This window comes from Cajanus cajan, chromosome 4 (genome assembly GCF_000230855.2).
Source record: "Cajanus cajan strain Asha chromosome 4, NIPB_CcT2T_4, whole genome shotgun sequence".
NCBI lineage: Eukaryota > Viridiplantae > Streptophyta > Magnoliopsida > Fabales > Fabaceae > Cajanus > Cajanus cajan.
Genome location: NC_138520.1, coordinates 42,504,280 through 42,576,368, shown reverse-complemented (window position 1 = coordinate 42,576,368; position 72,089 = coordinate 42,504,280). Strand labels below are relative to the sequence as shown.

The 72,089-nt window shown below is 35.4% G+C and overlaps 1 non-coding gene across 1 annotated transcript; it reads left to right on the top strand.

Moving 5' to 3' along the window:
* The first annotated feature begins 43,547 nt into the window (after nt 1-43,547).
* On the top strand, nt 43,548-43,654 carry LOC145957636 (small nucleolar RNA R71). The gene has a single exon (XR_014433679.1). It is a non-coding gene; the product is annotated as a small nucleolar RNA R71 (small nucleolar RNA).
* The last annotated feature ends 28,435 nt before the right edge of the window (nt 43,655-72,089 follow it).

Sequence of the window (72,089 nt, the reverse complement as noted above, 5' to 3'; positions counted from 1 at the left end):
TGATTGCTTTTGAGCTTAGTGAGCCCAATGGGTTTGGTGGGCCTAAGGTTCTCTTTACTTGGGCTTTAGTAAAGGAGTTTATATTGTTTGGTCTTGTATTATGGGCCTAAGTATAAGACATTTTGGGTTTTAAGCTTATTGGGCCTAGCTTTGGACTTCATGGGCCTTTAGACTTTTGATTGCTTTTGAGCTTAGTGAGCCCAATGGGTTTGATGGGCCTAAGGTTCTTTTTACTTGGACTTTACATAGATGACCACCTTTCTCATATATTTGGTAGTATAGGAGTTTATATTGTTTGGTCTTGTATTATGGGCCTTAGTATAAGACTTTTTGGGTTTTAAATTTATTAGGCCTAGTTTTGGCCTTTATTCATAGGATGCTTGATGTCATTGAGGAAGGGGCTTCATATATCGCTCAATTGAAAAACTATACTTAAATTTTAAATGTAATTTAGTAGAATGAAAAGAAAAATAATTTTGCTTAAAAAAAATTGCTTATGTCAAATATGTAGTCAGAACGGGCCGTTCCGAATTCAGAACGGCCCGTTCTGGTTTAAGTAATCATATGTAATTTTATATCTGGAACGGGCCGTTCTGATTTCGGAACGGCCCGTTCTGGTGTAGTCATCCCGTGTTTTATTTTTCTAGAATGGCCCGTTCTGGTGCATTATTCCTGTGTTATTTTTTCATCTAGAACGGGCTGTTCTGGTTTCAGAACGGCCCGTTCCGAAAGTGACAGCAGCTGCGTCAGTCATCGTAATACGTGTTTTTTTTGGGTAATTTAAAAAATAATAATTTCGGTAAAAAATTTATAAATTTTATCCTTTGTATGAAGGTGTACAATATATTCTTACTCACTAAATCACAATCTCAACCATTCATTTTTTTTAATATTATATCTATGGTGATTTTAGATGCACCACCCATGGACCACTTGTCCAACTTCACTATCAGAGACATCACCGTGGAACTTAGCGTCCCTGGGAACCTGGGTGCTCCATGCATCATCCATGTATATCACGTATGTATATATATATATATATATATATATATATATATATATATATATATATATATATATATATATATATATATATATTATATTCAGGCATATAATCATAAGTTCTAGTGAGACTTGCCCGTAATTCTTGCTAAATAATCCTACCTATGGCTCCACAATTAAACTCCTACCATAAATATCATATTTATGCAACTGTGTATATTTGAAAATTTAGTTTAAATTGTTTATGTTATTAATTAATTAATAAGACCTAAGCTTCACGACTAATGTCTGTTTCACTCGTAGTTTTAAAAATCAGACCGGTTATTAAATCGGTTAAGCTACTGGGTCAGTGGATCAAAGGTTGAATTAGTGAATCACTAGTTGAACCGCATGACTCAATTTTTATTTATTTTTATTAAAAAATATTCATATTAAATATATTTTATACTTATAAATTTTAATAAATTCATATCTTATTTTAAATTTCAATTTTTCTATCTGATTTAAAATTATTTTCATTTTTATTTTGTAAAAAAATACATAAAAAATTACATGTTAAACTGTATATTAATACAAATTAAAAATATAAATAATATGTACATGTATAATATGCTTACAATTGATATCACAAAATAATATATGTAATATCTACATTGATATTATATTATAAAATATATAATTTAAAATTATTAATATACTATAAAAGTTATTTAAGTTGTATATATTACAAACAAATACATTAAAACAAGTAATCATTGTTATATTTAATAAAATTCTTTGCTCTTCCATTAAGAGATTCAATTTTCATTATTATTTTTGTGGTTTATAGTCCCTTAAAAAATTAAAAAAAAAATGAAAAAAAGTGGTTGAACCAGTTTGACTCACTAGTTCACTGGTTGAACCAGAAAATTGACCGATTCAATCCGGTTTGAAACGGGTCGACTACATAAGCGATCTAACTTAAGATTCGGACCGGCTGAACCACTAGTTCCCGGTCCAACCGGTCCAACCGGCCAGTTTGATCCGAATTTTAAATCATTGGTTTCACTATATATTTTATATTTTATAATTCTGTTTTTATTTAACGGTTCTAATAGTTATATAATAACTATTTAGCCTTTTTTATTTGAGTGACACGCAAAGTTTATGCATTTGGAGTTACGAAAAAGTCCAGAAAGAAAGTCACAAACGCAGTGCACATGCACATGCAGCAATAAAAATAATGTTGAAAATGATAAAAAAAATAAAATAAAATAATAATGTTGAAAAGAATGAAAGAGAGATTAGAAGAAGCCTTAATTGTAGCCAAATATTTGGCGAGGTTGTCTAGTAGCGATGCAGACAGGCACGTGAGAAGTGAGAGGTGATTGGCGATTGTAGACCGTTGGATCATCAACGAACGAACGAGTTAGTTCAACCGTTAATAACCTCCATTAACGGCTACATTAGCGAACAACACGTTTCTAATTTTATATTCCCTTTCACTGCGATTTCGTATTTCCTTGAAAGAGACGACGTCGTCCAAATTAGGCTACATTCGCTGACCTATGTCATGCTAAAAATCAAAGTGGGTCCCATCCACCATGTGCTTTTGCCCTGCTTTAAATCCTTCCAAGAACACGTAAATGATGTTAATTCAAGAAAAAACAAAGTGGTTTATTTGTTACATTAATTATTTGAAATGTTTATTTATGTACAATAAGTTCTTAGTATAAATCACACTATTATAATTTTTCTTATTACATGCGACTTTTTCTAATAAATTTTTATGAAAAATTTGCAGGAAACATTGTTCTTACAAATTTTTCAGCAAAATTTTATTTATAAGTAATACTTTCGTGGATAATATATTTTTGCGAATTTTAAAATTCGCAGGAAATTTTCCTATAAAATTTCTTGCAAAAAAATTCGCATGAAAGTTTCCTACAAAAAAAATTTGTTGAAAAGTTTCCTGCAAAAAAAAATTCACAAGAAAGTTTCCTGCGAATTTTTTCGCAAGAGAATTTCTGCAGGAATATTTTTTACTAAAAAAATTAAAGAAATTACTATAAATTCTATCAATAATTTTTCTACTTTTAAATGCTCACAATGAATTCATTCGAAGCATTTGTTTCCATGCCTCTAACATGTGATACATAATCTTTTAAATTTTATGATTGTAGATTATAAGCATAATACTCAACCATACAAATTAACTTGTAAGGTAAGTGTTGTCCCAACTTATATACTCTTTAATTGCTTTATTTTTAATCGATGCGGGACTTGAAGTTTGCTTAAAATATTAAACTTATAAATTTAAATATTTTTTTTTATTTTTCCTGCGGATTAAAATTTGCAAGAAAATCCGCAGGAAAAGTTACCTGCAAAATTTTTCTACCATTTAGTAAACATTACTTGTAGATTTATTTTTGCAAGAAAATCTACAAGAAACAAAATAAAATTATTATAATATTTTCTGCAAATTTTTACTATGGAAAAAAAAATTCTATGATTATTAAAATTGTAACAAAATTTGCAAAAATTTATTGTAAATTATTTTTCGTAAAAAAATTTGTAAGAAATATCTGTAAATTATTTTTCGCAAATAAATTTGTAAAAAACATTTGTGAAATTATTATTGCAAGAAAATTCGCAAAAAATTTCTACAAATATTTTTTTGTTGGAAAATTCGCAGGAAAATGACACTTTTTTGGTAATGTCATCTAAACTTATTACTCAAGTTGTTATGGTATTTGTAGTTTTTAACAGGGATGATGTATGTATAACATTTTATTTTTATAGAAGTTGGTTCCATGAGAATGGATTATATTTTTTTATCAAACAAAAAATTGACTCTTATATTTTTTAATTAATATATCACTTTATTTTTAAAATAGTAGAATACAGTTATAATTCATAGTTATACTGAAGAAGATATTTACTTATGTTTTATTTATTTTTGTGCTATTTTTTTTAGTTTTATTTGATAAGAAATTTAAATAAAATTCTCATAATTGACTCATAATTATGTACTTTTTAAAGATGTTTAAAGTTTACTACCATGAAGTATTCCCCATGGAATATGAGGATAATTTTTCTCGAAAGTTTGTCAAGCACCAAATATGTGGATGTTTCCTCTTTATTTGAGTTTATTTTATTTTATTTTATTTTATTTAACATTTATAAGAATTAGGATTCCACCCATAATATTTGCTTAGGGGATACAAGTCACCACTTGCACTAACTCAAGTTGGTAGAAAGTTTAAAGTTCAATCGAACTGATTTTTTTTGTTTAGGTAATGGGATCAAACTTATTTAAACAGTCAAATTAATTTAAGAAATTTAAAATATATCAAAGAAAGAAAAGAAAACTACATTTTTTAATTTTGATTTAATTCAATACTTTTTAGATCTTAATATGAAAACCCAACAAGTTAAAGCGATGATTATACTTATATATTAATTTTTTCATTTTATCCTTATGTAAAGTTTTATTATGATATTGGCATTTCATGAATTGATTACAAGGGACCTGCCATGTACTTTTTTTTTTTTTTGCAAAACTAATAATGTAATTATTATAATGTGTTTATTGCTTATTGTATTATTATTGGGGTACCTACTCTTCTCTCACTTCGTTGTCTTCTCTTCTCTTCACTCTTCGAATCGATTACCTAGTTGTGTCAAGAGAGATGTACCTACAAAAGACATTCTGAACATTCAAGTAAATATTTCTTTGATAGTAATAAATGTAAATATATTATAGTCAATGGTCCTTCGCCTAGGATTACCAATTAGGTAATATGTTTGCAACTTGCTCTATACCACAACTAGGCTTTAATTACCTTAATTATCCTTATGTAAACAGAAAGTCATTCACCTTGTTCGGCAACACAAGCATTTGGCAACCGAGGGTGCCAAGCGAGTGCATTTTAAAGAATGTCAAATGAAGGTAAATGGACTCGCGAAGGTGAATTAGTATTTGAGGGTCTAGAACGAGTGTAATTAGACTTGTAAGGATATCTCAACTTCCAAGGATATCAAATGAGTGTAACTAGACTCATGAGGGTATTTCACTGTCAAAGGATGCCAAACAAGCGTAATTGAACTCACAAGGGTACCTCGATGTGCGAGGATATGTTGAACAAGTATTTATGGGTTTTCTACCGAAAAAGCATGGTTGGACTTATGAGAGTGCCTCGGTGTCTGAGGATGTCGAACGAGCATACTTGGACTCATGAGGGTGCTTCAGTATCTAAGGATGTCAAATAGGCATTGTCGATTTTTAGTGGCTGAATGACCTATCCAGTATACACCCACTTAAGCCTTAGAAGGTCTTCGAAGAAAGCTGAACAAGGGTTTGATTAAATCATTGTATTGTTTGAGGATATGTTCAAAATGAAGTTTTGAAACTATTGTGTAAATTACACTTTCCAAAAGTAGTTACCTTAGTTGGGGAAACGAGGAGTTGTGTCTAGTGAATTGTTAGATCATTTTTGATCTAATGGTTATGAGAATGTGTCATTTTGTCTTCCACTACTAGGGTATTATAAATAGGAGTGAATGATGGAGTCCACTATATTGTTGTGATTGTTTCTTCCAAGACTAAGTGCATTGTGATTCCCGTGTTGATGTAATGAGTGAAGTGCATTGTTGCTTTTTAGTGGTGTATTTTTCATTCTTAGGTATGGTTGAATTGTCCGATCAATCCTTAACCAAAGAATCCCTAGTGGGATCATCAATATTGAGGAGTTTTTCCAATGATTAGTCTTCATCATCTTCTCAACCTAACAAGTTTTATTCAAAGATAACCATGAAGCCGAAGGGGAGTTAGAGGTGATTGTTGTTGATGAGGCAAAAAATTGTTAGGGTGGAAGGAGTGTTGTATAAGATGATCCATCATCTAGTGGCTTAACCAATCAACTAATGTGCAAGCGAGCTTAAGGTCAGATGAGGGATTATAGGCCCACTATCATGCCTAGGAATGAATGGGTGCAGGAGAAGTAGCTTCCTACTACTCTCGATATAATGCAACACAATCCATTATTAATATGATTTTGCATACAAGGTTTTTGGATTTTGATAAGAGGAAAGACGCATATCTAATAGGCATTAGCCTACCGAAATGATAGAGGGTCTAACCCCAACTATGTTTTCTTGGGTAAGAAACTAGCTGATATAGATTTGTTCTATGTGTATGATTATTGGTTTTGAGACTTGAAGGTTCGACTGTTGTTTAACGACTTTACAATTGAGGTTTTATAGGTTCTAAATGTTGACCTAATTCAACTGTATCTAAACACTTAGGCAACGATGTAGGCATTTAACACACTTTGTCGATCTTTGAACATAGAGCCAACTCCGTCGTTGTTTATGCATTTCTATTATAGCCAGCTAAGTGAATTGTTAAAATGGGTGTCCCTAGCCCACATTTATGAACGATGTCTATCAGAGAGTTTCACCTCGTCATACAAGAATTTCAAAAATGGGTTTTTTAAGGTAACCATTAGGTCGAATGGAAGGCTCTTCTTCTACGGGGATGATGATATAACCTCATATCATGCTTTCAGAGCCATAGAAAAATATCTTGAAGGTCTTTAGATGATCAGTAACACTACTTGACTTCACAACCATGTCGTCAATGTAAACTTCTAGGATTTGACCAATCCGGTTCTTAAATTCCTTGTTCATGAGACATTGGTAAGTTGCACCAACATTTTTAAGACCAAACAACATAACCTGGTAACAAAAATTGGTTGATTCAGTTATGAAAATGGTTTTCTCCTCGTCTCCCAAGTACATCTTTATTTGATTGTAGCCCAAATAGGTATCTAAGAAGTTGGAGATTTGGTGTCCAACAACCCCATCCACCAATCAATCTATGCTAGGAAAAGGGTAGGAATCTTCCGAACATGCGTTGTTGAGGTCTATGTAATCTGTACACATCCTCCACTTTTCATTGGATATTTTTGCCATGACCACATTGGTTAACCAAGTAGTTATCGCAACCCGAAAATTTCCGATCTCGCGACTAATGGTTTAGACATCCTTTTAAAGATCTCATCAATTAAGGAATGCCCGGACACCAGACTAATCCTTAATTAATGGTTTTGAAAAATAGTTCATGGAGTCGCCACCAATGTTTTACTCAAAACATTGGAAAAAGAAAAGGTTTTTAAAAAGAATCCAATAATGGCCTTGATAACCAGAATTGGGTTCGGGGGTTGGTTACGTGTAGGGAAGGTATTAAGCACCCCTACAACGCCCTAAATCGGTACCCTATGATGAAGATAACGTAATAAGAATTAATAATTAAAATATTTAATCCCCTTTATTAATAATTATTTACATGCTTGAAATTTAAATTATACAATTAATCCTAAAATGTTTACATGATTATTTTTATTATAAATAACATTTATTAAAAATAGAAAATAAAAGAGAGAGAAGAAAATTAGCTGAAATACCTCTTGAACGAGCTCTATTAATCTTCAAAGATGGAGATTTGGGTGCTTTTTGGCAACCCTTCACACTACAATGACTCACAAAAATCTCAAGAAATACAAAGAGAGGAGGAGAGAGAAAAAGAGAGAAATTTCGTGCTCTAGGGAGTCTGGACGAAATTTTTGGAGCCCTGAGAAATGAGCCCCAGTTGTCTATTTATAGACTTTAGGAAGGGGGTCCAGAACGGCCCGTTCCAAAATCGGAACGGCCGTTCTGGATATGGCCGTTGTGGGTTAATTTGGACCCTGGAACGGCCTGTTCTAAAACCGAAACGGCCTGTTCTAAAACCGGAACGGCCCGTTTCGGGGAACCAAAACGGCCCGTTCTGATTTCAGAACGGCCTGTTCTGGGGCCAAATTAAGCCCACATAATTTGGTCTGGAATGGCCCGTTCCAGATTTAGGAACGGCCCATTCCAGCCCCGTTCCAGTTAACCTTTTAACCCTTTTCGGATGAGTTTGGAACGATACGTTCTGATTTTGGAACGGCCCGTTCCAATTTGGGTTTTTTGGCCCCTTTAAAAGACTTGGAACGGCCCGTTCCAAATCTAGAACAGCTCGTTCTGGACCATGGAACGGCCCGTTCCGACTTTGGAACGGTCCGTTCCGGGCCAATAAAAAACTCAACTTGTGCTTTTGGGCCTTTTAAGGTCCTGTCTTCTTGTTGGCATGCTTCGAGAGCTCCTTCCCTTCATAACAGAGGTCCATGTCCTTGTTTGTATGCCCCCGGACGAAATTGGGTGTCTAAGTAGTGTAAGTGACCTCTTAGATAAACCCAATGGTAAAGGGCTTGTTTACCTCTATCTTGGATGCCTTTTCTTTTCTCTTTTCCCATCTTCCTCTTCTCTTAAGTGATCGACTTTACTTCTTGACATACAAAAAGGTCAATGATAGTGGAACCTCGAGTCAATCCCGGGCAAGTTGGGAACTGACCAAGCAAATAAATTTTGGTTTTCTTTGATGATACGTTGTAGGCGACTATGGTTGGGTAATAACGTTAAAGAACCATTTTATGTATAACATGTGATAAACAATATGAGTACAAAAGAACAACTTTAACAAAAAAAAGTAATAAAGAAAGAAATGTTCGTGCTTATCCTCCTCTCTGAGCTTGTCCATGATTCTTTATATATATAGGCAACATGTGAAGATAATCGTTGCAAATTTTTGTCTCACTCATTGACCTATTTTGTCTTACTTCATTGTATGAAGATGTGTTCGTTGATGCATTTAATGTGTTTTCGTAAATGGTTATTTCTTATTAGCTCAAGGATGTCGTTTATCAACTTTTGGGTACAAAAGGTAAGGAACTATAGTGTGTGCCACTCCTAAACATCTTTTAGTTGACTTCATGTGCTTAGGGGAATTTACTTGTTCTTTCTCTGACGAAAAGCAAATATCGTCCTTTTCTATACATTTTGAGTACCAAAGAAGATTTTATTCTTTCGATTTGTTATGGAATAAATTGAAAAAACACGATAGTAAAATGGAAAATAATAAATATGATAAGAAATACATTCATATATGTGATAAATGATATGCTTAGTTTGATAGATAGACATGCATAATGTAATCACATGAACACAAAGGAATAAGAGGGATCAAGAGATTTGTACAAGTGTGAAATTGTATAGTTGAGGAAGGCTAACAAAAATTATTTTGTACTATCTATCCCAACAAGATGCATCTAAGTTTTTGTAGCTATCACAAAAGAACTCTATATTTTAGCATGTTTGGCTTGAAGCAATTTAGGGATGAGTGACATTTTGAGAAGTTTCCCAAAAAGCATGTAAGTGAGTACAAAACATATTGAAAAGTCTTGTGCTAGTTTGTGGAGTCAATCGTTGATCCTAAAAGTGGATAGATGTCTCAAAAAGGGTTGCCCATAGAGGGTTCTGATCCATGAAAGGTTTTGACCAATGAAGAGTTGTGTGAAGTGTCATTGTGTGAATTAGTGTTATGGAGTGGAGCTGCTAAGACGTCAAATATGAAGGGTGTTAAAAATGGTATTAGAGCCATGTTCTCTCTCCTAATACAGTGTGCTTAGGGAATGAATTAGGTAGAAACTGGTGGGCTTGTAACCTGCCGAACATATTGAAATTAGAGGGATCAAGAGATTTGTACAAGTGTGAAATTGTATAATAGAGGATGACTTAAATGAATTAATTTATACTAACTGTGTCAATAAGATGCATCTAATTTTCAGTAGCTCATCACAAAAAAATTCCATGATTAAGCATGCTTGACTTGGAGCAATTTAGGGATGAGTGACTTTTTGGCACTACAAGAAAAATTAAGATTATCTACTTATTTCTATTTAAAATTAATATTATGATACAATTTAAATTATTTATTATAAATTTAAAAGTTTAAATAATAATTTATATATTTTAAAATAATAAGGGTTATAATAATACCGGTGTAACTTTTACTAAGTATTACACCACTCAATAATTTTATATTAAATGTGAATTTTGTAAATTCAACCGTTAGATATAAAATATTATTTTTATAACCCTTCTCTTTTAAAATATTATTTTTAAAAATTAAATTTTAACATTTTAAATAAATTATTTATTAACTTAATATATTTATTCATCTTAAATCTAAGATATAAAATTCAAAAAATGTATTTATTCTTGTTTTATTTTCTAATTTTTCGTAAATAACATTACGTACGAAAAATTTTCCGTCTATAACCCACTAAAGTTGTTATCTACGGATTTTTTCGTAGATAATGTTATCTACGAAAAATTTTTCGTAGATAATGTTATCTACAGAAAATTTTTCGTAGATATCCCACGAAAGTTGTTATCTACGTATATTTTTCCGTAGATAACCCATAAAAGTTGTTATCTACGGAAATTTTTTCGTAGATAACCCACGAAAGTTGTTATCTACGGATTTTATCCACAGATAACTAAACATTATCTACAGAAAAAATTTCGTAGGTAATATTTCGTAGATAATTAAAAATTATCTACAAAAAAAAATTCTACAGGTAATATTTTGTAGATAACTAAACATTATCTATAGAAAAAATTATGTAGATAATAACAATTTTTCTTGTAGTGTGGAAAATCTCCTAGAAAGTGTGCGAGTGAGGACAAAACATGTTGAAATTCTTATATTGATTTGTGAGATCAGTTATTAATCCTAAAAATGGATAGACATCTCAAAAAAGGCTACGCATGGAGGGTTTTGACTGGTGAGGGTTTTTGACTGGTGAAGGATTCTCACTAACGAGGTGTTGTGTGAAATGTTACCATGTGAAGCGTCATGAAGGGAATAGAGCCATGTTCTCTCTCTTAATACAGTGTGGTTAGGGAATGAATTAGGAATAGCTAGTGAGCTTGTAACTACTCGAACACATCAAAATGAGAGGGATCCAGAGATTTGTACAAGTGGTAAATTGTATAGTTATGGATGACTTAAATGAATTAATTTGTACTAACTATATCAACAAGATGAATTTATTTTTTAATAGCTCATCACAAAATAACTCCACAGTTAAGTGTGCTTATGATAGAAGGAAATAGGAGAGGTGAAGGTTGAACTCCTCCTAAACTCCTCCTAGGCACGGATCTTCTTCAAAGGAGATAACACCGAATGGAATGGCTCTTGAATGGAGGAGGAACAGGGATGGAATTAGGTCTAGCCTTGGATGGAAGCATCCAAGCTCAAGCAGCAATGGAGAGCTCACTTCAAAGAGAAGGAATAAGGTGAAATTCCTAGGGTTTTGAGGTGAACTCTTAGAGACTTTGAAGAGAGAAACTCGGCACTATGGCTCACAAATTTCATATATGATTCAAAGTGAATACAATAGGTGAAAGAATAGCTTAAGTAGCAACCGATTTTGCACATTTTTGGGCGCCTAACTCAAAGGTGACATGTGGCGCCCAAAATTTGAATTCAAATTTGAAATTTGAATTCAAATTTTGGCTCCCATGTGTTACTCCGAGATTTTAGGTACCTAATGTGAATCTAGGTTTGATTTGAGAGTCATTTAGGGTTAATTTGAGTGTCACATGTTCAGCCACCAATGGTGCAAAACATATGACTCAAATGTAACTTAAATGGCTTCCAAATTAAACCTAGTTTAACCTAATTAGCCTACTTTAGTATTCCTTGTATTTTCCTATTCCAATGACCTAAATACATTGGTCCAACAATTACAATGGAAAGGAAAAATTACAAGAGTGAAAATGAGCCCAATATTGGGTAACAAAAGCCCAAAGGCCCATGAAGCCCAAAACTAGGCCCAACTAGCCTAAAACCTAAAATGCTACTCTATGTGGTCCAAAATACAAGACTAAAATATATTCAAACTATGCTAACAAAAAATATAATAAGAATTTTAATAACAAGATAGGCCCATGTTGAAACTTGGTTTGGGCCTTCCAAGCCCATAGGGCCCATTGGGCATTGACTGGCCCAATCTTCCATGTCTAGCCTACTCCTCTTGGATCTTTGAGTGTGTCACCTCTTGCATTCCCAAGTATGATTCCATCATCCCCTCCCTCTTGAAAAGGATTTGTCCTCAAATCTAGAGGATGCATGGAAGAAAAATTAGCACCTACATGTAAAACATGCAAGGAATAAGAAGTGACATGGTAAGAGAAAAAATCATGGATCCTAAGAGAAGTCCTTCTATCTAATCTAACAAAGAAAGATAAAATATCAAAATTAGACTCTCTAAAAATAGAAATAGGCTTCTCTTCTATGCATAACCTAGAAGTAAAACCTAAAAATGTAATAACACTATGACTAAGACAATGAAAAGAATGATTCTTGAAAACTATAACATCTTGCCTAAAGTACCCTAAATGGTATCTTAGGCTTTTCCTAAAGTACAAAGAAAACACTACTAAAAAACGTCCTAAGCAATTTTGGAGTTGATTGTTTGTTAGATACTTATGTTCATATAAACTATTTTTGTCTTGTAGGGAAGGAATCAAATTAAGTTTAATGAAATATGGACTTCCCTTAAGATCAAACATAGAATATAGAACACTACAATGGTTATCCAACAAACAATTTAACCCAAAAATTGAGTTCTTTAAATCTACAGAATTACTTTCTTCCTTGTGCACCTCCAAGGAAGTAGTATAAGGAGTAAAACTAGAAATAGTCCACTCCTTCTTCACTAGATCTTGAAGTTGAGAATTCTTTGCTTGAAATTTATTTTGTTCCTCATTCTCAACTTTAAGATTAGTGGCAGCATTAGGATAAGAGTCAAAACTTTTATGAATAACGAGAGTTCTTTTTAAGGCTTGTTTTGTAATAAAATAACTCTCCTTGGTCACAAATGTTTTAGTGGAGTCCCTTTTATACACACTCTTTCCTTCTTTCCTTTCTTTGTTTCTTTTTCTTTTCATTTGTTTTTCATCCTCAAACACTTGGGGTGGTGTTAAAGGATTAAAAACAATTTCCTTATTTTTATGAGTGAAGGATATTTTGTTAGTGAGGCCATCATGTATAGTTTGTTTATCAAATTGCCATGGCCTACCAAGCAAAATATGACAAGCTTCCATAGGGATCACATCACATAAAACTTTGTCTTTATAGTCCCCTATAGAAAACTTGACCTTCACTTGTTGATTTACCTCCAATTCCTCACCTTCATTAAGCCAATGAAGTTTATAAGGTTGAGGATGAGGAATGGTGGTAAGGGCTAACTTGTGAACCAACCTTGTGCTACAACAATTAGAACAAGAACCACTATCAACAATGAGAGAACAAGATCTTTTAGAAACTAGACATCTTGTGTGAAAGATGTTCTCTCTTTGTGATAGTGATGTGGGACAAGGTTGGCTTCCAAGAAGCCTTTTGATCATGAGAAGATCACCATCAACAGGATATAGCTTTTCAATTTGATGATCTTCCTTACTAGTCTCACTATCACTTGAAGTGGTAGAGCTAGATTCATCAAGACTACTATAAATGTCTTGTCCTCTCAAAATCATGACCTTTTTAGTTGGACATTGAGAAGCTATATGGCCTCTCCCAAGACATTTAAAGCATTTGATGTCACTAGTTTTACTACTTGAAGTGACAACATTTTTATTTTTATCTTTATCTTTTTCTATTTCTTTTTCTTGACCCTTACTAGAGTTTTTAGAAGAGTCATATTGACCCTCCCTCTTGTAGTCATTCTTGATATAAGAGTTAGCTTGAGTTTTTCCTTTTAAAGAATTTTTTTTTTAAAATTTTGTTGTTCCACCCTTATACAAAGTTGGACCAAATCATCAAGGTCCCTATAAGGGAGTAACTCAACTCTATCTCTTATATCAAAATTTAAACCACTCAAAAACCTAGCAATGGTCAATCTTTCCTCTTCCCTTATTCCAGCCCTCATGAGATACAACTCCATCTTTTGTCTATACTCTTCCACACTCATGTTCTTTTGTTGGAGTCTCTAGAGCTTATCCATAAGCTCCCTACTATAATAAGAAGGAATGTGTCTTCTTCTCATAGAACTCCTCAATTCATTCCAATAAGTGATTGGAGGGTCATTGGGAAGTCTTCTCTCTCTCTCCAAGGATGTCCACCAATACATAGCTTGTCCTTGGAAAGCTAAGGTGGCTAAGGGAACTTTTCTTTCCTCACCTACTTTATGACAAGTGAAGATTTGCTCCACTTTCATCTCCCAATCCAAGTAGGCATCCACATCCTCTTTACCATGAAAGTAAGGGAGATCAACCCTTGATTCCCTCACTTTGGGTTCCTTAATGACTTTTCTAGGTATGGGTTGGTAATAATCATCAATTTTCAAACTACCCATATCTTCTTGGCTAGAAGAGACATTGGAACCTTTGGTAGAACTCTTTGAAGAATTTTTGTGACTTTTGCTTTTATGGATTTTTTTAAAAAGTTTTTCTTCTCGTTGCTTAATCTTTTGTATCTCTTCTTCTAAAGCAATAAGTTGTACTTCTCTTTGAATCTTTTCTTTTTCTTTTTGAAGTACTTCTTCATGCTTCCAAAGTTTTAGTGCTTCAACCTCCTTGACAATTCTTTTAAAACTTTTAGGAGATTCAAAGTCACTACTACTTTGAGAGTTATGACTCATGATTAAGCAATAAGAATTTTATATGCTATGCAAAAGATATAAAATATTTTTGGACTTTTCTAGGAACAAAAATAGCATTTGGAAGTCTAAGTGTACAAATTGCACTATCAAGGGAGATGAGCTACTAAGAGCCACTTAATAACCAAGCCTTTTCAAGTGGAAATCACTAAACTCCTTTGTGGTATCTTTGATTCCCCAAAACTTTTCACAAAATTTTTTGTATGCTTTTCACAATTTGTTTGTTTTTGAAACTAAACTAAACGTGTGCAAATAAAACTACACAAGTCTAGACGAATTAGGGCAGAAAAGTAAACACAATTAAGGACAAGAAACTTAAAAGAAGCAAGAATAAGTAGCTAGTCGTATAACCCTAAGTGGAAGCTTGAAACATATGAAATTTCCAAGCCACTTCCACTAGTACTACACGTGAGAAGGCTATTAAGGAGTTAGATATACCTGACCAGCTTCTTAATACTCCCTCCAAGCTTTACAAATTGGTTTAAAAATACAAGAGAGATTGCAAAATTTAAACTAGCCTAGAAAGCAATAAATGGCGGCTTTGGTGACCAATTAGTGACGGATTTGATGTTCAAATTTTCTAACACTTATTCAAGTGTTTAATCCGCCACTAATCCTTCAAATATGATGCTCCTGAACCTGCAAAAGAAACACAACAAAAGAGATTAATGGTGGTTGCCTCACAAGGTGAAAGGAATGGTCACTCAAGTGAAGGAAGTTTAGGAAAAGCTAGGTCACTAAATTAGGTCAAAATTTTGTAGTCTTAGTGTCCAAACTTTTCCTACTCTTTGTTGAGCAATGCTTGATCCTTAAGCAAGGATTTGAGGCCACTTCCAGCACATGGAATTTAAGGAAAGAAAACAAGACAAGCAACAAAAGCACAATTTGAAAAGCTTATACCAAAGTAAAGAGTAATATGTATAAGACAAGACTCAAAGAGGTTCAACAAGTAAAACTGAAAATTAAGACTCCAAATAAAGCTAGCACACAGTTAGGAAGGTTCCTAGATAGGTACTAGAATAGATGAACAAAACAAAAAAAAATTGAAAGCAATTGGATAAGTATAGAACAAATAGTAGTCAAAACAATAACAAGGAATCAAGTGAATTTTTATCAATGAACACCTCTCGGCTTTTTCACTTTAAAATGTTTTCTCTATTTTTTTTTTAATTCTTTCTTTTTCTATATTCAAATTGAGATTCCAGAGAAGGTATTTGCCTTTTGTTTCAATTTTTTTTATGATTCCAAGCTATAGAAACCGTGACTACAAAATTAGGTCAAAATTCAAGTGAAAACAAGGAAACTAGTGCACTAGTTTTTAGGTTTTGTTTTGGATTCTTTTGTACACTTTTCTTTGATCTTTTGAAAGACTTTAGGCTCTGTATTTCACTCTGTTTTCCAGCCTTAATACTCTTTTTTTTTAGAATTTGAATCCTCAAGAAATAGTGCACTAGAAGTAGGTTAAGCACTTGAAAATTCAATTAACACAAATTTTCTTAAGATTTTTCAATGGAAAGTGATTTGAAAACTTAAGTACATAAAAGAAACCTAACTCTAAAGAAATTTTCTAGAACTAATAGCAAATTATGAACACAATAAGGTAAAATAAAAAGGACATATAGGTAGGCAACAATGAATACAATCCGAGACCAAAATATGAGACAAAATTCAACATAAAACTAGGTTAAACATACTATTCAAGGAATTTGTAACATGTAAGGACTAAACACAAACTTCTAAGACAAAACATAGATTTAAAACCAAAATCTAATGCAATGCATGGAGTCCAATCACGGACACGTACAAGGAATGGAGAGACTCAAATAAAAGCAAAAATAAGCACAAGCAAATAAGTCCTAAACATTGATTGTGGAAGAAAATAAAAAACAATCAATAATGGATCTATGAACACAAGAACATCAAAAAATATAGATCCGAAAATGAAACTCAATTAAGACACAAAAAAAAACAAGAACACAAGAAGAAACGGACACAAAAGTTGAGACAACTTATCTCCTTGAAGACCTTGCTCTTGATACCAAAAATGATAGAAGGAAATAGGAGAGGTGAAGGTTGAACTCCTCCTAAACTCCTCCTAGGCACGGATCTTCTTCAAAGGAGATAACACCGAATGGAATGGCTCTTGAATGGAGGAGGAACACGGATGGAATTAGGTCTAGCCTTGGATGGAAGCATCCAAGCTCAAGCATCAATGGAGAGCTCACTTCAAAGAGAAGGAATAAGGTGAAATTCCTAGGGTTTTGAGGTGAACTCTTAGAGACTTTGAAGAGAGAAACTCGGCACTATGGCTCACAAATTTCATATATGATTCAAAGTGAATACAATAGGTGAAAGAATAGCTTAAGTAGCAACCGGTTTTGCACATTTTTGGGCGCCTAACTCAAAGGTGACATGTGGCGCCCAAAATTTGAATTCAAATTTTGGCTCCCATGTGTTACTCCGAAATTTTAGGTTCCTAATGTGCATCTAGGTCTTATTTGAGAGTCATTTAGGGTTAATTTGAGTGTCACATGTTCAGCCACCAATGGTGCAAAACATGTGACTCAAATGTAACTTAAATGGCTTCCAAATTAAACCTAGTTTAACCTAATTAGCCTACTTTAGTATTCCTTGTATTTTCCTATTCTAATGACCTAAATACATTGGTCCAACAATTAAAATGGAAATGAAAAATTACAAGAATGAAAATGAGCCCAATATTGGATACCAAAAGCCCAAAGGCCCATGAAGCCCAAAACTAGGCCCAACTAGCCTAAAACCTAAAATGCTACTCTATATGGTCCAAAATACAAGACCAAAATATATTCAAACTATGCTAACAAAAAATATAATAAGAATGTTAATAACAAGATAGGCCCATGTTGAAACTTGGTTTGGGCCTTCCAAGCCCATAGGGCCCATTGGGCCTTGACTGGCCCAATCTTCCATGTCTAGCCCACTCCTCTTGGATCTTTGAGTGTGTCACCTCTTGCATTCCCAAGTATGATTCCATTAGCTTAGCTTGAAGCAATTTAGGGATGGGTGACCTTTTGGAAATTTTCTTAGAAAGCATGGAGTAAGGACAAAACACGCTAAAAAATCTTATGTTAGTTTGTGAGTCACAAAACATCTTTGAACAACTTTTTAACAATAAAATTAGTTTCAATGTCAAATGACTTTAATTTTTTTTAATAAAACATTAAAGATATCCTTTAATTGTAGTTCCTCTCAAATTTGTACAATCTCACGAATTTTGTCTCTAATATTTTCTTTTTTACTTTTCTTTGAATTTTGTCTTATATTTTTTAATTTTTATGTTTATTTTATTAGTTGAACATTCATTTCATTAGTTGATGTGATAATGTTAATTGCTAACATCACATAAATGTTAACGTTGTATTACAAGTGACACTGACATAGATTAATGATGTAACATTGACATGATGATATGTAATAAGAGAACAAAATGTGTAATAATTTTAAAGTAGGAAGGTTTAATATGTAAAAAAAAATAAAAATAAAAATTGAAAGTATGGGAGAGAAATGTGCAACTTTTCTTTTTAAAATATAGAGACAAAATGTGTAATATTTTAAAAGCATGGGAGTAAAATGAAAGGAAATAAACTTAATGTGTATTGTACATATGAAATATACAAAAGGTGATTACTTTCTTTTACTACAAGGTTTCAAAGAAAAACATTTTTTTTTTCTTGTGACACATTTTCTATTACAAAAGTTATAGATTCTCTTGGTGAATCATGAGATAATAAATTTTTTTAAGAATAATTATATCTTCTTTATTTAATAAAATTTGATGAACTTTTAGAGAATAAGATGTAGTCTTAATGATAAGAATATACAATTTTTTAATTATTATACGTCTTATATGTTTTTACAAGGAAATTGGTTTAAACCAAAATTGAGAAAAGAGAGAGAGAGAGAGAGACAGAGAGAGAGAGAGAGAGAGAGAGAGAAGAGAGAGAGAGAGAGAGAGAGAGAGAGAGAGAGAGAGAGAGAAACTTTTAAGAACACAATTCAGCTTTTTCCCCCTTGTGTTTTACACGCAAGACATAGGCTAATACTTCATTTGATATATATAAGAATATAATTACTGATGGAGGAAGCCCATGGGCCAAGGGCCCAACTACTAGGGCTATGGCAAGGAGGATACATGAGGAGTGGGCCCAAGCCCAAAGAAAGCCCATCTCTTTGTTTAGTTGGGCTTTGACTCAAGCCTAAGTAGATTAGGGTTAGTATAGGATTGGGCTTGAGTGCCTTGTATTTCTTTTTTGGGCCTTGTATTTCCGGCCATTAGAATAGGAATTTCATTTCATGGCCATTTAGATTTAGGGTTAATTTAGGTTAACATGTACACTTTCATTTGAATGTCATTAGTATGTCATTTGAAGGTGCATTTTGGCCATGTGCACACATGCACATGGTGTGACCGAAATGCAACTCAAATGGATACTAAATCACATCCAAATGAGTGCACATGGAGGGGGTGGCCGGTTGGCACCAAAATTTGAATTTTAGAATTCAAATTTTGGTGCCTAGAGTTAAGTAAACCATACCATGGTTCTACTTAACTCTAGGTAAACCCAACTTAAACCCTTAACCTAATTTCTCCTATAAATCTTCCTATGGCCGAGTATTGTAAACAATTTGGATATATTTGATGAGTTTTCTCTCTTTGAACTCACCTCCTCCGAAGTCATTACTCCTAGAATCTACCCTACTTGAGAGTTTCTCTTTGTAGAGCTAGGACCCCTCACTCTTCTTCGGACTTAGTTTTATGCAAGCCTAGGTCACATTGAAGCTTCATTGGAGTCTTGTGCCTTGAAGTTCTTCCAAGGATTTTTGAGAAGCTTGAAGGTTCATGAGAATTCCAAGTGGAATCTCATCAAGTGGTATCAAGAGCATCCGGTTCTTCAAGAGATAAGTCTTTGTCCTTGTCATTTGAAGTCTGATCCGTGGCTATCTCTTATTTTGTTCATCTTGTGTTCATCTTTGTTTTGAGTTTTTTTTTGTCACCGAGAGTTTCATATTTCCTAGATCTAATTTTTGTCTCATTGATGGATCTAGTTTCATATGCTTGAATGATTCATTTATGCTTTTGTGATAATATGCTTCCATGAATCATGCTCCATTCTTGTGCCTATTTGGAAATTTTCTGTCTATGAACTTTTTGCTTTCTTTGAGTCATACTTGAAATTTTATTCGGTCATTATATGCTTGAGTCATTTTGTTTTATTTTTGAATCCATGTCTAGTAGGTTTGTGTAGTTCTTTTATGTTCATCCTTCCTAGCTATGCTTGTTGATCCATTTTGAACTTTTTGATTTGAATCTTGAAATCATTTTCTGGATTTGGCCGAGATCCATAGATGTTGGTATATGCTCATAATTTTGTTTTAATTTGAGTTCATGAACTACTATTAGATCATTAGTAGTTTTCTTAGAAAATATTAGGTTTCCTATGCTAGAAAATGTCTTAAAAAAAATTTCTAATCCGTGAGTCTTTTGATCTTGTTTGATTGGAAGTGTGCTAAAAATTGTGTTTGTAGCTCATTTTGAATTTGAAATTGGAGCCTAAATTTCGTGCATGTGCTATTCAAATTAGCAAGCATAAAAAGCATGTTACATGTTCATTGAATTTTAACCTAATTTTCTTGTCATTTGGCATCTAAACTTGAAACCGATTTTTAGTGCTTATTAAGTGTGACCGAGACCTATATGCTACATAACCTTTGAAAGAAAAAGGCAACTCCTAAGATTAAAAAAAAAAATAGAAGAAAGATCAAAATAAAATTCAAAAACAAATTGATTAAAAAAAAAGTGCTAAATCTAATTGGAAAAAAAGCAAAAGCCAATTAAGGAGTTTGGTTTACAAATTTTCTTCTCGGTTTGCATTTGTCCTTGTTACATAATATTTTTCAGCTTACATATTTTGAGTGCTTTGGTTTTGTGAATCCATTTTAGAACCTTTCTTAGGTCAACTCTTTCTTGTCCTAGCCATTTTACTACTTTGTATCACCTATCTTGTCTACTTCTACTCTACTCTTGTCTCTTTAATTTTTCAATTGTCTTTGTTGTTCATTATCATTGTTGGACTCAAGTGTGACCTATGGTTTGACCTAGTTTATCTCCCTAGAAGCTAGTTCTACAAGGGTCATCAAAAGAGACTTAAGAAAAGGAGGAGGAAAGGATATTGGTGACTTCGGATTTGGCTACTCAAAACATACACCATAAACACTCTTGGCTGGAAAAATTGTTGGTTGCTGGACTGGATCAGCCATGAAGACCTTTGGAGATTCAATTTGATTTTGTAATTGAATTAAAAAAAAAATATAAGCATTAGTGACGGATTTAGAGACCAATTTTTCCTTACTAACTTGAAAATTTTGTTGCAAATCTGGTCACTAATCCTTCACTAATTCTTGGTGGCTGTTTTTCTATTTTCTTTTAAGCCACTCGTTGCTTTGCTGTTTAGTGTTGTAAATACCTTGTAATTGGCCATTTAAAGGAGTGTCTTGGGAGTGTCTTTGGTACACAACCATCTCTCCTTAGGTGTTCATTTTCGTTAGTACTTGGTGAGAGTGGTCATTGATTGATCTTTGGTATCTCTCAAGCTCTCACCCTAGGACACGTTTAGGTAGCTTATTTCTTGCTTAATAATTGTTTTATTTGCTTTCAATTCGTCTAGCATATCATAGATCACCAAACATCAAAAATAATTTTCATTGAAAAGAATTTGGTAGAGATTAACTACAAAGGGGATTAGTAATTTTTACTTGAAGAGGCTTGGTTTTTAAGTGGCTCTTAGTAGCTCACCTCCCTCCAAAGTTCAATTTGTATACTTAATCCTCCTAGTACTTAATCTTAACCTTGCATAAAAATTGCTTTTCAAACTTCTTTCATCAAAAAGAACCTTTCTCCTATAATGGAAGAATTTTCTACTCCACAAAGTGATAGTAATTCAAGTGATTACAATGACATGTCAAAAGTAACACATGAATTAAGATCACTTAAACTTTGGAAAGAGCAAGAGTCCAAACAAAGACTCAAAGAAAAACTTGAAAGGGAGACTCAACTTGCTCTTTTAGAGGAGGAGATTCGTATATTAAAGGAGAAAGAAGAAAAATTACACCACAAGCACCGTAGTAGACATAGCTCCCAAAATAGTTCAATCCTAGGGGAGTCAATGCATGATGATAGCCTAGCTTTAGGAGATCATTATCAACAACCTCCTAGAAGAGTTCATAGGACCCCCAAGCCAAGGGAATCTAGGGTAGATCTACCTTATTTTCATGGAAAGGATGATGTGGAGGGGTACCTAGATTGGGAGATGAAGGTGGAACAAATCTTCACTTGCCATCAAGTGAGTGAAGAAAGGAAAGTCTCCCTAGCCACTCTAAGCTTTCAAGGTCATGCCATGTATTGGTGGACTTCTCTTGTGAGAGATAGGCGTCTCCATAATGACCCTCCAATTCAATATTGGAATGAATTAAGGAGTGCCTTGAGGAGGAGGCATATTCCCTCTCATTACACTAGGGAGCTTATCAACAAGCTCCAAAGACTCCGTCAAAAAAATATGACTGTGGAAGAGTATAGACAAACGATGGAGTTATATTTGATGAGGGCTAGTATTAGGGAGGAAGAAAACATTACCATTGCTAGATTTTTAAGTGGGTTAACTTTTGAGATAAGAGATAAGGTTGAGCTTCTTCCTTATAGAGATTTAAATGATTTGGTTTAACTTTGTATCAAGGTTGAACAACAAAATTTGCGAAAAGGTTTCAAAACAAGCTCATACTCATCTTTTTATTCCAAGGTTGACTACAAGAGGGAGGGAAAGAAAAATGATTTTGAAAAGAAAAATACTTTTCCCTCTAAAAATCTAGACAAGGGTAAAGAAAAAGAAAAAGACAAAAAAATAAACACCTCACACACTAGCACCAAGTCTAGTGATATAAAATGCTTTAAGTGTCTTGGGAGAGGCCACATTGCTTCTCAATGCCCTAACAAAAAAGTGATGATACTAAGGGGCCAAGACATTTATAGTAGCCATGATGAAGCTACTACTTCTTCATCTTCAAGTGAAGATGAAGAAGAAGCAAGTGAGGGAGAGTCATGTGAGGTCACTTATCCTTACAATGCGGAGCTTCTTATGATGAGAAGGGTCCTCAACAACCACCCTAGTGAGTGTAACGACCCACCTTAGGTCATCACATAAATCATCAATCATAATAAATAATATATAATAAAGAAAATATTAGAGCAAAAGCCAGCTACGCTAGAGTGTAAAAATTGTTTTCATAATAGCAAACATAAATATATTAGTCATTCTCAGTAAAATTATACAGTCATCCAAAAATATATTAACATTAACCATCAACAGAAACACCCTAGGTGCTGGTCAAGCTCTAAGCCTAGCCACTTCTCAAAGCAGCTACCCAGAAGACTCCTTGCTATCCCATGGCCTCACACCTAATCTGCTCCCCCACATAGTGAGATCATCACAGTTCCACCACATGGAAACATAAGGGTTAGCACGTATAAAACCAACCATAGTATAAATATCATTTAACAATTATTTATTCAAGCCAACATGTATTTCCAAGATAGATATAAACCAATATAATGTATACACCTCCATGCCAATGCATACATATTAATTAAAGAAATCCATAACCATAGTATACAATTCATACCATATATATATATACATAATCCACATCCAAAGCAAAGTCACACCACCGTATAATCCATGATGTAACCAACACATCCAAACCAAATGTTGGCCTCAACACCTATCCAAACCAAGTGTTGATACGGTGAAACATGTCAGCAACCCATGTCTCACGCCTAACCTCTCATGGAAAGTATACAGTTGGATTACGTCGTCACGTAACCCTGGTGGGGTCACCTCATCCATCGGTATGAGTCGACCCAGACCCATACCGGTAGCAAATAGATACTTAGAAGAGTACTTCAGAATCCACCTAACATCTGAAGCGGTTTACTATATAATCCTTGGAAAAATTCCAAATTGGAAATCCTCACAATGGGATTCCGAAATTCCATATTTTCTCCAAAGATTATATCCCTGATCTCACCAAGAGATCTCCCATCCATAACCTTACTCCTCTCAGTCCTATTTACTTTTCCAAACCACATACACATAACATACTTCATAATTATATATATAAATATAATCATAACCATGCCAAATTAAATATCCAAAATAACCACCAACTTGAATAAATAACAACCATCAACTTAAATAAATAACAACCTTCATACAAACAAAATAGCATATTAAAAGTTATACTACTCCTATCATGCTCATGTATACTAGATTAAGTCTTATAAGTACTACCCATACTAGATTAATTTTATAAATGCCACCCTTACTTGGATAATCCTGAACTGAAACTCGGGCAGAAACTGAGACTATAGCACAGCTGCCTCCCCAAGGCTCCTTCCGTCTAAAATAGGGGCCGGAGCTAAAACTAGGACAGAACCTCCTCCTCTAGATTTCCCTTGGTCTTCAAAGAGAAGAAGAGGGAAAGAAGAGAGTATAAGAGAAGAGAGAATGAGAATTGAGGGATGAGAAGTATTTCTTGGGATGGTTTGCAATGGAGAAGTGAAGGCCTATTTATAGCCTCCAAAACACATTAAAAAAATGTAAAATAATGGAGAAAAGATAGACAAAACTAAGTGGAATGAATTAGTGGAATGAATTATAGAAGTTGGTGGGATGAATTAATGGAGTTGGTATGAATTAATGGAGTTGGTGCCATGTTCTTTTCCTCACCGACTTTGGCTACTGATTTGGACCTTATAGACAGCCGAATCTGAAAATATTTCCTTCATGAAAGTTGTAGGATTTTCTCTTATCTTTCCATAGCCACCAAGTTTGTATCATTTGAACAACCACCGACCAAGTTATACCCCAAAAACCGAGGCTTGCCAATCAGCCCAGCGAGAAACAATTGTATCAATAAAAGTCCAATTTTGGCCTCCTAAACGACCGATTTTGCAAATGGCTATTTCTGCAAAAGTTGTGCGTTTTTCTCTTAGATTTCCATTGACACCAACTTTGCATCATTTGGACCATCACAGCCCAAGTTATACCTCGGACACCGAGACTAGTCAGTCAGCCCAGCGAGAAATGATTCTTAAAAAAATTTCACAACTATCTAATTAGATCTAACAACACACATATCTTTCTAAGCATAAATGGAGTGTGAATTATCTATAATTGAAGTAAAATATAACCACCAAATTATGACCAAATACCACATAGTAATAATGACAATAATAATAATAATAGTAATAATCATGTTGAAAACTGAGATGTTACAATTCTCCCCAACAACAAAAATTTTCGTCCTCGAAAATTCACTTACTTGAAAAGAGATTTGATCCTTCATCTTATCTTCCAACTCCCAACTGGCTTCATTAGTAACCTCATCCCAAATAATCTTTACCAAATTGATAGATTTTCTCCGCAAATGTTTAACTTTCTTATCTATCATTGAGACTGGCTGTTTCTCAAAAGTTAAATTCTCCTTAACTTGTACTGCCTCTGATTCCAAAACATGACTCGGATCGTGAATATACTTTCTCAGTTGTGAAACATGAAACACATCATGCAAATTATATAGGAATGGAGGTAATGCAATCTGATATGCCACTGCTCCAATCCTCTTGAGAATTTGATACGGTCCCAATAAACTTAGGATTCAACTTCTTAGTTTTAATAGCTCTTCCCACACCTGTGGTAGGAGTCACCCTTAAAAATACATGTTCTCCCTCTTTAAACCAACACAAAGTTGTTCTACATTTCCTCACATATAGAGTCTCAAATGGTGCCATTCCTATACATGCGTGAAAATTATTATTATAAGTGAACTCGACCAAAGGTAACATTTCTTCCCAACTCCCTAGATGATCCAAAATACAAGCCCTTAACAAATCCTCCAAAGATTGGATAGTTCTCTGAGACTGTCCATCAGTCTGTGGGTGATAAGCAGAACTGAGTCTCAACTTAGTCCCTAATGCCTGATGCAAACTCTGCCAAAATCGAGAAGTAAAACGAGGATCCTTATCAGAAATAATACTGGAGAGCACACCATGTAATCTAACAATCTCCTTAATATACAACTGAGTTAACTTTTCCAAGGACCACTTTATATTCACTGGAAGAAAATGAGCACACTTAGTTAATCTATCCATGATCACCCAAATAGAATCACAATTCTTAGCAGACTTTGGTAATCCAACAACAAAATCCATGGTTATACTATCCCATTTCCATTCAGGGATCTCCATTATTTGTAACAAACCTCCTGGTTTTTGATGTTCCACTTTAGCTTTCTGACACACAATGTAAGATGCAACATACTCAGCTATCTCCTTTTTCATTCCATTCCACCAAAACATTTTCTTCAAATCTTGATACATTTTTGTCATACCCGGATGTACACTCAACTTGCTTTTATGACCTCCCTCAAGTATCAACTTCTTCAACTCTCCATCTTGTGGAATACAAATTCTGCCTTTGTACCTTAAAACCCCATCCATATCTTGTTCAAGATTCTTCCTAAACCTCCTAGGAAAACCCACAACAAAGTTTATACACATTATCTCATTTCCAAATAGGAACATCTAAAGGCTACAAAAGTCCTAAAAGGCACCTAATGTTCTGTCTCAGATTTATACTATACTAAATATGAGTACACACCATCCTCTATTCCTCTCTACACTTAAGGCCACCATGCTTCCACTGCACGACTTTGATACACCTTAGTAGCTCCTCAATGGATACTAAGAGAACACTTGTGTCCTCCCTTTAAGATCATCTTCCTAAATTCAAGATTACTAGGCCATAGATCCTATTATTGAACCCCAAAACATCATCAATTTCCACTCGTAAAGGGCTATTTATACCCACCCCTACTAATCCTCTCCACTTGGTTCACTAAGAAAGAATTTAACTCCTAGGCTTCTCTAATCTCGTCCATTAATTCATTAGTTACTTTCAACATACTAAATTCAATGCTCCTAAGGGTGAGCTCACACATCACGCTTAAGTCTCTAAGTTCTTTAGTCAAATCCAACCCTTAAATCATCAAATGTGGTAGGCGAAAGATCATCCTACTCAAGGTATCTGCCAGAATAATATTTTCATTTCTACGACCCTCTCCAAAAATCATGTGCCTAAGCGTAAGTTTTACACAGAATCAATCTCCAAGTCTTACCACCTCATCTATACCGAAGGCAGCTCTTATCCACTACCTTGTCCTATATCCTCTTGTCTTGTTTTCAAAATGAATCAACTAATTATGCTTCTCCAATTTCCTTCAATAATTCACTTGTTACTTTAGTCATACCTAGTCTCATACTACTAAGGGTAACCTCATAAGCCAAACTTAAATCTTTAGACCAAACCAAAAGATCTATCTCTCTAACCATAAGGGAAGATATATCTAGAGGTCTTCTACTCAAAGTATCAACCACCATACTAGCTTTGCCCAAATGACAATTAAGATCAAAATCCTAGTCCTTAAAAATTCCAATTATCTCTTCTTGTCAATAGATATTTAAAATTCTTATGATCGCTAAATACCTCAAGCTTAGAATCATATACGTAGTGTCTCCAAATCTTAATTAAAATTGCTAACTCAAGGTCATGGGTAAGGTAATTCCTCTCATGAATTTTCAATTGTCTAGAATCATAAGCTACTTCCTTTCCTTCTTCCCGAATCTATCTTTAGAAGCATAACTATATACCACAAAAGTCTTACTAAAATCTTGTAGTATTAACACTAGCCAATTTTTCCTTAAGAGTTTGAAAACTACCTTCTCCTTTGTTATCCCATACAAAGGCAACTATTTCTTATTCAATCCAGTCAAAGGTAATAGTAAATGACCTAGAGAAGTAGGCGATAAAATGTTTGGGTAGTTAAAAAAATAAGCATAGGTCCAGAAATTCCTGATACAGGTTAACCTTTCAAACTACTATTGATTTCATGGGTAGGCAAAAGACAATTTTCTGAAACATCTTAGTAGCTATAGGAAAAGAAAGCAAAGCGATTCCTGTAGTAGAGGCGAGTGAGATGAGAGTAGCCTAAATCTCGAACTGCTATCTTAGAAATTTACTTAATAAATCTCCTATAACTTATCTTATAAAAATCTTAATTTTACTAATTGAATTAGGTATCTCTCACTTAAGCACAACTTCTACCTTAGGTAGCTCTATGTTAAACCTTCGCAAGAAATTACATGGCCTAAAACACGCACCTAATACAATCAGAGTCATACTTAGATAATCTAGCCTAAGTTTATCTTGGATATATCTTCACACTTAACTCTAATATGATGGTATCACATCCTAAGATCAAAACCTTTCATTAACACACAAATATCCACTAATTGATCCATAAGGTCACATACTTGCATATCAATTCATATTAGAATACTTCCTTCACATATACTATCCCTAAGCATATATGAATTGATCACCATGAACCAAGCATATCATTTTAATCAACCTTTCAATGACCAAACCTCAAAACATCACCAAATCTATTTTATCCTTGTTATGCCTAAAATCTCAAAAATATCATGACAGTATATATCTATAGAGTTATACTCATCCAAATGATCTCAAACCTATCTCAAATGAAAGCTAAATGAATAAGCTACATAAGATTTCAAAAAGATCACCTTCCTAACTACAAATTCAAAAATCACTTCAAGTATATTCAGCTCTTACAACTAAACTTCTGATCACCAAAATAGTCATAACTAAGGTTCTAGACCTCCATTTTATCTTATTCCAGTTCCATTGGAAAGATAGTATACAAAGCCACAATTCTCATGAAGACCACAAAATCAAATTCTATCAATATGATACTCATACTAGCACAACAAAATTTCAACAAAAAAATAATCCATATATCATACAGCATCATTTCACAAAATACCTTAACCATTCCAAACTCACTCCTTTTCACCTTAAACTCATATTCAAGCTTTTCATTACAATCCTAGACCAAAACAGCTCACAAAGGATTTAGAGAATAAAATTCACATACTACCTCAACCATAAAAGTTAACATGCAAGCACCAACACTCAAGGAACGTTCCAATCTCCCATCAAAACTTCAATTCTCAGATACAACCTCTTTGGTTTCAATCACTACTACTATAGATTCCTAAATTCCATTAATTGTAAACTCTTGCCAAATCAATGTCTCACCTAAATCTAAGGTGTCAATAATTTCTAGTTGATTATCAAGGCTTTATTCATACTATTGGTACCTAAGCTCACCATAAAGTATTCTATTATCCAATAGTAGCAGCAATTAGTTCCATAGCTCAAGCAATTTGCCGCCCATCCATGCTTGAAGAAGAATTAGAATGATTTCCCCTACCAGTCATCCTAAAAAGGTCAAAGAACTTTATGAGTTTACACGAAACTCATAAGAAATTCCTAATCAAGATTAAGAAACTCATGAGTTACTCATGAAGTTCCTTTCAAAATTCGTTTCCATACAACGGAAACATAACAAGACCATTCCCCACAAATCCTAAAGAGACTTGACCAGCTCTGATACCAAAACTGTAACGACCCACCTTAGGTCATCACATAAATCATCAATCATAATAAATAATATATAATAAAGAAAATATTAGAGCAAAAGCCAGCTACGCTAGAGTGTAAAAATTGTTTTCATAATAGCAAACATAAATATATTAGTCATTCTCAGTAAAATTATACAGTCATCCAAAAATATATTAACATTAACCATCAACAGAAACACCCTAGGTGCTGGTCAAGCTCTAAGCCTAGCCACTTCTCAAAGCAGCTACCCAGAAGACTCCTTGCTATCCCATGGCCTCACACCTAATCTGCTCCCCCACATAGTGAGATCATCACAGTTCCACCACATGGAAACATAAGGGTTAGCACGTATAAAACCAACCATAGTATAAATATCATTTAACAATTATTTATTCAAGCCAACATGTATTTCCAAGATAGATATAAACCAATATAATGTATACACCTCCATGCCAATGCATACATATTAATTAAAGAAATCCATAACCATAGTATACAATTCATACCATATATATATATACATAATCCACATCCAAAGCAAAGTCACACCACCGTATAATCCATGATGTAACCAACACATCCAAACCAAATGTTGGCCTCAACACCTATCCAAACCAAGTGTTGATACGGTGAAACATGTCAGCAACCCATGTCTCACGCCTAACCTCTCATGGAAAGTATACAGTTGGATTACGTCGTCACGTAACCCTGGTGGGGTCACCTCATCCATCGGTATGAGTCGACCCAGACCCATACCGGTAGCAAATAGATACTTAGAGGAGTACTTCAGAATCCACCTAACATCTGAAGCGGTTTACTATATAATCCTTGGAAAAATTCCAAATTGGAAATCCTCACAATGGGATTCCGAAATTCCATATTTTCTCCAAAGATTATATCCCTGATCTCACCAAGAGATCTCCCATCCATAACCTTACTCCTCTCAGTCCTATTTACTTTTCCAAACCACATACACATAACATACTTCATAATTATATATATAAATATAATCATAACCATGCCAAATTAAATATCCAAAACAACCACCAACTTGAATAAATAACAACCATCAACTTAAATAAATAACAACCTTCATACAAACAAAATAGCATATTAAAAGTTATACTACTCCTATCATGCTCATGTATACTAGATTAAGTCTTATAAGTACTACCCATACTAGATTAATTTTATAAATGCCACCCTTACTTGGATAATCCTGAACTGAAACTCGGGCAGAAACTGAGACTATAGCACAGCTGCCTCCCCAAGGCTCCTTCCGTCTAAAATAGGGGCCGGAGCTAAAACTAGGACAGAACCTCCTCCTCTAGATTTCCCTTGGTCTTCAAAGAGAAGAAGAGGGAAAGAAGAGAGTATAAGAGAAGAGAGAATGAGAATTGAGGGATGAGAAGTATTTCTTGGGATGGTTTGCAATGGAGAAGTGAAGGCCTATTTATAGCCTCCAAAACACATTAAAAAAATGTAAAATAATGGAGAAAAGATAGACAAAACTAAGTGGAATGAATTAGTGGAATGAATTATAGAAGTTGGTGGGATGAATTAATGGAGTTGGTATGAATTAATGGAGTTGGTGCCATGTTCTTTTCCTCACCGACTTTGGCTACTGATTTGGACCTTATAGACAGCCGAATCTGAAAATATTTCCTTCATGAAAGTTGTAGGATTTTCTCTTATCTTTCCATAGCCACCAAGTTTGTATCATTTGAACAACCACCGACCAAGTTATACCCCAAAAACCGAGGCTTGCCAATCAGCCCAGCGAGAAACAATTGTATCAATAAAAGTCCAATTTTGGCCTCCTAAACGACCGATTTTGCAAATGGCTATTTCTGCAAAAGTTGTGCGTTTTTCTCTTAGATTTCCATTGACACCAACTTTGCATCATTTGGACCATCACAGCCCAAGTTATACCTCGGACACCGAGACTAGTCAGTCAGCCCAGCGAGAAATGATTCTTAAAAAAATTTCACAACTATCTAATTAGATCTAACAACACACATATCTTTCTAAGCATAAATGGAGTGTGAATTATCTATAATTGAAGTAAAATATAACCACCAAATTATGACCAAATACCACATAGTAATAATGACAATAATAATAATAATAGTAATAATCATGTTGAAAACTGAGATGTTACAGTGAGACACAATCACAACGAGAGAACATCTTTCACACAAGATGTAATATTTCAAACAAGGCTTGTTCTCTCATAGTGGATAGTGGATCATGGTGCAATTGTTGTAGCACTAGGATGGTTGAAAAGTTGGGCTTGACTACCACACCCCATCCCAAACCTTATCAACTTCATTGGCTTAATGATGATGGGGATATGGTGGTCAACCAACAAGTGGAAGTAGAGTTTTCTATTGGGAACTATCAAGATAAAGTTACATGTGATGTAGTTCCCATGGAAGCTTGTCATATTTTATTGGGTAGGCCATGGCAATTTGATAAACAAACTCATCATGATGGCCTAACTAATAAAATAACTTTCACTCATAAGGGTAAGAAGTTTGTGCTTCATCCTCTTTCACCTTCACAAGTGAAGGAAGATCAAGTACAAATGAAGACCAAACGTGAGCAAGAAAAGGGAAAACAAAAAAAAATTGAAAAAAAAAACTCCTAAAAATTAGTGAAAAAGAGGATTCTAGATAGACTAATGTTCCCTCTCTAGAGATAGTTCAAGAAGAGATTTTTTATTCAAAACCTTTACACAAAACTTCTCTCTTTCTTGAACCATCTTCTCATATCCTCATGTGTAGAGGAACACTAACTTGCACTGCCACAAGTTATTTGGAAACTTATCTACCTCTTGAGGTGAAAAATCTTTTGAAAGAATTTGGTGATGTGTTCCCTAGTGAAGGCCCAGTGGGACTTCCACCTTTTAGGGGAATAGAACATCAAATAGATCTTGTGCCTGAGGCTAGTCTTCCAAATAGACCAACCTATAGGACCAACCCACAAGAGACTAAAGAGATAGAGAAGCAAGTACAAGATTTGTTGGATAAGGGTTGGATTCAAAAGATTCTAAGCCCTTGTGTTGTACCTGTAATATTGGTGCCAAAAAAAGATGGAAAATGGAGGATGTGTTGTGACTGTAGAGCCATCAACAACATCACCATAAAATATAGGCACCCAATTCCTAGGCTTGATGACATGCTTGATGAATTGCATGGGTCATCCATATTTTCCAAAATTTATCTTAAAAGTGGATATCACCAAATTAGAATCAAGGAAGGTGATGAGTGGAAAACCGCTTTTAAGACTAAATTTGGACTATATGAATGGTTGGTAATGCCTTTTGGGCTTACTAATGCACCTAGCACATTCATGAGGTTGATGAATCATGCCCTTAGGGATTGTATTGGTAGATTTGTAGTTGTTTATTTTGATGATATCTTAATTTATAGCCAAAGTCTAAGTGATCATGTGGATCACCTAAGACAAGTTCTACTTTTTCTTAGAGACAATCACTTGTTTGCCAATATAGACAAGTGCACTTTTTGTGTGGATAATGTTATTTTTCTAGGGTTTGTGGTAAGCAAAAAGGGGGTTCATGTGGACCCCGAGAAAATCAAAGCCATCCAAGAATGGCCTATTCTTATTAATGTTAGTGAAGTTAGGAGCTTCCATGGTTTGGAAAGCTTTTATAGACGTTTTGTTCCTAACTTCTCTACATTAGTTTCACCTCTCAATGAGTTGGTGAAGAAGGATGTGGTCTTTGAATGGCAAGAAAAACATAATTTAGCTTTTCAAGAACTTAAGCATAAACTTACTCAAGCACCTGTTCTAGCTTTGCCTGATTTTACCAAAACCTTTGAGCTAGAATGTGATGCTTCAGGTCTTGGCATAGGAGCTGTGTTGTTACAAGGTGGTCACCCCATAGCTTATTTCAGTGAAAAACTTCATGGGGCTGCCTTGAACTACCCTACCTATGACAAGGAGTTATATGCTTTGGTTCGTGCCCTTTAAACTTGGGAACATTACCTTGTGACCAAGGAATTTGTTATCCATAGTGATCATGAATCACTTAAATACTTGAAGGGTCAACATAAGTTAAATAAGAGGCATGCAAAATGGGTTGAGTACCTTGAGCAATTTTCTTATGTCATCAAATATAAAAAGGGCTCTACAAATGTAGTAGCTGATGCTTTGTCAAGAAGACATGTTTTATTGAACATCCTAGGTTCTCAAATACTAGGGTTTGATGACATCAAGGAGTTGTATGAGAAAGACCTTGATTTTGCTAACTTTTATTCTTTATGTATTCAAAAACCTTATCAAGGGTACTATATTTCTGAGGGGTATCTTTTTAAGGAAAATAAACTGTGTACCCCAAGGATCTATTAGGAAACTCTTGATCAAGGAGAGCCATGAGGGTGGGCTCATGGGACATTTTGGAGTTGAGAAAACTCTTTCACTTTTGAGAGAGAAACTCTTTTGGCCTCATATGAAAAGAGATGTCCAAAGGTTTTGTAGTAGTTTCATTGCTTCTTTACAAGCAAAGTCTACCACTAAACCTCATGGATTATACACCCCCTTGCCCATATCCACTTCTCCTTGGGTAGACATTTCCATGGATTTTATCCTTGGATTGCCTAGGACCCAAAGGGGAAAGGATTCCATCTTTGTGGTTGTGGACCGTTTTAGTAAAATGGCACATTTTATTCCATGCCACAAGGTGGATGATGCAAGTCACATTGCTAAATTATTCTTTCAAGAAATTGTGAGACTACATGGGTTACCCAAAACTATAGTCTCCGATAGAGATGTTAAGTTCCTTAGCCATTTTTGGAAAACTCTTTGGGCAAGGCTAGGAACTAAACTTCTATTTTCTAACACATGTCATCCCCAAACTGATGGGCAAACTGAGGTAGTCAATACGTCTCTAGGGACTATGTTGAGGGCAATCCTCAAAGGCAATAAAAAGTCATGGGATGAGTATCTCCCTCATGTGGAGTTTGCCTATAATAGAAGGCACATCTAGGGCTGAGTTTGTTAAAAAATTACATGAGAGGGTTAGAGATCATATTCAATCCCAAACTGAAAAATACCAAAAATATAATAATAAGGGTAGGAAGGAAGTTGTCTTCAAGGAAGGTGACTGGGTTTGGCTACACCTTAGGAAGGATAGGTTTCCTTCCAAAAGAAAGTTAAAACTTAGTCCTAGGGGAGATGGACCCTTTCAAATCCTTAAGAAAATCAATAATAATGCCTATGTCCTCGATCTCCCTTCTGATTATGGTGTTAGTCCTAGTTTTAATGTTTCTGATCTATCTCTCTTTACAGGACTGGCTACCCAAGAGGAGGATACTTTGGATTTGAGGACAAATCCTCTTCAAGAGAGAGGGGATGATGGAGGAAGCTGATGTATGGAAAACCGCAAGTGTACGGTTGTCGTCAAGTAATAAATATCGAATCACAGGGACTACGTGTTTGACCTAGAATTACTAGTATTTTAATTTGAATTTTAAAACAGATAGAATGTTTGTTTTGAGATGATAAGATCAGATTCGCTGGTAAAAGAGATAGTAATGCAATTAATGAATAAGATAAAACTTTAAGATAAGATAAGGAGATTTCCGGGAATCTAGGGTTCGCACAAAGAGTTCCAACAATATTGAATTATTATTTTCATTAATTAATTCTATTCCATCTTGAAGGTAGTCTTAACCTAATTTAATCCTTGCACCTTCTCAGGCTACGAGGATGTGTTTAATTAAAATTAATCCCTACTCTCGTGGTAATTACGTTCAATTAAACCCATTAAGATCTTTGTTAATCTATTGCTCCTCGAAAGCTTAAATCAACTCTCGTGATTTAACACTCAAGTCTGTTCCTTTAGGTTCCGATAATTAGGTTCTCCTCTCAGTTCATCCCTAATTATCTATGATTATGAAAATTAAGATTAATTGTTTATCATAATTATAATCAAGTTCTCCTCTCAGTTCATCCTTAATTAATGTTATTATGAAAACAATAATGTTAAAGTTCATATATAAAATATAAAAGAACAAATCAAGAATTGGAATAAAATTAAGAAACTGAATAATGCATTAATAAAGAGGTTCTCAGAGGCTAAGCCCTGATCCCAGAAAAAGGGAAACTACTCACAGGAGTTCATAGTAGTTCTCCAAGAAAAGAAGAATAAAAGAAAAGCAAACCTTAGAGTCGATGGCACAGGCGCCCAACCTTCTCCAAGTGTCAAAAACTAAAAAAAACTGTCTCCGAAACAAAAGTTTTGTTCTAGGCTAACCTCATCTAATTTATAACCTAAAAGGGTAAAAAGGTAAAACTACCAAGATAAAAATTACAAAAATAAAAATAAAACATAAAACTTAAAAAGCTGGGACGCGAAGTGAATCACGGCCGTGACTGAGAATCACGACCGTGATCTTCTCTGGAGCACATTCATTCACCAAATCGACGCGAAGTGAATCACGGCCGTGACTGAGAATCACGACCGTGATCTTCTCTGGAGCACATCTATGAAGGGTCAGTGGCGTTCACGGGTGTGATTGGGAGTCACGGCCGTGATTTTCTCTGGTGAATCACGGGCGTGATTTAGAATCACGGCCGTGATTTTCCCTGTAGCTCAGCATTTCCTCTTTAATTCTTAAATCTTGATCCTGCTCAGAGAAAACACAACACATACCAAGAAAAGCATAAAATAGGAAAATGATATAAAAATTTATTAAAAACATGAAAGATATGCATGATTATGCTATGAATTCTTGTGAATTAAAGTGCTAAAATACGAGTAAAATACACAACATCAAATAACCCCAAACTTGAACTTTTGTTTGTCCTCAAACAATAATTAGCACTTTGAAAAAAAAAATCATCAAGAATTAACTGAGCATTTAAAATCTTCACTCTTAGTCTCACAAGGTCCAATTAGAATCTTAATCTTTCATTACTAGCGCCAACTCTTAGTTTCTAAGAGTTTCATGATGTCAAATCTTGTAAAGCTCATTAGTCAAACGAAGATAATTTAACAGAAATAATTTTTCAATGCTTGTGACACAAATAGGGGTAATATTTTTATTTTTGTTTTTGTCTCACCTAAAACATTTCCCCAGTAGCCAATCAGTGTAGAGAGGATGATAATTTCAAGAACACGTAGCCTCAAAGGGGGTCTAGCTATTTTACTAAACAATTCCCCAGTAGCTAATTAATTCCCTTAGTTTTCTAAGGTTAAGAATATTCTCCCTCTAACCTATGACCTCAAAGGGGTGCTAGGTGATATTTTTTTTTTTTTTTTTTTTATTATCCCCCAAAAGCTTTTAAGCACGAATTAAAAAGAATTTATCTTCAAGAGACTATTTTTATAATTCTCGATCATTTCAAGCCTCAATACTAAGAACCAAGTGCTAGCCACAAAACCAGCTAATTTTTCAACCTTTTGTTCTGAGACTTCAAGATTCAATTCTTCACATTCAGTGTTTTCAAAGACGAACAATTTCATTAAAAATATTTACTTTTCAAACACAAATTCAAGCTGGGATTAACTGAATATGTATATATGCATGATTTTTTTTTTATTTTTTTTACTTTGCATGAATGAATGAAATGCGTACATCCTCCTAACCCCAAACTTAAAGATTTGCTTGTCCCGAAGCAAAGAGCTAATGAATGCATGATAGATTATTTTGACAAAATTATAAAATGCATGAATATGCAACCAACCCACAACAGAAAGGAATGCTTGTCCCTAAGCATCAGAGTAAAATAAGGAATAAGAAAGATCTCACTGTGGTGGAAAATCATCTGGATACCGTTGAATGTGCCATTGATACATTTGATCAACCATGTAATTATAATGTTGCTGGCGTTCATCCATTTGTTTCAGCCGGTTATCCATTGATTGAATAGCTGCCAGGATAGCAGCATTGTCCACCTCAGGTCCATGATGTAGAGGGGGTTGTTCAGGAGCTGCTTCCTCATCTGCAGGAGCCGCTTCCTCAGCTGCTGGAGGTAGGTCCTCTAATGGCTCCAGTGGAAACTGCCGTGTAGCCCAGTTCTTCACGGTGTATGTTGGATTTGGTAACTGGTGGTGCACTCCCGACTGGGTTACTACAAAGTAGTATTTATCATCTTCATCTTTCGCAATGCAGTTCATAGAAGAGCAGGTAGCAAAATTAATAGTACGGCTTCCAGGGAGTGGTTCTAACTGGTCCAGCCAAGCGTGATAGCCAAGGTGTTTGGCTATAGTGGTAATGAGGCCGCCATTCACAATCGCACCATGGCTGGTATTGGAAATACTCTGGAACTGTCGTGCCAAATGACTGCCAGAATCAATAGGCTCCTCTCTGTTTTCCATCATAGCCCATAAAAGTAAAAGGTCGCTCAAACGAACCTTTCCTTCAGAATCACCTCGGGCCAAAACAGTAGAGGCAATAAAGCGGTGCATAATACGGATGGCGGGATGGCGGAAAGCAGAGGAATTACATTTTCCAGCGACCCAATTACTTGTACCTGTCAAACTATACCAAAAAGAACCAGGGTTGAAAGAACTTGGGGTTCTCGTGCTCCCTCCAGTGGGAAATCCAAAAATATTATTGAACTGAGCCAGGGTTAATTCGTGTTCTTGGTTAAACATACGGAAAGAAATCAAACCTTCAGAACAATTTGGCCCAGATAATATTTCCGTGTGGAGAGAGCTCAAGAACTCAAGAACTAGTCGAGGATAAACAACATCATTATGCATGGTAGCAAAGGTTGTCCACCCAATGTTAGTTAACATGAAATTGATATCAGCATGTAAACCCAACTTACGAATAAATGGGAAGTCGAGATACCTGGTAGGATGGATAGTGCGGAAGCGTAATACCTCGTTCCGCTCACGCTGTTCATCGTTCCGATAGAACCTCGGAGGAAGGTGCGGAATTTCACTTGCTTCTTCCTCGTAACTGTGGGTATCGGAAGCGGTGGAGGACGAACCAACGGTACGGGTGCGCTTGGGAGCCATGGATGAACGGAAGGAGTGAATGTGGGAGGAAGAGGGAAGAAGAGGAAGAAGAAGTGAGAAGCTAGGGTTTGGGAGAGAAGAAAAGAGAGAATGGGCAGAGTTCGTAAGTTTGAGAGAAGTGAGAATGTAAAAGGAGGGGGAAAAATATATAAGGGAAAGGGGAATTTCAAAAATCACGGGTTGTATCTGTTGAGCCTCAGCAGGGAATCACGGGCGTGATTGGAAATCACGGCCGTGATTCTCTCTGGAGTTTTCCAAAAAATTTTCCAGAGAAGATCACGCCCGTGATTTAGAGTCACGGTCGTGATTCTCTCTGGAGTTTTCCAAAAAATTTTCCAGAGAAGATCACGCCCGTGATTTAGAGTCACGGTCGTGATTCTCTCTGGAGTTTTCCAAAAAATTTTCCAGAGAAGATCACGCCCGTGATTTAGAGTCACGGTCGTGATTCTCTCTGGAGTTTTCCAAAAAATTTTCCAGAGAAGATCACGCCCGTGATTTAGAATCACGGTCGTGATTCTCTCTGGAACTCTGAAAAAAAAAATTTTTTGTTTTTTTTTTTATTTTATTTTTTTTCATGATGCTTGAGTAGGTTCCTGAAGAACCATAGAGTATAATTTTTCTAAGTGTTCCCCATGGAAATATAACTTCAATCTCTGTGCATTGACCTTGAATATGTCGCCTTTATCGTTTCTGATTTCTACAGCTCCATAGGGATATACTTTTTGAACTGTAAAAGGCCCTGACCATCTTGACTTCAATTTTCCAGGAAACAATCTGAGTCTGGAATTAAATAATAGCACCGAGTCCCCTTGCTTGAATTCTCTTCTGTGTATATGCTTGTCATGCCACCTCTTTGTTCTTTCTTTGTAAATCTTAGCATTTTCATATGAGTCTAATCTGATTTCATCAAGCTCATTGAGTTCCAATTTCCTTTTTTCTCCAGCATCCTTTAGGTCATAGTTGAAGTATTTTATTGCCCACAAAGCCTTGTGTTCTAGCTCTACAGGAAGATGGCAAGATTTGCCATAAATCAGCCTAAATGGAGACATGCCAATAGGTGTTTTGTAAGCAGTCCTGTAGGCCCAAAGAGCTTCATCTAATCTTAAAGACCAGTCCTTTCTTGTTGTAGATACAGTCTTCTCAAGAATCTTTTTGATTTCTCTGTTGGATATTTCTACCTGTCCACTTGTTTGAGGGTGATAAGGTGTACCAACCTTGTGAGTGACTCCATACTTTTTTAAGAGAGATTCAAACTTTCTTTCAATAAAATGTGAGCCTCCATCACTGATCACAGCTCTTGGGACCCCAAATCTTGGAAATATAATTCTTTTGAAGAGTTTAATGACAGTATTTAAATCACTCGTTTGAGCGGGAATCGCTTCTACCCACTTGGACACATAATCAACTGCAACTAATATGAACTTGTAACCTTTAGAACTTGGGAATGGTCCCATGTAATCTACTCCCCATACATCAAAAATTTCTACTTCTAAAATCCCATTTAATGGCATTTCATGTTTCCTGGATATATTCCCTGATCTTTGGCATTGGTCACAAGAATTTACCATCTTCCAAGTATCCTTAAATAAGTTTGGCCAGTAAAAACCAGATTGTAGAATTTTAGCTGCAGTTTTTGACGTACTAGCATGCCCTCCATATGCGGAAGAATGACATGAGTGAATGATGTGAGGAGCTGCTTCTTCTGAGATACACCTTCTATAGATACCATCTCTACACCTCTTATATAGGTAAGGTTCATCCCAAATAAAGCTGTTAAGGTCACTAAAGAATTTCTTCTTTTGTTGATAATTAAAGTCTTCAGGAAGGACTCCACATGCTAAGTAATTCGCATAATCTGCATACCAGGGACTGTTTTTCACAACAACTGCTAAAAGCTTTTCGTCTGGGAAGCTGTCATTAATAGGGAGTTCCTCCTTTGTTGCTTGGTCTTGTGGAAGTCGAGAGAGATGATCAGCTACTACATTTTCTACTCCCTTTCTGTCCACAATCTCTAAATCAAATTCTTGTAAAAGGAGAATCCATCTGAGGAGCCTAGGTTTAGCATCCTTTTTATTAAAAAGATACTTTAGGGCAGAGTGATCTGTGTAAACAATAACCTTAGACCCGACAAGATAAGATCTGAACTTTTCAAAAGCATAGACGACTGCTAACAATTCTTTTTCTGTTGTTGCATAATTGGCTTGGGCTTCATCAAGAGTCTTGCTGGCATAGTATATAGCATGAACCTTCTTGTCCTTTCTTTGTCCCAATACAGCTCCTATAGCATAGTCACTTGCATCACACATGATTTCAAAAGGAAGGCTCCAGTCAGGAGTTTGCAGAATAGGAGCTGTAGTGAGAGCTTCTTTCAACCTGTAGAATGCATTCTTACAAGAAACATCAAAGTTAAAAGGTACCTCTTTCACAAGTAGATTAGATAATGGTTTAGAGATTTTTGAAAAATCTTTAATAAACCTTCGGTAGAAACCGGCATGCCCTAAGAAACTTCTAACACCTTTAACATCAATTGGAAGAGGCAATTTATCAATTACTTCTATTTTTGCTCTATCTACCTCAATTCCTCTCCCAGATATTAGGTGTCCTAAGACAATTCCTTCTTGTACCATAAAATGACATTTTTCCCAATTTAAGACTAAATTCACTTCAGAGCAACGCTGCAATACTTTAGTTAGATTTAATAGACAGTCATCAAAGGAAATACCATAAACTGAAAAGTCATCCATGAAAACTTCCATCTCTTTTTCTAATAAATCACTAAAGATTGCAGTCATACATCTTTGAAAGGTAGCAGGTGCATTACATAGGCCAAAAGGCATTCTCCTATAAGCAAAAGTACCATAGGGACATGTAAAAGTAGTTTTCTCTTGGTCTAATGGATGAATAGGGATTTGATGAAAACCGGAGTATCCGTCCAAATAACAAAAGTATGAATGCATTGCTAACCTTTCAAGCATTTGATCAATAAAAGGTAAGGGAAAGTGATCCTTTCTAGTGCCATTATTTAATTTTCTATAATCAACACACATACGCCACCCAGTCACAGTTCTTGTGGGAATTAATTCATTATTATCATTTTTAACTACTGTCATCCCACCTTTCTTAGGAACCACATGAACTGGACTTACCCAAGGACTATCAGATATAGCATAAATTACCTTAGCATCCAATAATTTCAAAATTTCTTTCTTTACCTCTTCTTTCATCTTGGGATTTAGTCTTCTTTGAGCTTCAACAGAAGGTTTGGATCCTTCCTCCAAGAAGATGCGATGCATACAAAATGAAGAACTAATTCCCTTTATATCAGCCATAGTATATCCAATAACTTTTCTAAATTTTCTCAACTCATTGAGAAGTTTTTCAGTTTCTTTTTCATTTAAAGCTGAATTTACTATGACTGGATAAGTGGAATTAGCCCCCAAAAACTCATACCTTAAAGATGAAGGAAGTGGTTTAAGTTCTAACCTTGGAGAGTTTTCTTCTTGCCAATCTGTTGAAGACTCAAGAAGACTTTCTACTAGAGGATCTTTTTCTTTACACGGGGGACTTGAATCGATCAAGCAAGCATAATTAGGTTGAATCCCCTCAAGATCTATGTGCTTTCCTCCAACTAGAAAATTCTCCAAGGGATCCCTCAAAATAGATCTCATGACTTCTTCCTCCATGTCTTTAGGCAATATATCAACCCTGCAGCAAATATTTTCAAGAGAAGGTTGTCTAACAGATTTAGCAATATTAAATTCCATTGTTTCATCATTAATGGATAAGGACAATTTTCCATGTTTGACATCTACTATCACGCCTGCTGTAGCCAAAAATGGTCTACCTAGTATGATTGGTATTTGTTTGTCCTCTTCCATTTCTAAAACAACAAAATCTCCCGGAATTAAAAATTTACCTATCTTAACTGGAACATCTTCTAAAATTCCTATGGGATATTTTATAGATCTATCTGCTAACTGGATTGACATTGCTGTAGGCTTTAATTCTCCCATATCTAATTTCTTGCAAATTGATAAAGGCATTAAACTGATACTTGCCCCAAGGTCACATAAGGCTTTTTCAAACCTTAGATTTCCAATGAGACAAGGTATAGAGAAACTACCAGGATCCTTAAGTTTTTTGGGCAAATTATGATGGATCAATGTAACAGTCTCTCTATCATCCAATTTCCTTCGGTTAGCTAAAAGATCCTTAAGAAATTTAGCATATGTAGGCATCTGTTGTAGAGCTTCTACAAATGGAATGTTTACATACACTTGTTTGATCATATTTAAAAAATTTTCAAATTGTCTATCAAGTTTAGTCCTTGCTAACCTTTGAGGAAAAGGAATTGGAGGGTGATAAACAATTTGAGGCTTTGATGAAGATACTTTTTCTTTTTCTAATCTCTCTTTTTCAGGTTTTTCAACCATAGGAGAAGCGTCTTCATCAATCTCAATATTATCATTTTGATTAGACACAGGTCTGTCTAATTTCTTCCCACTCCTTGAAGTAACAGCATTAACATTTTCAGCTGGGTTTGCAACTGTTTTACCTGGGAACTTACCTGGAGAATTGTTTGAACTAGGCATCAACTGTGCAATTTGATTTTCCAGCATCTTGTTGTGGAGAGTAATATTCTCAACCTTGACAGCAAGGTTTTGAATAGAATTTGCCATTGAATCATTGGTCTGTTTTTGATTAGTGACAAAATTCTCCATAAGGTTTTCTAATCTTGAAACACTTTGTTGAATTGAGGGTGTCTGTACTGGATTTCCTTCCCCATTAATGAAGTGATTGGACGGACGGAAATTAGGTTGCTGATTGCTAGTTCCTTGAACTGGGTTATTCTTCCAAGAAAAGTTAGGATGATTCTTCCAACCAGGGTTGTATGTGTTGGAATATGGATTACTCTTCTCTCTTCGAGGAGTGTCATAGAAATTATGAGAAGCTGCCACCTGTTCAGTAGTATCTTCTTTTTCTCCAGTAAAAATTGAGGTACAATCTACTGCAGTGTGCCCTTGTTCCCTACAAAGGTCACATACTTGATTTGTAGCCACTGAATTAACCTTAGCTTTTTCCATCTTGTCTAATCTTTGATTAAGAGTATCAAATTTTGCTAAGAGTAACTCAATATTGTTCACTTCATATCGCCCCGGAGTTCCTTTCCTTGCTGTGACTTCTCTTTCACTGTATTGGCTGTGATTTGAGGCTACATTTTCCAAAATAATCATGCAGTCATTAATAGGTTTCCCCATGAAAGATCCTCCAGCTGCTGAGTCTAATATCATGGTGCTTTGTTGGTCCAATCCTTCAAAGAAAAATTGGATGGTAAGCCAACGGTTGAAGCCATGTTGTGGGCATGCTTGAAGATATCCTTTGAACCGCTCCCATGCTTCATAAATAGTCTCTCCAGTGCCTTGTTGGAAATTAGTGATTTTCTTCCTCAATTCTTTAGTTTTAGAAGGAGGAAAGAATTTCTCTAGAAAAGCTCTTTCACATAATTCCCAAGTTGCTATCTTTTCTCTAGGCACTGTTCTTAGCCACACCTTTGCCTTATCTCTCAAGGTGAGTGAGAATAAGCGGAGTCGCATTCCATCAGAAACTTCATCATCAAATTGCTGGGTCTCACAGATTTCCAAGAACCCCTCTAAGTGGTCATTAGGATCTTCTGATGGTAGTCCTCCAAAGGTGTTCTGTTTGAGCATATTCACCAGAGAAGCTGGTACAGTAGCTCCAGTTTGCATCTCCCCTCCAGGTATCCCACGAGCTACGGGTGCAGAGTAATCCCGAAGTGGTAAATTATCTCGTTGTGCAGCCATGTCAAATTCTTTAGAAAGGTTTCTTTTTCTTCTCAGGAGAGTTCTTTCAATCTCAGGATCAAGTGGTGTTGGTTTCCCAAGACGTAGAGATCTCTTTTGCATTAACCCTAAGGCACTGCAAAAAAAAAAAAGAAAGTGACCCGTGAAATCTGAATTGGAGAAGTAAACACTAAAAAAAAATTATTTATTTATTTAATTTTTTTTTTTTTAAAAAAATTCGAATTAAAATAATTGTAATTTAAATCAAGAGACGTAATCCCCGGCAACGGCGCCAAAAACTTGATGTATGGAAAACCGCAAGTGTACGGTTGTCGTCAAGTAATAAATATAGAATCACAGGGACTACGTGTTTGACCTAGAATTACTAGTATTTTAATTTGAATTTTAAAACAGATAGAATGTTTGTTTTGAGATGATATGATCAGATTCGCTGGTAAAAGAGATAGTAATGCAATTAATGAATAAGATAAAACTTTAAGATAAGATAAGGAGATTTCCGGGAATCTAGGGTTCGCACAAAAAGTTCCAACAATATTGAATTATTATTTTCATTAATTAATTCTATTCCATCTTGAAGGTAGTCTTAACCTAATTTAATCCTTGCACCTTCTCAGGCTACGAGGACGTGTTTAATTAAAATTAATCCCTACTCTCGTGGTAATTACGTTCAATTAAACCCATTAAGATCTTTGTTAATCTATTGCTCCTCGAAAGCTTAAATCAACTCTCGTGATTTAACACTCAAGTCTGTTCCTTTAGGTTCCGATAATTAGGTTCTCCTCTCAGTTCATCCCTAATTATCTATGATTATGAAAATTAAGATTAATTGTTTATCATAATTATAATCAAGTTCTCCTCTCAGTTCATCCTTAATTAATGTTATTATGAAAACAATAATGTTAAAGTTTATATATAAAATATAAAAGAACAAATCAAGAATTGGAATAAAATTAAGAAACTGAATAATGCATTAATAAAGAGGTTCTCAGAGGCTAAGCCCTGATCCCAGAAAAAGGGAAACTACTCACAGGAGTTCATAGTAGTTCTCCAAGAAAAGAAGAATAAAAGAAAAGCAAACCTTAGAGTCGATGGCACAGGCGCCCAACCTTCTCCAAGTGTCAAAAACTAATAAAAACTGTCTCCGAAACAAAAGTTCTGTTCTAGGCTAACCTCATCTAATTTATAACCTAAAAGGGTAAAAAGGTAAAACTACCAAGATAAAAATTACAAAAATAAAAATAAAACATAAAACTTAAAAAGCTGGGACGCGAAGTGAATCACGGCCGTGACTGAGAATCACGACCGTGATCTTCTCTGGAGCACATTCATTCACCAAATCGACGCGAAGTGAATCACGGCCGTGACTGAGAATCACGACCGTGATCTTTTCTGGAGCACATCTATGAAGGGTCAGTGGCGTTCACGGGTGTGATTGGGAGTCACGGCCGTGATTTTCTCTGGTGAATCACGGGCGTGATTTAGAATCACGGCCGTGATTTTCCCTGTAGCTCAGCATTTCCTCTTTAATTCTTAAATCTTGATCTTGCTTAGAGAAAACACAACACATACCAAGAAAAGCATAAAATAGGAAAATGATATAAAAATTTATTAAAAACATGAAAGATATGCATGATTATGCTATGAATTCTTGTGAATTAAAGAGCTAAAATACGAGTAAAATACACAACATCAGAAGCCCATGGGCCAAGGGCCCAACTACTAGGGCTATGGCAAGGAAGATACATGAGGAGTGGGCCCAAGCCCAAGGAAAGCCCATCTCTTTGTTTAGTTGGGCTTTGACTCAAGCCTAAGTAGATTAGGGTTAGTGTAGGATTGGGCTGAGTGCCTTGTATTTCTTTTTTGGGCCTTGTATTTCCGGCCATTAGAATAAGAATTTCATTTTATGGCCATTTAGATTTAGGGTTAATTTAGGTTAAGATGTACACTTTCATTTGAATGTCATTAGTATGTCATTTGAAGGTGCATTTCGGCCATGTGCACACATGCACATGGTGTGACCGAAATGCAACTCAAATGGATACTAAATCACATCCAAATGAGTGCACATGGAGGGGGTGGCCAGTTGGCACCAAAATTTGAATTTTAGAATTCAAATTTTGGCGCCTAGAGTTAAGTGAACCATACCATGGTTCTACTTAACTCTAGGTAAAGCCAACTTAAACCCTTAACGTAATTTCTCCTATAAATCTTCCTATGGCCGAGTATTGTAAACACTTTGGATATATTTGATGAGTTTTCTCTCTTTGAACTCACCTCCTTCGAAGTCATTACTCCTAGAATCTACCCTACTTGAGAGTTTCTCTTTGTAGAGCTAGGACTCCTCACTCTTCTTCAGACTTAGCTTTATGCAAGCCTAGGTCACATTGAAGCTTCATTAGAGTCTTGTGCCTTGAAGTTCTTCCAAGGATTTCCGAGAAGCTTGAAGGTTCATGAGAATTCCAAGTGGAATCTCATCAATTACACTTTGTTTAAAAAGGGTGACATGTGACATGACGTTTAACACTTTGATGTATTTACTAAGATGTCGCTAAATACTCTATTTCATAATCGATTGTTCAAGCTTGGATCAATCTGTCGTCTGAATCCAATTAACTTGATGGAGTCTCGGTTACTTGAGTCTCCAAGGAGATTTCCTTCAACTTCTTCTTGCAAATCCTCGAGAATGATTCAATGAGCAAGAATAAGAATGTTGCTTCCAAGGTGAACAATGCTTCTCGAATTAGAAGAAGATTCAACCTAAAGCTACAAAGAGGAAGGCTCAAGGAAATTTGGAGAGAAGAATTCTCCTTAGTGACTTCGGTGAGAGAATTTGAAATCTAGAAGAAGATTAATTCTCATTCAAATGCCAAAGTGAGTACAAGTTCATGGCCATATGGAATATATAGGCCTAAGAAGTGTGTAAGACAAGCTAGCCATAACCTAAGGTTAAAACAAACCATGGTATGGTTTAAGTTAACCTTAGGAGCCAAATTTGAATTCAAATATTCAAATTTGGATCTGGCCATGTGCAAGGCTCATTTGCTTGTGATTTGGCTTGCATTTGAGTGGAATTTGAGTCATGCCATGTGCGCCACTCCACTTGACCGGTCACATGGGTCAAATGCCATCTAAATGCAAGCTAAATTACATGTAAATGAGATGAAACATGTGCTTAACTAAACCTAAGTCTAAAATGGCCAAAAATTACAAAGCCCAAAATCTTATGCTACTTGGCCAAAATACAAGGCCCACAAACAAGAATTACAAGCCGAATGGGCCAACCCTATTCTACATGGGCTTTAGTGCACAACCCAACTAAAGAGCACTATGGGCTTTTCTTGATTATTGGCCAATTCTTCATTCATCCTCTTGACCATGACCCTAGTGATTAGACCCTTGGCCATGGGCCTCCACCATCCCCTCCCTCTTGAAGAGGATTTGTCCTCAAATCCATAAATCCATCCTCATGGTCATCAATCCCTGTAAAAAGAGATAGATCATATATATTGAAACTAGGGCTAACTCCATATTCTTATGGAAGATCTAGGACTAGGAATTATTATTTATTCTTTTTAGAATTTGAAAAGGCCCATCTCCTTTAGGGCTAAGTTTGGACTTTCTTTTAGAAGGAAATCTATCCTTCCTAGGGTAAAGTCAAACCTAATCCCCTTCATTTAAAATGACTTCTTTCCTTCCCTTGTTATTGTATTTTTTATATTTCTCAATTTGAGATTAAATATGATCTTTAACCCTCTCATGTAACTTTTTAATAAACTCTTCCCTAGATGAACCTTCTTTATGAATGAAAGAAGCAACATCAGGTAGAGGTAATAAATCCAAAGTGAGAGGATTAAACCCATATACAATTTCAAAAGTAGACATTTTTGTTGTTTTATGCACTACCCTATTGTGGGAAAACTCTACATGAGGTAGGTAGTCATCCCATGACTTCTTATTACCTTTTAGGATTGCCCATAACATAGTTCCAAGAGACCTATTTACTACCTCAGTTTGCCCATCTTTTTGTGGGTGACATGTATTAGAAAACAAAAGTTTAGTTCCTAGCCTAGACCAAAAAGTTTTCCAAAAATGGCTTAGGAATTTAATATCTCGATCAGAGACTATAGTTTTAGGCAACCCATGTAGCCTTACTACTTATTGAAAGAAGAATTTAGCTATGTTACTTGCATCATCCATTTTGCGGCATGGAATAAAATATGCCATTTTACTATAACGGTCCACTACCACAAAAATGGAATCATTTCCCCTTTGGGTTTGAGGTAATCTAAGAACAAAGTCCATGAATATATGCACCCAAGGAGAATTGGATATAGGCAAGGGGTGTATAGTCCATGAGGTTTAGTTTTATATATAGCTTGAAGACAAGCTATACACCTAGTACAAAACCTTTGAACATCTATTTTCATATGACGCCAAAAGAATTTCTCTTTTAACATTAAAAGAGTTTTCTTAATTCCAAAATGCCCCATGAGTCCATCCTCATGACTCTCCTATACCAAAAGTTTCCTAATATATCCTTGGGATATGCACAATTTATTTTATTTGTAAAGAAACCCCTTAGAAATATAGTAACCTTGGTAAGGCTTTTGAATACATAATTGATAAAGGTTAGTAAAATCAGGATCTTTCTCATACAAATCCTTCATGTCATCAAACCCTATAATTTGGGATCCAAGGGTATTTAACAAAACATGTCTTCTTGACAAAGCATCAGCCACTACATTTGTAGTCCTTTTCCACATGTTCACTTAGGCTTGTAGACCCCTAAAATTGTCCGGGTCGGAAATAAAGCTCAAAGACTCTTAAAGACCGAAGGAAAGTCAGCTGGAAGGACTCCTGGAAGACTCTAGGATGATTCTTTGTAGGTCTAGAAGTCTTAGAGTAGCTTAGAATAAGGGTGTGTGAGGATTGGAGCTCAATACGCCCTCCTAGAGGTTCAGTACGGCCGTATTGAGCTTTTTGAACTACAATACGGCCACACTGAAACCAATACGGCCGTATTGAAGTTTTTGAACTTCAATACGGCCGTATTGAATTCAATACGACCGTATTGTAGTTCAAAAACTCAATACGGGCCGTATTGACCTCCCAGGCCGTATTGCGCCTCAATCCTATAAATAGGACGTCATTGGCACGTCCTCCCACACTTTTTACAGATTCCTCAACCCTCCTGCTGAGTATTCTTGGGTTTTTGAGCTATTCTCTGCCCTAGAAATCTCTCCGGGAGCCGATCCGACGAAGTTCTTGAGTCATGAGCCATTAGCTTGAGATTCGAACAAGTCGAAGGGAAATCTCTTTGATTTCCATAGTAAAAATTATCTTTAGGGGAAAGGAGCGAGTGGACGTGTAGTGGGAAGGAGCGCCAAAAAGCCTCCTAACGTTGTTCTGATATATATAAAAGCCCGCTTCGGAGGTTTCTTTCTAAATCCTTTCTTTTATCGCTTTTATTTATTGCTTTTTGATTATTGCACTGCATGTTTAGAGCTTTCATCATGTAAATATTTTATCTATAATCGTTTCTAATAAATAGGGGTAATTTAGTAACTTTATACTGTTATTTATGAAATAATCCGTCATAGGGAACCCGAAAGGGGCGTTGTGGGGTGCTAACACCTTCCTCGCACGTAACCGACTCCCTTACCCGACTCTGGTTGTAATGGCCAAAGTTGATTTACGAAAATCAATTGCCTTATACCTTTTTCCAATGTTTTGAGTAAAATATTGGTGGCGACTCCAAGAACCCTTCTTTTTACGAAAACCGCTAATCTACGGAGGGTCCCGTTTGGGATTAACATAGATTGGTGAGAATCATTTAATAAGTATTGTTAGTTCGATGAGGTCTCAGGTTGAGAATAAGTCGTTCTAACAATCCATCATTTTTCAAAAACTTTAAAAAGAGTCCAACCATCGTCGCGAATGCCAACGTCCGTTTTGGCGGGTGGCGACAAGGCTTTTTCTATAGACTAAAATATCATCAAAATAAAAAACTATGAATCTACCTATGCAATCCTTAAGGACATGATTCATTAGCCTCATGAATGTATTTGGTGCATTAGTAAGGCCAAAAGGCATCACTAACCATTCATACAATCCAAATTTGGTCTTAAAAGCAATTTTCCACTCATCACTTTCCTTGATTTGAATTTGGTGATATCCATTCTTAAGATCAATTTTAAAAAATACGGATAAACCATGCAATTCATCAAGCTTGTCGTCAAGCCTAGGAATTGGGTGCCTATATTTTATGGTGATGTTGTTGATGGCTCTACAGTCACAACACATCCTTCATTTTTCATCTTTTTTTGGCACCAATAAAATAGGCACATCACAAGGGCTTAAGCTCTTTTGAATCTAAACCTTATCCAACAACTCTTGTACTTGTTTTTCAATCTCTTTAGTCTCTTGAGCATTTGTTCTACAAGTTGGTCTATTTGGTAAACTAGCTCCCGGAACAAAATCTATTTAGTTTTCTATACCCCTAAAAGGTGGTAGGCTATAGGGTCCTTCACTAGGGAATAAATAACCAAATTCCTTTAAAAGATCTTGGATTTCAAGAGGTAAAGAAATATGTAAAGGAGTTGTGGCAGTGCATGTGAGTGTTCCTCTATAAATGAGGACAAAAGAAGATGGTTCAATCAATAAAGTGTTTTTAAAGATTGTTTATCAAGATTTTCCTCTTGTTGAACTATCTCTAGAAAGGGAACACCACTCTCTCTAGGATCCTTTCTATTCCTAATTTTTAAGGTTTTTTTTTTTTTGAACCTTTTTTTTTATTTTCTTTTTCTTGCTCTCTTTTTTGCTTTCATTTGTGCTTGATCCTCAGCCACTTGTAAAGGTGAAAGTGGATGAAGCACAAATTTCTTACCCTTATGTGTGAAGGTTATTTTATTAGTAAGGCCATCATGAGTTTGTTTATCAAATTGTCATGGCCTTCCTAATAAAATATGGCAAGCTTCCATTGGAACTACATTACATTTAACTTTACTCTTATAGTTCCCAATGGAAAACTCTACCTCCACTTGTTAATTAACTACCATATCACCATCATCATTGAACCAATGAAGTTTGTAAGGTTTGGGATGGGGTATGGTAGTTAATCCCAAGTTTTCAACCATCTTAGTGCTACAACAATTGCACCAAGAACCACTGTCCACAATGAGAGGACAAGCTTCATTGGAAATATTACACCTTATGTGAAAAATGTTCTCCCTTTGTGAACTAGTGTCACTATATTGGTTATTGAGAAGTCTTCTTATCATAAGAAGCTCTCCATCATAAGGATAAGTTAACTCACAAATTTCTTCCTCACTTGTTTCTTCTTCATCCTCACTTGAAGATGGAGAAGTAGTCTTGACTACTATAAATGTCTTGGCCCCTTAAGATCATGACATTTTTATTTGGATATTGAGAAGCAATGTGGCCCCTCCCAAGACATTTAAAACATTTGATTTCACTAGATTTGGTACTAGTGTGTGAGGTGTATTTTGCTTTCTCTTTTTCTTTTTTTTTACCTTTGTCTAGGTTCTTGGAGGAATCAAAAGAATTTTTCTTTTCAAAAGTTTTTCTCTCCCTCTAATGTTCCTTCTTGTAATAAGATGATGAGTAGGAGCTTTCTTTCTTAAAATTTTTTCTCAAAATTTGTTGCTCAATTTAATGAAAAGTTGAACTAAGTCATTCAAATCTCTATAAGGTAAAAGCTCCACCTTATCTCTTATTTCCAAGTTTAGTCCACTTAAGAACCTAGCAATGGTAAGGTTTTCTTCTTCCCTTATCCCAACCCTCATCATATATAGCTCTATTTTTTGCCTATACTCTTCAACACTCATGTGTCTTTGTTGGAGTCTTTGGAGCTTGTTCATAAGCTCCCTAGTATAGTAAGAGGGTACGTGTCTCCTCCTTAATGCACTCCTCAATTCATTCCAATATTGAATTGGAGGATCATTATGGAGACGTTTATCCCTAACAAGGGATGTCTACCAATACATTGCATGGCTTTGAAAGCTCAAGGGGGAAAGAGACACTTTTCTTTCTTCACTTACTTGGTGGCAAGCAAATATTTTCTCTACTTTCATTTCCCATTCTAGGTAAACCTCAACATCATCTTTGCCATGAAAATAAGGGAGATCTACTTTATATTCCGTAATCTTGGGTTCCCTATGGGACCTTCTAGGAGGGGGTTGATAGTAATCATCTAATTGTAGGCTATCCTCAGGCATGGGTACCCCTAAAGTAGAACTATGGGATTGAGAACTTCTACTCTTACTTCGGTGCTTGTGGCGTAAATTTTCTTCCTTTTGCTTTAATAGTATTATTTCCTCATCTAGTATAGCAAGTTGAGCATTTCTTTCAATTCTTTCCTTACTTTTTTGTCTGGCTTCTTGCTCTCTCCAAAGTTTTAGTGATTTCAATTCGTGTGCTACTTTTGAAAAATCTTTATAAACACTTGCATCACTATCACTTTAGTGAGGAGAGAATACTTCCATTATAGGCAAAAGTTTTTATTTAACAAAAGATTTTTGAAAAGAAATTTTGGAAGGCTAAGACTAAGTACTCAAAGGGCTAAGTATACAAATTAAACCTTGGAGGGAGGTGAGCTACAAAGAGGCACTTAATAACCAAACCTCTTCTGGTAAAAATTACTAATCCCCTTTGTAGTTAATCCTTGCCTAAAACACTTTTTTTTTTTTTAAAATTGATTTTCTTTATGACAAGTGCTGGACTATCTAGTCGAAAATGGAATAACAACAAGTAAACAATTGCAAGAATTTAAACTATCTAGACGAGTTCCTAGGATGGAAGCTTGATAGGTACGAAAGACCTTTAAGGACCCTTCCACCAAGTCTAATGAATGCCTAAAATAACTAAGGAGAGATGGTTGTGTACCTAAGACACTCCCAAAGGTTAATTACAAGGAATGAATCAAGAACAAATTACAAACTAAATCAAAATGGCTTTAAAAATTCAAAAGAAAATTAGCCACCGGTTTAGAGACTGATTAGCGACGAATTTTGTGACAGAATTTTGTGATGCAACAATTTCTCCAAGTGTTTATGGTAGTGTTTAGAGGTGTTTTTGATGAGCTTAACCGAATGCACCAATTTGAATTCCTTCCACAAGTCTACCTTAGCTTCCTTTTGATGACCCTTGTAGCTTTAGCTTCTAATGAGAAAGATTAGTTCACACATGGACCAACATTTAGAATACAAATTGGATTTGAGTATACAATGGCACCAAGAATTTTCAAATACTTGAAGAAGTAGACAAAGAGTAGTCAATTTAGAAGTAATGACAATATGAATTTAGCTAGCTCACAAGAAAGAATGACTTGTGAAAGGTTCTAGAATAGATGAACCAAATTAAAAAGAATGAAGTCAAATTCAAATGAATGTAATAGTTACTACAATTTCAGCCACCAAATCAAACCTATCCGAGATGCTTTTCTTTTTAAACTCATTTTTGGCTTTTTCTTTTATAATTTTTTTTAAAACTGTTCTTTGAATTTTTCTTTCTATTTTTTTTTTCTTATCAACTTGTAATAATACAACAGAAGTTGCCTTTTACTCTCTTTGTTTTGAAATTCAAATTGTTTTTGCTCTTCTCGATCAAGTGTCAACCAAACTAGGAACACGGATTTGCATTCAAATTTGAATTCTAGATGACATGCAAATTGTTTTCAAATGACATTTAACTAGTCATGTTTTTCTTGTTTTGAAAAATTCAAACCATGGGCATGGTTTAGCCTCCAATTTTCATATTTGGTTCCAAATTGAATTCAAAATTTTCTAGCAACTATTACAAGTCAAGAACACCAAGAATTCTTTCTGGAATTTCAAAAAAAATTTGAAGACAAGATGATACAATAGAAACCTAACTCTATAAGAGAATCAATAATAATCTAATAGTAATTTATGAACTCAAGTTGTGTAAAATTAAAAGCACCAAAGCACATATGTAATTCGGTCAAAACATATTTGATATCCAAATTGCAAGCAATTTTCGAATCAACAAGCTTAACTAGGAATTAATTGACATACAAAGAACTACACATGACTCTAGACATTTTAGCATAGATTTAAAAATCAAAATGACTCGAAGACTTGCATATGACTGAAAATAAAAAAAATCAATCAAGACTCAAAAAATTGAAAACGCACAAAGGTAGAGTCCTAAGGCACTTTTTGAAGCATGATTCATATGGAACAAATTCAAGGTCACAAAAATATGAATCGCTAGAATGCACCGAAAGCTAGATCTATCAATTGATGTATGAAAATTTAGATCTAGGCAGCAAAACAAGACTCAAGACATGCAAAATGAATTATGTAGGATCAAAAAGAAACACCACACCAAAAGATGAAGAATTTATCTCTTGATGAACCTTGCTCTAGATACTACTTGATGAAGTCTCGGTTACTTGAAACTCCAAGGAGCTTTCCTTCAACTTCTTCTTGCAAATCCTTGAGAATGATTCAAGGATAGAATCGGAGCAAGAAGAAGAATGTTGCTTCCAAGGTAAACAATGCTTCTCGGATTAGAAGAAGATTCAACCTAAAGCTACAAAGAGGAAGGCTCAAGGAAATTTGGAGAGAAGAATTCTCCGTAGTGACTTTGGTGAGAGAATTTGAAATCTAGAAGAAGATTAATTCTCATTCAAATGCCAAAGTGAGTACAAGTTCACGACCATATGGAATATATAGGCCTAGGAAGTGTGTAGGACAAGCTAGCCTTAACCTAAGGTTAAAATAAACCATGGTATGGTTTAAGTTAACCTTAGGCACCAAATTTGAATTCAAATATTCAAATTTGGATTCGGCCATGTGCAAGCTCATTTGCTTGTGATTTGTCTTGCATTTGAGTGGCATTTGAGTCATGCCATGTGCACCACTCCACTTGGCCAGTCACATGGGTTAAATGTCATCTAAATGCAAGCTAAATTACAAGTAAATGAAATGACACATGTGCTTAACTAAACCTAAGTCCAAAATGGCCGAAAATTACAAGGCCCAAAATCCTATGCTACTTGGCCAAAATACAAGGCCCACAAACAAGAATTACAAGCCTAATGGGCTAACCCTATTCTACATGGGCTTTAGTGTACAACTCAACTAAAAAACACTATAGGCTTTTCTTGATTAATTGCGCATTCTTCATTCATCCTCTTGACCATGGCCCTAGTGATTAAGCCCTTGGCCCATGGGCCTCCATCATAACTTGAGGAAGAATGTTCAAGGAAACTAAAATTAAGGCACAAATTAAATATGTTGTTTTTGTTGTATAACTATCAGGAAATAAAATTTGCTAATTAGTTCTTATGAATTAATGATATATCTATATAGCACGAGGATCTCCAAATTGTTAGGCTCATATTTATTCTTTTATATAAGCAATTTCCTCCATATAATTAACTTGAAATGTCTATTGTACATAAATATTTTTTTTTCTTATTATTTCTAAGTACTAATTAAAAGTATGTAATAAATATTAATTATTATTCTTACACGATTTAATAAGAAAGACGTACATATTCAATTATTCCACTATAACTTGAATTTTCATACAGCATTAGACTTTAATTACTCTAAATATATAGATTACAGTTAATGAAGTAGTGTATTCTCACCTCAATAAACTTATATTTCTAATTGGATTGTTCATTAATAATCTGCATATATATATATATATATATATATAGTCGGGACAAACATTTTATAAAAGACAAAGTAAATAGAATAACTAGAATTGTTTTCCTATTAAATGTTAATGTTTGAATTTTTTAAGTCACGTTTCCAACAAACGTACATTTTATACTTATATAGTCCATTAGTCCATCAATACTTACACGTGAAACAAATAACAACAATTATAATTTTAATAAATGTGACACCCTTATTACCCCAAAATATATATATATATATATATATATATATATATATATATATATATCAATCCTGTAAATAAACTAAAGAATAAAATATTTAACATTGGTAAAATGGTTCACATAAAACCTTCATCAATAAAATTTAGAAAGTAAAACTTGAAAGTTTACAAATTGTTTTCAAAAGAGAAGGTATAACTCTAAATACATATAAAAATTTATCCTAGAATCCTCTGCCCCGATGTCACAATATCAGAGCACACCCACAACTCAACAGTTGGCATTCTAGATGCCACTCAAAGCCGGATCTTCCTCACCTAAAACATCCACAAATTTATACGGTGAGAAAAGAAAACATCTATATGGAAAGCACACAAGGAAAAACACAACATAATCCATCATAACTCCTTACTGAATGAAATATTCACAAGCATTTATATATATCATAATTTATCAATCATTTATCATCTTCACATCTCATTTATATCAATCCATCACAATCCACACAAATCTTACAATTAACACTATGTCAAGGCCATGCCACAACTGACATAAGTGATATGGGTTAATTGCCTCACTCATCCCACACCACGCTAGGGTCACGCCCTCCCTGTAGCATCACTTACCCAGGGGTCGTGCCATCCCTGGTCATTGATGTGAGGAACCACAATCACATCACAATCCACACAATTCTTACAATTAACCCTATGCCAGGACTGTCATATTTGACATAAGTGATACGTGTCAATTGTCTCACTTATCCCACACCACGCCAGAGTCACGCCCTCCCTGTAGCATCATTGATGTGAGGAACCACAATCACAATCATAATCATATCCATACAACATCTCATCTCATAACTCAATTCCATATCACATACACAATTCCATATCTAATACACAACAGATAAGTCCAACAAAATAAGGGTTTACACACCCCTCAAGCAATTCACATCTAGATCACCAATTCTTAACAAGTAATATAACAATAACATTCATAAATTAATATAATAATCAATAGAATTACCAATTTAATATAATCTTAACATAAACGGTAAAACCCCCAATTATTCCAAAACCTAACTCACAGGCACTTTTCTACAATTTCGTTCTCTCTCCCAGATCATCGTTCTTACAAATTAAATATATATTTCTAATCCTCAACACATACAGAATCTAATGGGATTATTAATTCCTCAAACAGAAATAATCCAATTTTTCCAAAACTTAACTTACAGGCACTTTTCTATAATTTCGTTCTCTCTCGCAGAGCATCATTTTTACAAATTAATCATATATTCGTAATCCTAAATACATATAGAATCACATAAGACCAATAATTCTCCAAACAGAAATAATTATAATATTACTCATAATCCTAAGGGATTCTTCCTCTACCAAATTCCCTCATGTAACTCTACATATAAATAATCCCCTTTTTCCCCGTACCTGGATAAACAGCAGTTGAAACTAAAACAGAGATCTCTTGGTCTCCTCCTCTAAGTGCCCCTCGGTCTTCAGAGAGTGTAGAAGGGAAAGAAGAGAATGTAGAAGAGAGAAGTCAGAACTGAAAGAAGTCAGAACTGAAAAATATGATTTTTGGAGTGCTAGAGCACTCAATTTATAGGCATCAGGATTCGCGGAACGGCCCGTTTCAAATCCATAACGACCCGTTCTAAAATCTCACGTCATGTATAAAATTCACATCCAGAGCGGGCCGTTCTCAAACCAGAATGGCCCGTTCTGGGGTTTGCATTAAAAACTCTCAACAGTCATATTTTGGAACAGCCCGTTCTGAAACTAGAACGGCCCGTTCTGAATAAGGTTCAAAGGCGATTTCTGAAATCCGGAATGGCCCGTTCCAGTTGGGAACTGTCTGTTCCCGACTAAGAATCATAGGCAAAATTTAATGGTTTGAAACGTCCCGTTCCGGGCTACCAAAAGTAGGTCTATTTAGTAATTTAGAATGGCCCGTTCCGGGCTACTAAACCACCTTAATTGGGCTCTTGGCCCAGTGAAAATTGGGCAGTTACAATAAAATAATAACGTACAAATGAACATACAATATGTTGTTAAAGGTGATTTAATTAATTATATATATATATATATATATATATATATATATATATGTGTGTGTGTGTGTGTGTGTGTGTGTGTGAGTGAGGAAAGAAATCAAATGTCATCGATATATATAATTTTTACCAAATATTATATTATTCAATAACTTTATATTAAATATAAATTTTGTTAATTTAATTCTTAAATTATAACTTCATATTACATTAATGTTTATGTCAATTTTTTCTTTTAAATTGAATAATTATTTGAAAACAATCAAATTATTTTTATTTTATTCTTATTTTAATATATTTTAAAATATATATATTATATTAATTTTAATTTATATAAGATGTTAAATTATTTTAAATTAATATAAAATTTTTATATATGATTAAGATGTTTAAGCTAACACTAAATTTTATAAAAACTATATATAATATAAAATTATTGAATGATATAATTTAGTAAAAATTATATACATGTGTGTCGGTTGGCATATGTATTATTTGTAATACGTGTAGAGAATACATTTAATTTCTTTGGTTTCTCACTTCATTCTGTTAGTCCACGAGTTTCGCCTCGACCTAACACTATAAGACAGCATGATAGATTAATAGTGTCTCAAAATTTAGTTTTATATATATGTCGGTTGGTATATCCACCAAAAAATATATATGCCAGTGGGTAATGTTTTATAATCTCTGGCTTATATATATGTTCAGTGTCAACTTAAAAATATTTGTTAACTTAAAAATATGTTAGCCCACAATTTTTTCCTCAATTTGAAGGATTATATGTTTGTTTTTTCATCTTTAATAATGTTTTCACACTGTTGAATGCATTATTATAAGTGCGTGGGTCCTCGTGTAACATGCCATTTTCTCTTAAATTATTATATTGAAAAAACAAGTATTTGTTTTTTAATCGGTAAAATACAAGTTCATTCAAAAACAAAATACTAGTTTAAATTACTTTTTTTTTTAATGTATTCATAGGTGCACAATTTGAAACATTAAATAAACAATGTTAAATGTTTTTAGTTACTATTAAAATATTATTAAATACATTTTGTGTTTACAAGATAATAAATATTTTAATAAAATCATTCTATCTTTTGTCATGTGTTTATTAGTATATATACATGACATTAGAAAATCTCTCTAAACCACAAGAAGCATTAATTAGTAAGATATGTTTATAATTTTTTTTACTGAATATATGTTAATAATGTAAGAAAAATAAAAACCTTAATGTATAACTTATAATAGCAATCTTTTGTAGTCATTACTATAAAATTACTAAATATGTAATAAAGTATTTAGATATTTAGAAAAATATCAAAAACTCTTCTAATTTTTATCCTTCTTTAAGTCTATTAGACAATACCACAAGTCTTTTTATAGGCAAGATTAGAGAGTCTCTATCTTATTATTATAATAGCCCTTCATTAGTTCCTCCATTAAAAATTAATAAAATATGCTTATTATCTCTCTTAATAGTTCTTCTTATTATTATTTTATAACAACTCCTTATTATCAAGCAATTAATTAGATTATTAGGGTAATTAAATCGAACATAAATTATATGAGTCACATGATGTTTTTTCTAACATTCTCCAACTTGGTTCATATACTCTTTAGAGATTATCTGATGGAGGACCATCCTTGAAGACACACGTGGGCCCCATCACTAGGTCCATGGCTAGGAGAGTTGAAGAGGAGGAGGGTGTTCACACACCAAAGGATACTCTCCTCATGATCATAGAGTATTAGTACTCTCCTAAGCCTCATTAGTATAGGGTTTATTTTATTTGCCAATTTTACCCTTGTATTTTGGGGTATTTTAGTCATAGGATTTATTTTCCTTGTATTTCCCATTTTACCCTTGTATTATGGGGTGCTTTAGATGATTAGGGTTTTTATTTTGGGCTAGGGTATTCCATTAGGAGGTGACGCCTATTTTGGTGGTTTTTGGATCTATTTTTGGTGTTAGAAAGGCTTAGGCCCAAGTGGAGGGCAAAGGTTGCATGAACTTATCATGCACCTAGTTGTAGCCAATCTAACCCCTTAGATTCCATCCTTGGCCACCAAGTAGCATCTAGGGTTCATTTGGCATTGCATTTGGAGTGCATTTGCCTTGTGAATTTCGGCCATGCATTGCTCCAAATGCAACCCTAGATGCCTCCCCTCCTATAAATACCCAACACCCCACCACTTGTAAATACTTTGGATTATATGATATTGAGTGAGCCTTTTGTGCCTCAACATCCATCCTTAGTCCCTAGGATAGTTTCGGCTAGCCTCCTCCTATCTCCACCCTTGGAGAGTAGGAAACCTAGAGTGGCCTCCACCTACCTTGGAGTGAGCCAACCTAAATCACCAAACACCATCACCTAAAAAGCTTCCGCCCAAACACCATCTTCACGCCTAACTTCCACCTTTGTCACCACAAACCTCCCTTTTATCTTCCTTGTTGAACCTAGATCAAGGGCAAGGCTTCCTCTCCTTCATCTCTACGTCATTTCATGGAGAAGGAACCCATCAAGTGGTATCAAGAGCCATGGTTCTACAAGGGTAACATCTAATCCTTTTGAGTCTCTTTGAGTCTTTTTGAGTCTTTTTGCTTTCGGTCACTTCCCTTCTCCTTGCTTTCTTTGTGTGGCCGAATAGCTTTAGGGTTCACACCTTGTTCTTTGTGAGCCTTCCATGCAATTTTAGGTTTCCATGTTTTAGGGTTGCCATGCTTTTCATTTTCTTGAGTCTCATATGAACATGAAGAACATGCTTTTTTTTAATTTTTGAATCCACCTATAGTTTTGTCATTTTTTGTTTCCTATAATTTTGTCTACATAAATTCCATGTATGTGCCAAACACTTTGCATGAAACAAATCAACAAAATATGCCATTTTGCATTACATAGTGGGCGTGCCATACATGAACCATCTAGGAGTCATTCATGCATGCTATTTAGTTCTAGCATGTTCTAAGTGATTTTTGTCATCCATGTGTAAATGCCTTCTTGCACATGCATTGCCGCCCCACTTCCTTGCATTTCTCACTTGATTTAGTCTATTGTATGCCTAATGAAACCCTAAAAGAATCTAAGAGGTGTGCTGAATTTTTTGTGCAAAACTACTTGTCCAAAATAGTACAAAACCAATTCCACTAAAAAGATTCCCTTTGGACCTCTAAATTCACGCCACTTGTCATCACCTCCTCTCCTAAAAGTTTAACCTAATTTTTGACCATCCACAAGTGCAAAACCTAAGCAACAATTGGGCTTAATTTAAAAAAATTTTCGGACCCAAGACATATAAAAGAAAGAATGCCGTGAGCAACAAAGAAAAAGACTAGAACAAAAAAATTCTTGGACCAAAAAGGACTTGTTGCTAGACTTGTGGACTTGGACAAATACCTATGCATTTGGGAGTTGGACCTATGACATTTTGACCTTATTTTGGGACTTTTCCTTTGGCTGGACCGAAACTATAAAGGACTTAATCAAGTGAACTTAAACACTTATTCATTCTAGTGCTTTTCTAGGATTATTCTCTTTGTGTGCTTCCTTTCTTTGATTGAGTCTTAATTTTTAGCTTGTCTTTCTTGGCCTCTTTTGTTTTGTCATCTTAAATTCTCTTTGAGTTTAGCCTTTCTTAATTGTGCTTTTCAGTTTTTATTTCTTGGACTCTTGCTTTGGGTTGGTTTTAATTTCATTGTAGGTCAAAACCCACTCTAGTCAATTTTCACACCTTTGGTGGATTTGAGTGGAGGGGTGAACCGAATCCAAGCCTAGCCTTTGGAGGGACTTACACCACACATAAAGGAGTGAACAAACACTTGGAGAGGTCTAACACGTTTGTTCATTGTGAAGGAACCCAATTGGAGGAGTTGAAGACTTAAATCCTTGTTTTTATCTAATTTTTGCTTAATTTTCTCTCTCGGCCTCTTTGTTGTTTTTGGCCTTAGTCTCATTATTTTGGTTTGTAATTTGGCCATTTTTAAACCTCTTCAACTTGGTTTTAGTTCGTGTAGTTGAAGGTGATTTGAAAACCTTCACCTAGGACCTCGACTAGAACATATTTTAAGTGCTTTCCTTTTGCATGTTTTAAAGCTTTTAGTAGTATAATTGCTTAGGACTTTATCTTTGTGCAATTACGTTTAGAAGGCTTGTTTTGCCTACTAGGGGTAACGTGCACACACTCACCTTTAATTGTGCCAATTCGTTTTTGTAAGAAAAAGTAGAAAAGGCTTAGTGATTTTTACTTGATAGGGCTTGGTTATTAAGTGATTCATTGTAGTCCACCTCCCCTTGAAAGTTCACTTTGTGCACTTAGGCCTTTCCTACCTATCTTGCACCTTGAAAACCTTTAATTTGTGAAAACCTTTTATCACTCACTCTTTGTGAAAACCATTTTCAATCCCTTTTTGAAAACAATTTGTGAAAACCTTTTTCTTGATCAAAGATGAGTGATCATTCTAGTGTCCATGGTCATAATTCTCGTAGCACTAGGTCTAGTGTTAGGGATGAACTTAGGGAATTGAAAGAGTACCTAAGAAAAAAAGAAGAGGAAAATATAAAAAGAGAAGAAGAATTAAGAAGAAAAGAAAAAGAGTTGGAAAAGAATAATGATGAAATAAAAAGATTGCTAGAAAGATTAGTTGTGGGAGGAGAGGCTAGTGGTTCAAGACCAAAAGTCACTTCTCCTCAACCTTCAAGAGGCAAGGGGCATATGTATTCAAGTGTTCATGAGGAGGAAGGGCATCATACCCAACCTCTAAGTGATATCTTCCATAGTAGTCATCACAATAATGATTACTATCAAAGACCCCCAAGGCATCATAGAAATAGGGAGTCTTCCAATAGGGAACCCAACATCAATCTTCCCTCATTTCATGGCAAAGATAATGTTGAAACTTATCTAGATTGGGAAATAAAAGTGGAGCAACTTTTCTCTTGCCATGGAATAAGTGAGGATAGAAAGGTTTCTTTAGCAACCCTTAGCTTCCAAGGGCATGCTATGTATTGGTGGACCTCCTTAGAAAAAGAAAAAAGAATAAACCATGAGCCTCCAATTCAATATTGGAATGAGCTCCGTAGTGCCTTAAGAAGGAGGCATATTCCTCCATACTATGACCGAGAGCTTATGGATAAGCTTCAAAGATTAAAACAAGGGTCCTCTAGTGTGGAAGAATATAGGCAATCTATGGAGTTACTCATGATGAGGGCTGGGATAAGGGAAGAAGAGAGGACCACCATCTCAAGATTCCAAAGTGGTCTTAACCTTGAAATAAGGGACAAAGTTGAGCTCTTACCATATAGAGATTTGAATGAGCTTGTTCAACTTTGTTCTAGAGTGGAGCACCAACTCAAAAGAAAAACTTTTAGAAAAGACTCCACTCCATCTTATTCCAAGAGCTTCAAGAAGGAGGGCCCCTCTTCCAATCCTTTCCCTAAAGAAAAAGAAAAAGAAACCTCTCAAAGGACAACTTCCAAAGACACTAAGACAAGTGACATCAAGTGCTTTAAATGCCTTGGTCGAGGGCACATTGCCTCTCAATGCCCAACAAAGAAAACCATGATTTTAAAGGGGCAAGACCACTATAGTAGCCTTGATGAAGCTACTTCTTCACCTTCAAGTGATGAAGAAAACTTAGAGTCCGAGGAAGAAACTCACCCTTGTGAAGGAGACTTGTTAATGGTTAGAAGGCTTCTTGGAAACCAATCTAGTACCCTAGACCAATCCCAAAGAGAGAACTTGTTTCATACAAGGTGCAAGGTTTTAGAAAACACTTGTTCTCTTATTGTGGATTGATGGAATATCAATAAGGCCACGAAGCCCAAGGGGTGACATTTTGAAGGAGGCAAGAGGAATGGGTTAGACTTGAAAACCCATGAAGAGGAATAAGCCTACTTTTTGGGCCTTAACTATGTTTACTTCCAAATTTTACCTTAGGGGTATTTTAGGTATAGAATTTATTTTCTTTGTATTTCCAATTTTACCCTTGTATTTTGGGGTATTTTAGTCATAGGATTTATTTTCTTTGTATTTCCCATTTTGCCCTTGTATTATGGGGTAATTTAGATGCTTAGGACTTTAATTGGACTAGGGTGCATCCATTAGGAGGTGACGTATTTTTGGTGACCATTGGACCTATTTTTGGTGATAGAAAGGCTTAGGCCCAAGTGGAGGTCAAAGGTTGCATGATCTTATCATGCACCTTGATGTAGCCAATCTAGACCCATAGATTCCATCCTTGGGCACCAAGTTGCATCTAGGGTTCATTTGCATTTCATTTGGAATGCATTTGCCTACTCCAAATGCAACCCTAGATGCCTCCCCTCCTATAAATACCCAACACCCCACCACTTGTAAATACTTTGGATTATAGTGATATTGAGTGTGCATTCTTGCCTCATTGTCATTCTCCTTAGTCTTAGGAACTCCACGGCCCCTCCCTTCTCCTCCTCCCTAAACCACCGTGAGTGAGTGAGCTTGGCCTTCCTTGGTTGGCCTTCACCATCCTAGTGAAGTGAGCTAGCCAAAAGGAGCATCACCTCCACCAAACACCTTCCCTTCACCTTGTGCGCCACCTTCAACCACCCTAAACACCAACCTTTCCATAGTTCTAGGTTGCCTTTGGCTAACCTCCTCCCATCTCCACCATAAAAGCAAAACCCTACTTAGGTCTCATCCTACACTTGGATGATACTACCTTGAGCAAACCATCTTCACCATCATCTATTTGTGCTTCCGCCACCATTCTTCCACCATTTTTGGAGTCTCCTTGTTGAACCAAGATCAAGGGCGTGCATGGAACTAAGCCACCTTCCATCAAGTGGTATCAGAGCCATGGTTCTTCAAGGGTAAATGTTTCCTTTCCTTGTCTTTCCTTTGAGTCTTCCTTGTGCTCTATTTTTGTATTCGGTCATTCCACTTCTTCTCCTCTCTTGACCGAATATATTTTTGTGTGGTTCATGCTTGTTTTCCTTGAACCTTCCATGTTTTAGGTTCCATTGTTAGGTTGTCATATTTCTATGCTAGGTTGAGTATTACATGATCATGCATTTTTCTTTTTGAATCTACCTATTGTTTTGTCAATTTACTTCCTATATTTTGTTTTACACATTTTCCATGTATGTGCCAAACACCTTGCATGAAAACATGAAAAATACCATGATGCATACATCTTAAAGTGGGCGTGTCATATAGAATTCCTATCTAGGTCATTCATGCATGCTAATAGATTCTAGCATGTTCTATGTTGCCATGATTTTCCATGTGTGAACCTCCTTGCACATGCTAGAAAAACCGCCCATCTTTACCCTTGCATTTTCACTTGTTTAAGTTTATCTTTTGTTTGCCAAGAACCCTAAAAGAATCTAAGAGGTGCTGGACTTTTTGTGCTAAACAACTTGACCTAAATAGTACAAAACAAAATCCACTCAAAATATTCCCTAAGGACCTCTAAATTCACGCCACTTGTCTTGCTCCTATGCTACATATTTTTGACCTAATTTTGTGCCACCACAAGTGCAAAACCTAAGCAACTATTTGGGCTGAAAACTTAAAAAAAAAAAAAAAAAAAATTGGACCCAAGGACATTTTAAAAGCCAATTGCCGTGACCAAAAGAACAAGAACAAAAAAAAAAATCTTGGACAAAAAAAAAATACCTTGGACAAAAAGGACTTGTTGCTTGACTTGTGGACTTGGACCAAATTACCTTAGCATTGGAGTTGGAACTTGACCATTTTGGACTTATTTTGGGACTTATACCTTGGCTGGACCGAAATTACTAAAGGACTTAATCAAGTGAAACTTAAACACAAACCATTCTAGTGCCATTCTAGGTTTAATTCTTTTGAGTGCTAGCTTCTATTGATTGAGTCTTAATTTTTTTGCTTGTCTTTCCTTTGATCTCTTTTGTTTTGTCTCATCTTAATCAATCTGAGTTTAGCCTTTCATAATTAGCCTTTTCAGTTTTTATTTCTTTGGAACTCTTGCTCTTGGTTGTTCTCATTGACTTGTAGGTGAAGCACCTAACTAGCAAAGTAGCAATCCTTTGGTGGATTGAGTGGAGGAGTGAACCAAAACCCAACCTAGCCTTTGGAAGGGTTTTCACTAAACCAAAAGGAGAGTAAACACTTTGGAGAGGTGCTAACACGTTTGCTATTTGTGAAGGAGCCAAAGAGAAGGAGTTTTGAAGACTTAAATTTCTTGCTTTCATTTTTTTTACTTTGTTTTTTCTTGCTTTCGGCCTCTTTGTTTTAGGCCATTCCTCTTTCCCATTTGGTTTGTAATTTTTGGCCATTTTAAATCTCTACAACTTGGTTTTTAGTTCGTGTAGAGAAGGTGATTTGAAAACCTTCACTAGGACCTCGACTAGTGTCTGTTTTAAATTGCTTTCCATTGCATGCTTTATAGCTTTACTAGTATAATTGTTTAAGTTTTTATCCTTTGTTTCCAAAAACGTTTAGAAGGCTTAATTTTTGCCTACTAGGGGTGCGTGCACACACACACTTGGTAGTGTCAAAATTGTTTTGTAAGAAAAGTGGTAAGGGCTTAGTGATTCCTACTTAAGAGGGCTTGGTTATTAAGTGATTCTTTGTAGTCCACCTCCCCTTGAAGGTTCAATTTGTGCATTTAAGCCTTTCCTACTTATCTTGCACCTTTAAAAACTTTTTGTGAAAATCTTTTTATCACTCAATCTTTGTGAAAACCTTTTTAGCTCTTTGTGAAAATTTTGTGAAAACCTTTTTGATCAAAGATGAGTGAGCATTCTAGTGTTCATAGTCATAATTCGCGTAGTTCTAGATCTAGTTCTAGGGATGAACTTAGGCAAATAAAAGAGTACCTAAAAAGAAGTATAAAAAGAGAGGAAGAAGCAAGAAGAAAAGAAAAAGAGTTAGAAAAGAATAGTGAAGAAATAAAAGGGTTGTTTATTACCTTAGTTGAGAGGAAAGAAAATAGTGAATCCAAACATAGGGTTAACTCAACTAGGTATCAAAATCAAGAAAAGGAACTTAGAAAGAAAGAAAAGGTAAAGAAAAGTGTAGAAATAGTTAAAGAATGGTTAGAAAAAGAAACACAACCAACACCCTTAGAGAAGAGTAATATTTCCTCCAAAGGCCTTATGCTTGAAGAAAGTCATTTTCCCATTGAAAATGATTTAACAAAGACTTTCTTCATTCATCAAAACCTTAACTCTTTCTCTTATGATGCCACTAATCATGAAGTAGAGAATCAAAAACAAACTCTTTTTAAAGCAAACAAATCTCAACTTCAAGATTTGGTGAAGAAGAAGTGGACTTCACTTAATCTCACTTCTTGTGCTACTTCCTTGGTGGTGCCCAAAGAAAATAGCATTCCTTTGTGTAGGATTTTTCCTACCTTGGTTGTGTCAATAATGCACCCAACTTCAAAATTGAATAATTTGTTGGATACATCTCATGGTGTCTTATCTTCTAATTTTGATCTTGAAGGAAGTTCAAACTTATTTACACTTAACTTGGCTACTTCCCTACAAGACAAATTTAGATTATATGATTTTTCTAAACACATCTTAACACCTTTTTCTCTTACATATCCAACAAATAATGCAATAAAAAGTTGTCTAGGAAATTTTTTAGTGGTACTTTCTTTGTTTCCTAGCACATCTCTAGGACATTACCTTGTACACTTTAGGCAAGATATTTTAGTTTTTAGGACTCATATGTTAGTGTGCCATAGTTTTAGTCTTTTTACCTTTTTAGGTTTTAGTTATACACCTAGACTTCACTATGGGAAGGATCCTATCCTTAACATTAGTGCGTCTAGTCCTTTTAGTTTAGACAAGAATTTTAGGAGAATGTGTTATAGTTTTAGTGTTTCTACCTTTTTAGGTCTCATTTATCCATTTAGACTTTACAGTAGAGAGGATCTTATCCTTATTATTGGGGAGTCTAATCCTTTTCATTTAGACCATCTTTTTCGTAGGATACATTTTCCATTACTATCATATACTTTTACATCTAACGCTTATTTTTATGTTTTTGTTAATCAAAAAGCCCATCATGACGAACCTCTTGATTTGAGGTCAAATCCTTTTCAAGAGGGAGGGAATGATGGAATATCAATAAGGCCACGAAGCCCAAGGGGTGACATTTTGAAGGAGGCAAGAGGAATGGGTTAGACTTGAAAACCCATGAAGAGGAATAAGCCTACTTTTTGGGCCTTAACTATGTTTACTTCCAAATTTTACCTTAGGGGTATTTTAGGTATAGAATTTATTTTCTTTGTATTTCCAATTTTACCCTTGTATTTTGGGGTATTTTAGTCATAGGATTTATTTTCTTTGTATTTCCCATTTTGCCCTTGTATTATGGGGTAATTTAGATGCTTAGGACTTTAATTGGACTAGGGTGCATCCATTAGGAGGTGACGTATTTTTGGACCATTGGACCTATTTTTGGTGATAGAAAGGCTTAGGCCCAAGTGGAGGTCAAAGGTTGCATGATCTTATCATGCACCTTGATGTAGCCAATCTAGACCCATAGATTCCATCCTTGGGCACCAAGTTGCATCTAGGGTTCATTTGCATTTCATTTGGAATGCATTTGCCTACTCCAAATGCAACCCTAGATGCCTCCCCTCCTATAAATACCCAACACCCCACCACTTGTAAATACTTTGGATTATAGTGATATTGAGTGTGCATTCTTGCCTCATTGTCATTCTCCTTAGTCTTAGGAACTCCACGGCCCCTCCCTTCTCCTCCTCCCTAAACCACCGTGAGTGAGTGAGCTTGGCCTTCCTTGGTTGGCCTTCACCATCCTAGTGAAGTGAGCTAGCCAAAAGGAGCATCACCTCCACCAAACACCTTCCCTTCACCTTGTGCGCCACCTTCAACCACCCTAAACACCAACCTTTCCATAGTTCTAGGTTGCCTTTGGCTAACCTCCTCCCATCTCCACCATAAAAGCAAAACCCTACTTAGGTCTCATCCTACACTTGGATGATACTACCTTGAGCAAACCATCTTCACCATCATCTATTTGTGCTTCCGCCACCATTCTTCCACCATTTTTGGAGTCTCCTTGTTGAACCAAGATCAAGGGCGTGCATGGAACTAAGCCACCTTCCATCATGGATAGTGGATCTAGTTGCAATTGTTGTAGTACTAGATTGGTGGATAAGCTATCCTTAACTACGATGCCTCACCCAAAGCCTTACAAATTACAATGGATCAATGAGGAGGGAGGTATTGAAGTTAATCAACAAGTGAATATACCTATCTCCATTGGCAAATACCAAGATGAAATTTTATGTGATATAGTGCCATTGGATGCTAGTCATATTCTACTTGGGAGGCCTTGGCAATTTGATAAAAGAACTATTCATGATGGCCTAACCAACAAAATAAGTTTCCATCACTTAGGTAAAAAGATTGTGTTGTGTCCTCTATCACCTTTTCAAGTGAATGAGGACCAACTCAAGATGAAAATCAAAAGAGAGGAAGAAGAAAAAAAAAATAAAAAGCCAAAGAAAGAAAAAAAAGACCTTTCCCTTAAGAATAAAGAAGGGAAAGAGGAGGTGCCAAGTTTAGAGGAAAGTGTCCCCTCTAAAGAAGTTGTTCATAAAAGTGTTTTATCCCTTAAAAATGATATCAAAAACACACTTTTGATTGAACAACCTTTGTACCTTCTCTATTTCAAAGAGACACTTGCTGCCACTAGTCATGAGCTTGAGTCTCTACCTCAAGAGGTTCAAAAACTTTTAAAGGAGTTTGATGATCTATTTCCTCAAGAAGTCCCTAGTGGACTTCCACCTTTAAGAGGAATAGAACATCAAATAGACCTCATACCGGGTTCTAGTCTTCCTAATAGGCCCGCCTATAGGACTAACCCACAAGAGACCAAAGAGATAGAAGCTCAAGTTGATGACTTGTTGAAGAAGGGTTGGGTTCAAAAGAGTCTTAGCCCTTGTGCCGTCCCCGTTCTTTTGGTGCCTAAGAAAGATGGCAAATGGAGGATGTGCACGGATTGTAGGGCCATCAATAACATTACAATAAAGTATAGGCACCCAATCCCTAGGCTAGATGATATGTTAGATGAATTGCATGGGGCCATCATCTTTTCCAAAATTGACCTTAAAAGTGGATATCACCAAATTCGAATCAAAGAAGGTGATGAGTGGAAAACCGCTTTTAAGACCAAATTTGGTTTATATGAATGGTTAGTGATGCCTTTTGGCCTCACCAATGCCCCTAGTACTTTCATGCGCCTAATGAATCATATTCTTAGGGATTGTATAGGAAAATTTGTGGTTGTCTACTTTGATGACATCCTTGTGTATAGTAAGACCTTAGATGATCACCTTGGGCATCTAAGGCAAGTCTTAATAATTCTTAGAGTCAACCACCTCTATGCCAACTTTGAAAAATGTACCTTTTGCCAAGAACAAGTAAAATTTTTGGGTTTCATTGTTGGCAAAGAGGGAGTCCAAGTTGACTCCGAGAAAATAAAGGCTATCCAAGAATGGCCCACCCCAAAGAGTGTTGGAGAAGTTAGAAGTTTTCATGGCCTAGCTAGCTTTTATAGGAGGTTTGTAAAGGACTTCTCCACACTTGCATCCCCTCTTAATGAGCTTGTTAAGAAGGATGTACCCTTCCTTTGGGGTGAAGCCCAAGAAAAAGCGTTCAAAACCTTAAAAGAGAAACTCACCAATGCACCCATTCTAGCTCTACCAAATTTTGAACAAACTTTTGAGCTAGAATGTGATGCATCCGGTTTGGGCATAGGTGCCGTGTTACTTCAAGGAGGTCACCCCATTGCTTACTTTAGTGAAAAACTTCATGGGGCCACCTTGGATTATCCCACCTATGACAAGGAACTCTATGCCCTCATAAGAGCTCTACAAGTTTGGGAGCATTACTTAGTGACTAAAGAATTTGTTATTCACACCGATCATGAGTCACTCAAGTATCTTAGAGGGCAAGGGAAGTTGAACAAAAGGCATGCAAAGTGGGTGGAATACCTTGAACAATTCCCCTACATCATCAAATATAAAAAGGGAAAGAGCAATGTGGTAGCCGATGCTCTTTCGAGGAGGCACACCTTGCTCTCCACCTTAGGAACACAAATACTTGGCTTTGATGATGTAAAGGAATTGTATGAGCTTGACTTAGACTTCCAAGCCACTTATGCCAAGTGTCTCCAAAAGCCTTTTGATGGATTCTATCTTCTTGAGGGGTATCTTTTTAGAATGGGCAAACTTTGCATACCCCAAGGATCCATTAGAAAACTTTTGGTCAAAGAGAGTCATGAAGGAGGTCTCATGGGCCATTTTGGGGTTGATAAAACCCTAAGTTTTTTGAAAGCTAAATTTTATTGGCCACACATGAGAATAGATGTCCAAAGGCATTGCTCCAAATGCATTACTTGTTTGAAGGCTAAATCAAGAGTAATGCCTCATGGACTCTATACCCCCCTTCCCATAGCTAGCTCCCCTTGGGTAGATATTAGCATGGACTTTGTGCTTGGGCTTCCAAGAACTCAAAGGGGATTTGACTCCATCTTTGTGGTAGTGGACCGTTTTAGCAAAATGGCTCATTTTATACCATGCCACAAAGTGGACGATGCTAGCTATATAGCTAAACTTTTCTTTAGGGAAGTGGTCCGTTTGCATGGTCTACCCAAAACAATTGTGTCCGATAGGGATGCTAAGTTCCTTAGTCACTTTTGGAAAGTTTTATGGGAAAAACTAGGAACTAAGCTCCTCTATTCTACTACTTGTCATCCTCAAACCGATGGCCAAACCGAAGTAGTAAATAGATCCCTATCTACTTTGTTGAGGGTACTTCTCAAAGGAAATAAGAAAACTTGGGATGATTGTCTCCCCCATTTAGAATTTGCATACAATAGAGTAGTCCATAAAACTACTAATCTTTCCCCCTTTGAAGTTGTATATGGCTTTAATCCAATCACTCCTGTTGATCTTTTACCCCTCCCTAACACCCCTTCCTTATTCCACAAAGAAGGAGTATCTAGGGCGGATTTTATTAAGAAATACCATGAAAAGGTCAAGAGTCAAATTGAACAACAAACTCAAAAATATGCCAAATACAACAACA